This window comes from Python bivittatus, unplaced genomic scaffold (genome assembly GCF_059951505.1).
Source record: "Python bivittatus isolate LINGU-HERP-01145 unplaced genomic scaffold, Pbiv_v1 ctg000020_np1212, whole genome shotgun sequence".
Taxonomy (NCBI): domain Eukaryota; kingdom Metazoa; phylum Chordata; class Lepidosauria; order Squamata; family Pythonidae; genus Python; species Python bivittatus.
Genome location: NW_028277030.1, coordinates 57,744,899 through 57,816,987, shown reverse-complemented (window position 1 = coordinate 57,816,987; position 72,089 = coordinate 57,744,899). Strand labels below are relative to the sequence as shown.

General features: G+C 36.8%; 1 protein-coding gene across 2 annotated transcripts; it reads left to right on the top strand.

The window, feature by feature from the left end:
- Positions 1–14,787: 14,787 nt before the first annotated feature.
- ATG5 (autophagy related 5) lies at positions 14,788–58,697 on the top strand. 2 transcript variants are annotated; one of them, XM_025164896.2, is made up of 8 exons: positions 14,788–14,928; positions 20,470–20,632; positions 22,178–22,305; positions 28,603–28,681; positions 30,644–30,806; positions 35,960–36,054; positions 49,914–50,031; positions 56,855–58,697. In XM_025164896.2, exons 2-8 carry the CDS (start codon positions 20,525–20,527, stop codon positions 56,989–56,991), a joined length of 828 nt encoding a protein of 275 aa, XP_025020664.1. In that variant the 5' UTR covers positions 14,788–14,928; positions 20,470–20,524; the 3' UTR covers positions 56,992–58,697. The 2 variants fall into 2 exon arrangements, with proteins under 2 accessions (XP_025020664.1, XP_007425484.1); XM_007425422.4 differs by lacking the exon at positions 14,788–14,928 and adding an exon at positions 14,937–15,036.
- The last annotated feature ends 13,392 nt before the right edge of the window (positions 58,698–72,089 follow it).

Here is a 72,089-nt window from a genome sequence, read left to right as displayed (position 1 = left end):
AATTCCAACTCATATGATATAGACTATTATATTGGGAATGTGTTTAAAAAGGGGGAAAGACCAGGGGCATCGCAGTGTTATTCTAAGCTAACACAAGGTGGTGACTGAAGAATTATACATTGTGCTAGTATACAATGAGGTTAATTTGGAATAATGAAATGATATCAAAACAGATACTTTCTGATAAGCACACACCTCTTTAATCATACAGTCCTCTTTCTGCACTCCTTAGAATTAATATAATCCACCCCTCCCATATTCCATTCTTTATTCTATTTTAGACAGCTCAGAACCTATTATAATCCTAGTGTTTTTCCTGTGCCCTGAAATAATTCTCTTCCTATTTTGTACAAGCATTTCTTTTTTGAATCTTTCATTTATGGAAAAGGCAGTGGGACAAGATGCAGTTGCCCCTTATATTTAAAGCCATAAAATACTTCTAAGAACACCAAAAGTCATTCTACAGTATTGTTGTAAACTGACTTATACACTAAGTATTCATGAAATGTCTTTGAACATTTCATGAACGCTTGTTATATAAGTCTGTTTAGTACAACACTATTTAATATCAATAGACAGAACATCAAAGTAAGTAGAAATTCCATTATGTTACTTAAACTTTTCTTAGATCGAATGTTAGTGTCTTTTAACAAAGCACTTTCGATTTGTTTCTGTACAATTTTTATAGTTTACACTCTTCACGTTAAAGCTTTGGAGATACAGTGAAGTGCAAATGTGTTGAACATTTCTTGAAGTGGCATGATGGAGAGCAGCCAGCCCTTTTAGGAACAAGCCAGCCTTATGTGCCCAAAGGGAGTCACCCAACCCCTGGCAGCCAATAGAGGACAAGAAGGGGGTTCCATCAGGTTTAGGGCAGGAAGAGTTTGGTGGCTTTTGTGAGAGTTGGCTGGAGTCCAGGACGAAGGGGGTGACTTCAGCAAAGTACCAACCCTTGAATTTTTAACCAAAATATCATGAAAAATGCACCACCTGCAGATAACCTGACCCTTGACATTTTCATATGTTTTAATTTTCACAATTGGCTTATCTGTGGGTGACACATTTTTTCATGGTATTTGGATTAAAAAATTGAGGTTGTGCTTATCCACAGATGCGCTTGTCTGTGAGTGTATATGGGATATATGGGTACTTTTTAAAAGTATTACCATATATACTTGTGGATAAGCCCATCTGCAGACAAGCTGAACCCAATTCTTTGAGTGTATTTTGGCACCTAAAATTCTCGGCTTTTTTACTATGTGTTGTGTAGAAACTTGTGTGGAATATCTTCTTTTGGTAGCCTTAATGAAGTTGATTTATGTTTCAATCCTAGAATTGATCAGTTGCCTTCTGTCACCTGCCTCAGCTGGGCTCAGCTACAGCTTCCCAATGTTTTTGTTTTGGTTTCCCTTTTTTGTATTTAGCCAGACCCAAGGTGGGGCAAGAATTGCCTCTTTAATCCTCTCCTGGTTCCCCAGAGGGCTGGTGTGGAAGGGAGAAACTGGTTTATAGTGACAGGGTAGTGGCAACAAGGAGACCTAATTTGCCAATTGCTGTTCACCCAGAACTGAAGGACCTCTGAGGAGGGGCTGGTTTGACCCTGAGGGTGCCTTTTCCCTTATTAAAGAGGCTTAAGGCATCAATAAATATGCCACAGGAAAGTCACTGTATGCATAAGAATGCCCACTGGTTTAAGCATCGCTATTTTGGCTTACCTGGCTTGAAACTCAACATTAAAAAAACTAAGATCATGGCATCTGGACCCATCAATTCCTGGCAAATAGAAGGGGTAGAAATGGAAGCAGTAACAGACTTCATTTATTTGGGCTCCAAGATCACCGCAGACAGAGACTGCAGCCATGAAATTAAAAGACGCTTGCTCCTTGGGAGGAAAGCCATGGCAAGCCTAGATAGCATATTAAAAAGCAGAGACGTCACCTTGCCGACAAAGATCCGCATAGTCAAAGCTATGGTTTTTCCAGTAGTAATGTATGGCTGTGAGAGCTGGACCATAAAGAAGGCTGAGCGCCGAAGAATTGATGCCTTTGAACTGTGGTGCTGGAGAAGACTCTTGAGAGTCCCCTGGACTGCTAGGAGGTCAAACCAGTCAGTCTTAAAGGAAATCAACCCTGACTGCTCATTGGAAGGATCGATAATGAAGCTCAAGCTCAGATACTTTGGTCACCTAATGCGAAGAGAGTTCTCTTTGGAGAAGACCCTGATGCTGGGAAAGATTGAAGGCAAAAGGAGAAGAGGACGGCAGAGGATGAGATGGTTAGATAGCATCACTGAAGCAATGAGCATGAAACTGAGCAAACTCAGGGAGGCAGTGAAGGACAGGAAGGCCTGGCGCAATATGGTTCATGGGGTCACGAAGAGTCGGACACGACTTAACGACTAAACAACAACAACAAATTTTGGCTTACATTATGTAACTCTAGAACTTCCCAATCCAGGGATACAGCAATAGAAAGACTTCTCTTATGACTGTAAGAGGATCTTGCAATACCAACAGGGATGTTATATTGTACCTTTATTTGTGGAAAGTATGGGGATCAGCCTTTAACAATAGCATCTATATATGCTACCTCTCAATGCTAAAATAGGAAAGGCAAAAGGCAAGGCTTTCTTTGAACATCAATAAAACAAAGACTATGTCAACTGGAAAATTAGAAGAATTTAAAATGATCAGTAAGACGATAGAAGTAGTTGACAGTTACAATTTTCTGGACCCCAGAATTGATAAAGCTGGAAGGTGTGTCAAAGAGATTCAAAGAAGAAGAAGAAAAGGGCATTGAGGGACCTAGACAAACTCATAAAGGACCAAGATATTTCAATCAAGTTTTATGATGTACAGCTGCTATGTGTTTTTATTTTATAATTATGTATTTTATTTGTTTTTATCTATTTTATTGTAAGCTGCCTAGAGTCATGCATGTGAGATGGATGGCTATATAAATCAAACAAATAAATAAGACAAAAGGTAGAATGGTCAACTCAATGGTATTTCCTGTTAGGATGTAATGGATGCAAGAGCAAAATCATAAGAATAAGAGGAAGAAGATTTATTCTTTTGAGTTATGGTGCTGGAAAAGGCTGCTTTGCATTCCTTAGATATTCAAAAGTAACCACCATTCACTATTAGAAGAAATCATGCCAGCATGCTTATTGAAAGCAGGGATCATGAGACAAAAAACTCATGCTTTAGACACGTCATGATGGCTGATGCACCTATGGAAAAGATAACGCTGGGCAAGATGGATGGACGGAGAAAAGGCTAACAGCATGTGTGGTACACAGATGAGATGGAGTATTGGATGCCATAGAAATGCACCTCAAGAACTGAATAATGCAGTGACAGACAGGCCAGTTCAGACAGCTTTTATCCATAGAATCCATAGGGACTCAATGGAGCATAAAACAAATTATCTGTGCCCAAATATAAACCAGAACAATTTTATTTTTTCAATACTCGTCAGTGCTCAAGAACATTTACAGGAGTGCTTACAGTATATAAGGTGGTGATTTAATTAAACTCTATTGGCTTTTCATAAGGCCTTGACCCTATTGGCTTTTCATAAGGCCTCAAAGACCTGGATCTGTTTCCAAGCCTGGGCCCTTGGGTGTGTGATTTGGCCTGTATTGAGATTATGCTGATTATGCTGTCACCAAATTGATGGCATATAATTAATCAATGCTATAGATATAGACTGTAAAAGTGATAAAAGCAAGGAAGTAGAAACATTTTTACTGAGGAATTCTTTGCTATTGTACAAACAGGATGAAACTAGATCTGAGGATTAGGAATCTTTGGTGGGAACAAAGGTAGTTGCTGTTGTTTTTTATATTCTTTTGTCATGAATAACAAAAGTCATACTTGCTGCAATGTACCTTGTTAATCTCTACTTCTGGTACTCTGCCATCATAATAGAAGAATGTTAACAGAAATAATCCAGTTTCAGAATTAACAATGAAATCTGGACTCCCCCAAACCTTAGGCTGTGTTAAAAAATGGATTCACTAATATGCTATATAAATTGGAGTGTCTCCTCTGATTTTATAATTATAACATTGCTATAACCAAAATAACCACGGCAAACTGGTACCAGTTTGCTCATGATCATTGCTGCTCACAATGCAAATCTTCTACAGTCAATGTCTCTATTTTAAAATGTCAAGTCAAGAAAACCTATAGTGGTACGAGTCATTCAGCTAATATGCAGAATTCATTCTGGATATCATATAATAAAATCAAAGAACTGGATTTCTTTGGTAAAGATTTCAGAAAAATACAGTGACTAACTTGCTGATAGAGTTGCAATAAGAACTTTGCAGAGAAAAATTAATAATAATTTCAGTCTGATTAATAGCATAGTCTCTTTTGTCTCTTTTATGTGTTTCTGCCATTTTGATCAATCAATAGGATCACCTCCACAATGCACTCCTAAGAAATGAGAAGTCGGGGCAACTCAATCTTTCCTTAAAAGATATTGTAATGCTTCTATATAAAAGCAGGTGATTGCATCACAAGGGTTATTGTACATTTTTTCCTCTTCATATGGCTCAGTTTTGTGTCAAGGGTAACCATAACCACAATGGGTTTCTAGTGAAAACTTAGTTTGCTTCATTTGGAACTAGCATGGAATCTTCATGTAGCATTTGTATAAAAAAACTAAATTGATGAATATTTTTAATACTAGAAAGAAAAACAATATAATCTCCACTCATAAAGACTGAAAAAATAAACAGCTATGGTCTTGGCTTCTTGAATTATATATTAATTCTACAATATGTTAACATCTAGCTATCACTGTTTTACACTGCATTTCTTCAAGGCCTATTTGACATACTATGTATTGTTTAGTGATAAAACCCATTATAACCCATTAATAATATCACTATTATTACTTGTCTAAGTCCTTGAGATAAAGCATCTATATAATAGATTTAAACTATAGGGAGACAGATACCTATTGAAAGTTAGAAAGGGGCCTTTGTAAGAGCAGTTCAACAGTGGAACCAAATAATTGGAGATAGAATGAGCTCCCCTTTCCAGGTAATTATGCTAGTCTTTTGCAGCAAAAACCACGAAGAGTTTTGTGGCACCTTAAAGACTAACATGCATTGGTTAGTCTTTAAACATGAAGACTCTTTGATGCTCTGGCTTATATGACAAGTTACATCTCAGGTCTACAGTAGACACCCTTGTCCAGTGTAAACCTTTGTTTATGCAGACAGAGTTAGTAAAGGCTTTGAGGAGTGATTTAGATATGTACTTGCTGCTATGGTTGATTTGAATAATCTTATTCTGGATTCCTTAATTCTGTATCCTAGCCAGTGTTTCTCAACTTTGGCAACTTTAAGATGTGTGGACTTCAACTCCCAGAATTCCCCAGCCAGTGCTGGGGAATTCTGGGGAATTCTGGGAGTTGAAGTCCACATATCTTAAAGTTGCCAAGGTTGAGAAACGCTGCCCTAGATAGCTGAATAGTTTGACCACTGGAGGTCCTACTGCCTCCCTATTTTGTATGTAATTTACAAATATGTTAATTTTAAAATGCATCTAATTTGCCTTTATATCAGCTTGTGCCTAAACTTGTTTATGATCATGCTTAAAATATAATTTAAAAACTGGGTATGTATACATGCGCACATACCACACACAAACTGCAGGCTGGCCTTTGGATTGTTAAGAGATTAGGAGCAACCCAACTTTTTATGGCCAGGGACCATACTTTCCTTCTTCAGACTTGAAGGACTGCAGGAGGTACATCCAGTACTGCAGTGATACTGACAATGAAGAAATATTAGTGCTTTTTTTTTGCCATAGTGGCGGTTTGAGGACCAGAATAAGTTGCTAAACCTTCTAGAGATTTTATGCAGTATTTTATCCTTTATTTTTGCAAAAACTTAAAAACAAAACAATGTGTTGCTGAGAATTGGTTGTTTTGCTGTCAGGTTTCACCAGTGGAACCTAAAGGTTTTCTGGGTACTGCAAAAATGATGATAGGGACCATGAGCTGATCACTGGATTAATAGCTAATTCCACCTTTATTTTCATTTACCTAAGAAACAGAAGATGCTTGTTTTTAATGTTGCCTAATCAGAAGAGAGTCTGACAGTACAATCCTATCAGGTAAATCAGTACAAGATTGTAGCCTGAGATGTCCTGTCTTCAAAAGACATTATCACCATCATGACATATTAACTAGATGCCTCAATAATGGAGCTGTGCTATCTTTTAATATTATATAAAAGGTAGATGTTAAAAGAACAAATTAGTATGTCTCATCAAGTAACCATACTTTGATGTTTGGAATCTTTGTGTTCATATAATTACGTTGGATTTAGTGGCATTTAATAGAAACAGTAAGAGTTTTATGTGGTTACCAGCCTCTCTTGCAAGTTTCCACACCCAGTGGAATTTAAATTCAACTAGGTTTAGATTTATATCTTTTAGGTTTAAAAGGTATATATTAAGACTATTCACAACTAGCACTTGAGTTTCTTCTCAGAAATTTAATGAAGGGTGAAATGCACCCTGTCTAGGTTACCCTTAATTTTCAGTACCTTTTTGTTCTGCAGGAAGCCACAGTAATGATGAAGAAATGTGTCATGGCAGTGCAAAATTGTCAGCACTGCAAAATTGCTCAGATGAATTATGCTACAACTACCTAGCTTCAGCAACATTCAGCACCTCTCCCCACTTTTTAGCTGCTTTTAGGTAGTGTCCAAGGCTTTTGAGTTGGTGCAATAGATCCCCCAGAAATTTCTGAAATCCAAATGGCTGCATTCATCTTTAAGAGAATACCAGATCTTCAAAGTGAATACTTCGTAAGCAATCTATGTTTTCATCAGATATTGGCCTCACCGTATAAGTGAAGATTATTGACATTATTGAAGATGGAGTGTATTCATGGAAAGTGAATATTGTTTAAAAGATGGTAATATTTCCTAATTTCAGTGAGGAATGTTTCAGGTCCTGGAGTTGATAATGTTTCTTTTGTGTTTTTGGAAGTTACATATAAAGTGATGTTGAATGAATCAAATCAAAAGCTGGCGCTACGTCCGGCAAGCAGCACTTAAACCATTGTGGATGCTTATGTACATGTGAGAGCTGGTTTCCAATGTCCTGGGTAAACTGATTCATCCTGATTAATAAGTGGATGTTAATTGACACCTATCAGCTAAAGATTAAAAAAAAATCTCCCTTGAATTGAGCCTAACACTGGGGACTTCATGAATATTATTTTCTTACCAACTATACAGAAATAATTTCCCACTGTCTTCTTCCAGATCTTTTGTTTGTTTGTTTGTTTGTTTGTTTGTATTTGCAGTCTAGCCTAAAGAACTAGGATTTTTGGTGATCTTCTATCCAAGTATTAAGCACAGAGCTGTTTGGATACGCAGTCTAGCCTAAAGAACTAGGATTTCTCGGTGATCTTCTATCCAAGTACAATATTAAGCACAGAGCTGACACTGCTTAACTTTTAAAGGTCAGCCAAGATTGGCTACATGAGGCCACTTAAGTGAGCTGTACAGAAAGTTTTGGATACAAAGGCAAAAAGGGCTATGGGGTGCATAGGACCATTAGTACAGTACCTCTCTGTAACATCTTAAAGCAGTAGTACCTTTGCTCTGGATTATAAGATATCTGTGCGATCCCAGGAGAAGACATTCTTAATTTAAGGAGTGCGAACAGTACTGCATCTGACCCTCCATGTGCTCTAAAGCACTGTTTTACCTTTACATCTGAGGTGCTGCAAAGATAGGTGATTTATAGCAGCTCATCACCTACATCTCTCAATTTCATAATTTCTTCATTAACTGTCATTAGGAAATATACTTTTTTTTAAAGGAAATACATAAATGCTTGGTCAAGTATCTCTTGAAAGTTCAGCCCAAAGTTCAATCAAATACTTTGTTTTTACTATTGCTTTAAAATACATGAAAGAGTAATACAGCAATTATTTGGAGCCAAAGGGTGTTAGGTGTGGCTAAATAAAATTCAATATTTTTTTATTTACTACCGCAGTAAAAAAGTTTTGTATTGTGTCTACAGCAAGCTTAGACTGAGGACTGTTACACAACTATTTGTGCAAATATTACCCAAATTAGAGCAGTAAATTGCTATTACTAAGCCTATATTTTAGACCTTTTAGTAGTATCTGATAATTATTTATTTGCTGTTATCCATAACATTAATTTATTTGAGATAATAAATGAGAGACTTAGATCCTAGGCCAAATTAAATATGTGGATTTCAATTACCCTCCCCCGCCAATTCAGAAGTATTTTCGTTTTCACGCAAGAGAGCAGACTGTCAATATTACAGTTAGTTGGTTAAAAGCCAAAAGTTTGACTTTTAATGTACTATTGACTTTTATTGTACTATTTAATGAGAACTAGTACAATAAATACATGTGTATATGTGGAATAGCATAACAGTATTAGCCAGTTGTTCACCAAATTATTCTGTCAGTTCCCTTAAATGGCTGAAGGTGCTTACTCCTTCAAGCTTCCACTCCCCACATGAATCTATGTTGGATCTATGGAGTTGTTATAAGGTGAGGCTGCACAGTGTTACACACTCTCCTGTCCCTTCTAAGTGCTTAAAATAGACAACTAGAAAAACTGGACCAGTATCAAAAGAGACAGAACATCCACAGCTGGTGATTTTAGCAATCTAGTCTAAATCTATGATTCCAGTAAGCATAGTGTGGAAACTGATATTCTTCCAGTGAAGACACATCTAAAGTATGGATGACTTTTCTTGTTGCTTCCAAGGGCTCCATGAGAAAATGAACACTAGCAGAAATCAGATCTGGCTAGTTTATCACCCTTTATTGACTCACAATCCAGGAAACAGAGAGAGAAGTAGATTTTGGACCAAAGAACCCTGAATCATGTGTTTAAAATATGAGAATTTGTTTATAATTAATAAAAGTTCCCTGGCCTTCTTGTATATTTTTAAAAGTCTAATCCTACCCCTACATTATCTCAATTATTATTTTCAAAATAATGGCAAAGCACTATCTTTTAAATGTCTGCATGTCATTCAGTGGAGGAAGAAATAATAATAATAATTTATAGAAATAAAATCAAATACATTAATATTTCTTTGCTCAGGCTTATCCAAGCTTGCCTGAGAGAGTAAGTCAGTTTAATTCATACTTCTGAGTATATTTTATAAGACTATAAAAGACTGAGTATATATAAGATTATGTTTCTGAGAACACATATTAAAATAAACTTCTCTAAGGATATAACTCAGTCTGTTTGCCTCATCATGTATGCCATTGAAAACAGAGGCTCTATTAAGCAGTAGTTTTATTTAAGTTCAGGGAGCTGAGCCCAGCAAACCCTAGCAATCTAGTACTTGCAATCCAGTAGGCTCTACGGTCCTACCAATGCCTGTCCATTAGACAGCTAGAACTGGTTGGAGTAGTTGTGTGAGTTCTCAACCATGCTATAATTCCAAATAATTAGGTTATTTATTAACTCCATTTCTTCTTCTGGAACAAAGAAACATGCAAAAATGCATATCTTTGATGCATTTTTTAAACAAAAGTATAGCTGGATCAGAGATGAAATAGAAAATTGAAATATTGGAAATGCTATCATACTTGCAGGAATCTTTTGTTAAAAAAATTAAAAATAATATGAACTTGCAGGTTTGGTTCCAATTCTGGTCATATGTATTAAAATATCTCTCTTATATATAGGAAAGGAAACCTCTGAGCAATAATATTCAAATTTTTCTGTAGCTGTAGGCCTTTCCCCACTTGTACCAAACTATGGCACAGACTTGTCCTGGCAATCTACTACATCCTCATGATGTTGCCTTCATGTTATTCCTAACCCATGTCTGAGGCAGTTTTAAATCATCCTTAGATGTTCCTGCATTAAAGTGATTTTTTTTTCAATTTAACTAGGCCACATGCCACAACAGTTTTGACATGGGAGCAATCTGATGCACTTCCTTAACCGTTGAGATACACTGAGGATTCAAGATCAGCTTTCTGCCACTAGATCCTTTAATAACTAACAAAATTAAGTTTAAATGGATATATAATAGAAGCAAACACAAGGTTTCAAAGAAGTTTATATATGAGATTTATCCCCTGTATCAATAGACTCTAAGCAGTTTACATATAATAATACTAATAAAATAATTAAAAGTACAAAATTAAATTAAGTACAAAGATTACATTAGATGTTATAATTAAAACATTGGTGCCAATGTTCCAGAGTAGGGAAGTGCAATCTACTCATTGGCTGAATCATGGTTTCAATCATCATGATGAAATGTGCATCATGATGTCATGCTGCAAGACCCAACCCTTACATACATGTGTGCAACATCATGATGCAAGTATAAAAAGAACAGCATTTGTGCTACAATGTTGTGATGCACATCTCATTTCCCCCCTTAACTATGTCTGTGGATGAAGAAGTCCAAGAAATTTTACTGGCCACAGACTGGCAAGGCAGAGGGAGGAAAAAGCCCTTCTGGTTTTTTGTGTAGGTAGGAGGAAGGCAGTAGAGGGAAATAGATGTTGGATTTCCCTTTTGGTATTGCTTTAATGCAGCATCTAAACTTTAAGTCCTTGTAGTGGAATTTGCATTGTGCAACTAGCATTGTGAGTCAATAATACAGTGGCCATTTGAAATATTGCAGCTTTCTCCAACAAAGAAATTGACTGGAATCATATGCTGCATTATACCATGTCTGTATGTAGTTTAATGTGAGTCCACCACTGTGGCTTATTCAACAAATAATGGTTAGGACAGTAGTAAACTACTTCTAGCCAGGGATTGCATTTAAAAAATTAGCCTCCAAAATCCATGGGGCATAGCAGTGACAAACAGTAATATGAGGAGAAGGGGAGGAACAAAATTTTTGGCATTTTTGTTTGAGACTTTATGGGGCATTATATTTAAAAAGTAGTCAGTGTGTGAAGATTGAAGACACCTATTTGCTGTCTTATTTTTAAACCTGGAAAACTTTAGCAGTGCACTCTTGGGACATTTTTGGTTAATGTGAGCTACTAAGCTGCAATCGTTACATTGATTCATGTCATTCAGTATTTATGTTGAAATGCATTGCATATCCAAGCAAGTGTGAAATGGATATTCAGCTTGGAAAAAACAAAGAAAATATTTTGATTTTATGAATGATCAAACAGCTGTTTATTAAATGCAGGAACAGTTTTCTTTAAAATGTTTTTGAATTTGCAGTAATTTTTATCATATAAAAAAAACTATAGAAATGATAGAAACACTGTGACACCTAGTGGTGTCAAAATATGTTTGCAAGAGCATGATACTCGTGTACCAACTACTGTATTTACAGGTATGCAAAATTCTGTAAGAATAAAGTTACAACATGGAAGTCATACCTATTTTTTTTTATTAGTCCCTCACTTAATTCATCCGCTTCCTTTTGTACAAAAGTGCAACAAACACAACTCAGTTTTACCCAGAGTCATCTAATTCATTACTGTTTAGAACTTACTTGCATATTGTATGAATTATTATGATAATATAGAATTGCAATTGCAATCTGATTCTTGAAATAACATTAAGACAAAAAGCCAGAAAAGATAGCTTCACTCTGTGGCTAGATTCATATATCTCACTAAGCCATAATGTTTTAATAATGGTTTATTGGCTAAGCCATATTGGTTGAGTTAACATACAATGCTAAACTACTGTGGTTTAAAACTGCAAATAGTTCAATTAACAGATCTTGCTCAGCCACAGGAAAACCACACTATGGCTTATAACTTTCCCTTATTTTTTTTTTAAAAAGTATTTAATTCTTAAGTTATGGAATGGGGGAATATATAGGCAGTTGCAAGATGTGGTGGTAGACACATTTAAGGAATAAATAAATATCCCCACTCATTTAATCAGAAGCATAGCTGTCTTCACTTTCCAGTGTTCTAGGTAATGGCTGGCTTTGTAATGACTTTGTAAATACATCATACCCATGTATTTTTCTAGTTGTCCTAGTCAAATATAGCAAAGGTGATTATGTTTATCTTTTTCTTTTCATGCTGAACTGACCAGAATCATAGCTGGGTTCACACACTGTGCTAAGCTATAATATGCTTGGTTTGGCTTTGTGCCAGCATGCCCCAATCTCTTTTGGCCAGTTGGCCCATATGGAATTTTGAGAACACATGTTCTGACAAAATAACTGCTACAATGGCATGGCCAGTAATCAACCATCCAGCAGACAAAATGATGAAGTTGTTCACCAACATTCCCTCTAACAGTCTAGGATGTTGTTTACCAAGTCAGTTTACCTTTCCCTTTTTACTGGGTGGGTGGGTAGTCAGTTTCAAACAAAGCACCAGGCTGGAGCCATTATTTTTATTTTGTATGAATACCTCTGGATTATTTTGTGGGTGGAGGCTGAGAGAACACAGAAGCATTTTTGGAAAGAAGGACTATACTTGAGACTGGCATTTTGCTTCCAGCATGCTAGAGTCCCTTATTAAAACAAACAAATACATGGCTTTTAGTAAAGGATGAATTACCTGACCAACAACCTCCTCTGACTATGAGTCCCAGCTTTGTGTCACAGAATGGCAGAAAAATAGCTGTCTGCTATAGTCCATTTTATAGAAGCAGCCATGTCTTGTTTCTATTAAAGAGTTTGTAGTTGCTGACCATTATTACACTATTTTCTTTCACAATAAACTGAAAGATTCATAAGGCTTATTTTTTCCTCTATTTAAATATTGTGGTATTTTAACATACAGTTTTACTTTGCATTTTGGAATTACTGTTAACTGTCTGATCCTGAGGAATAAAATTCCTTTTTAAAAAACAGTATTTTTTAGAAGCCTATTGTTCACTCAAATCAAAAACTTTCATTAGTTGAGGCAACGGTATCAATTTTAAAATACTGATATTCTAAAATAACAGTATCAATCCTAAGAAAGTCAGTTTGCTATCTCTTCTGTGGTCATGGGATATGATCATAGGCATTCATGTGCAGGGAGGGGGGAGTAATAAGAGGTGCATTTTAACATAATGCAAACCCTGCAACTTAACTACTTGTATCTGATGTCATTTTCTTGTCATTGCAGTGAATAGCAAATGCCGACAGAAGTCATATAGCTGTGACAAGAAACTTTTGCTCTGTTTTAAGTTCTAAGACTGACTTTAAGCAATATCTTAATCCCACAATAGCTCCTATTGCACTCTGTTTGTAAGGGCTACTTGATCCTTTAGGGATGCTTTAGGGAGGAGGGAGGGGCTGCAAGGGGCAAAATTCAGAAAAACAATTTTCCCTCTGCTAACCACAATGACATGAAATAACAAAACATTCATTGTGATATCAAAATGGTAACTTCATTTTTGTACTTGCATCCTGACATCAGACATGTTAAGTCATAGGGTTTGCATTGTGATCACACAAATGTATGGACCTATTTCCTGGAATGTGCAAAGAACCCATGTGGAAACTCAATTGCCAGACCATAAATAAATTTAATAAAGGGATTATCATAGATTACTTTATGTTTGACTTCCCAGTTGGGATTCTGTCTGATTTGTCATCTGAAGGTTTATCCTCTGCCATAATGTATTATACATTACATTTTTTTCTTTTTAGTTACTCAACTTGTCTGCTATTGTATGAGATTCTGCCTTATTTATTGCACTGGAAACCAGTTTGTCTAGTTTTTGGATATGTTTAGTTTCACCCAAGCCTGTTGTTCTCACAGAACCCCACCTTGAATGCATAATTAAATGTGGTATGTTCAAAGCAATGCAAATATATTTCCACTGGAATTGCACATAGTTAAAACTCTGGTTGCTTCAAAACTTATGGAAGTTGGGACTCATCCAATAGTCTTTTTATATCTACAGTACATTAAATAGGCTCTCTGTACTTTTCTTTTACCTGTGGCTATTATGTTTTTCAATAATAACAAAAGAACTTTAATCTGAGTTCATACACAGCCACAGTTTATTTAATCATGGCTTAATGAATAAACTAAATTTGCTAGGTTTCTGGCACTAAGCCATAAAGTATGATTTACGAATCACCAAGGCTGGGTTCGTACAACATACTAAGCTAATAGAGGTTATTGCCATTTAGAAAGGGTCTTAAACCCTTTTTCCCCTGGCCTTCCAGTTTAGAAAGTTTGTGGGCCTGGTTTTTAATTGTTATTGCATTTTAGACAGGGTAAGCCTCCTAGAGCCATGAAATAATTTGAATACATAAATTCATAAAATAACCTCATCCACATGAAATCTAGCGTTCTAATAAATCACTTTATTATTTTCTGTGATCGTATCGTGAGTGCTTGATTGGTCTCATAAAACTCTCACCTTAACAGGGGATTTTTTAAATTTCACACTAGCCAAATCAGCGGTCGTCTGGTTCTACAGAAGAGGATGCAATTCAAACTTCTACAGCAGTGTTTCTCAGCCTTGGCCGCTTTAAGATGTGTGGACTTCAACTCCCAGCATTCCCCAGCCAGCCAGAGGAATTTGGAGTTGAAGTCCACACATCTTAAAGGCGCCAAGCTTGAGAAACACTGCTGTACGCCACCCGCAAAGTTGCTGAACTTCAACTTCCAGCACCCCCAGCTCCTACGGCTGATGTCAAGGGAGGCTTAATTCATTCACTCTCTTGCGCGTTGTAGCTTCCCCACTTAAATCACCTACCAGGCCACCCATAAATGAAGCTGGAGTCTATATACCGCCCTCTAGAGGGAAGCATCAGCAAAGCCGAACTCTGCTCCCCAGGACGTCCTTTTCTTTGGTCTCTATGATTATCCAGCACTTCCGGGTTGCGAAAGAGATCAAAACAATTGCACCTTTGCGCTTCCCTCAAGGTTTGGAAGAGGCGAGCTGAGTCACGTGATCCCAAGAGCTGGCTCCTTTAAGAGGAAGGCTACCTTGGTAGGCGGGGTGAGGTTGAGCGGAGTTTGCGTGTTGTGGAGGGGCGCGAGTGAGCTTGTGGCGAGCGGAAGGGCGGGGGCACGGCTGGGGACGGAAACGATCTGGCAGGTAACGGTTGCGCTGCCTTCCCTCTCTTGGTCTCGGGGCGTCTGAACGGCAGGAAGGGTGATGCAGCGGGAATGCGGCGCGCGAGGAGCGTTCGCTGCTCTCCCCCCTCCCCTCCGCCGCGAGGCTGAGAGTTCTGGTCCCCCTTTCCTCGCGCCCCTCTCCTCCTCCTGGAAGAGTCTCGCCGCGGGGCTTTCTTGCGGCGCTGCGAGGATGTGCTTTAATTGTACTGAAAGATGCATTGTTTCCGCCCCAAAGACCCGCTACCTGCCCCGGTATTATGCTCACGGCAGTGAATGTCGGGGGTGGGCCGTAACCCCACCCGCGCAGCCCGCCCAAATTGATTTAGGAAACATTGGAGTGGATTTCAAAAGAGGGAACGGCTCTGCGTTTCAAGAGAACATTGAACAGTGCTTAACCTTTGCATGGCCCTTCCCCGTGTTCAGTGGCATCTGGTGAATTAACCGGTGCTACCTTTAAATCTTGTAAGCTCCAACTAGCGTGGCTATTTATTGCAATCCAGCTTTTGAGGTCCAAACTGTTGGGGAATGCCAGGTTGCCCACCTCCTATTCTAAGTCAGTAAATATGATTGTCTGCCGTAATATAAATCAGCCTTCCTTAACCCGCCACCCTCCATATATTTGGACTTAAGTTCCCAGAATTCACCGCAGTTTCTGTAGGTAGGAAACTCAGGGGTGCGAATCAACAGTTTGCTGGAGAGTACTTGAGTTGGGGAAAGCTAATGCAGATGTTGGGGAGGGGAAATTGAGGCCAAACAAGTGGCTTGCTTAATGTCCCCTAGTCAGTTTGTGGATCACGCTACTGAGATTTGGAGGTATATTTGGTGAACTTCAGCAGCACAGTTTGGGGAATTGAGCTTGGAGAAAGGAATTGTTTCCTTCTCAGATGCTTTCTGCTCCAGTTCCCCTGTTAACCTCCCCCCAAAACAAGGAAGAGGGCTAAAACTTCTTTGCCTGTCTGTTTCCAGAATTGCAATGCCACTGGATGGCTTGTAGCTGCCTCTGAAAGGTTGAGAGGCTGCCTTTCAGCCCCTGGCTTCCCAAAAGTCATCTACCTTGTAGTGATGTAGCTCTAATTTCCAGTGTAGCTGGCTGTTCTGTTAAACAGTACTATCATAGCAGAAAAATGCTCACCTCTAAGGGGTTCTGTGAGACATTAATCAGTGTCTCCAGTGTCATTTTTAATTATCTTTCGGAATATGACTGATGATTTAGTGTCTCAGTAACTAGGAACATCAGTGTTAAATGTTACACTTTACACCTCCAAACATATTGCTTTTAGTAAGGTGACTTTCCAGTAACAGGTTTATGTTACCATTTTTTGTTTTGTTGATCAACAGAGTTTGAGTACATTAATTTTTTTAAAAAGCCATTTGTTTCTCTAGTTAAATCTGTTTTCTCTTCTGAAGTTGCCATTATTTTTTTTATAAGCATATTCCCTAAACTAGTGCCTAAACAACTTTTGAGGAGGCTGCTCACTAGCTGGGGAGGCACACCTGGAAAAAAGTGTTCACCCTCCTCTGCATATCCCAAATTTGCTTCAGAAAATTGAGAAATGGAGCTCTGCTTGTATGCCATTGGATTTATTATTATTATTATTTGCCATCAAGTTGTTTCCAACTCAGTGACCACGTGGATAGATTTTCTCCATGAATAACATTGGAAGCCACCCATTATTACATAAAAGTGATCTCAATACATTTGAAGTCATAAATGACAAAGATTTCCAAGGGAAAATGTTGGTCAGATTATGAAAGCAAAGAAACGCAGTATTTAAACTAAATATTTACTTATTTAAAGACAAATAAGATTACTACTGAGTAGATTATTATCAGCATAAGAACAAATGTATATTTAAATACTTCAAAAACAGAAAACACAATATAGCTTTAGATAACAGGCAACCTCAGATTGTCATTGTTACATTTATTTTGATAAGCTGAACTTATTCTGTTTTAACCTTTTTATTGGAACAAGGAGTGTAAACTGGTCCTCTGATTTATATGGCATAAATCTTGTTAACTACATAAACGTTTACTAAAATAGAAAAATCCAAAGAAAATTGCAGAGGAGCTATAAATGAATTCTCATTTATCTTCAGTGCTAGAAGTATTGTAAGTTATTCATCTCTGATCTATTTTTGCAGAGGGAGACACCTGAGAAATTATGTGAAATTTATTCATTTAAGATCTTGCATATCACCTTCTAACCAATTTTCTGGGTATGGTTTATGTAACAAAACACAATTAATCCAGTAATAGCAAAAGCAATAGTTAAACCAATATATCATAAAGCCTGGCAAAATAGAAAAGTTCCATCTGCATGAAAAGAGCAACAGTGTAGGTGGCAGGCGCGCTTGGAATGGAATTCCAAGATAAATACGCAACAAAAATCTTTCTCTGGTTGCCACTCATCTTTCCTACAATAGTACAGCATCTGGAAGTGACCTTTCAAAGGTGATCATCATGAATGGATAGGCATGTTGAACTGGGAGCAGGATTCAGGAATACACAACTACAGGTAGTCCTCGACTTTCGACCACAGTTGGGACCAGAACTTTAATTGCTAAGCCATGTGGTCATTAGGTAAAACATCACATGGCTGCACCACTTAGTGCTGGCAGTTCCAGTAGTCCCAGTTGCAGTAGCTAGGCCAGGACAGTGCTGCTGTTAGGCGAGTACCTCATGCTTCTCCTGCCCTGTCGTGCTCACCTTTGCTTCAACTCCCTGCACCAGTCTGTCTCCCCCCATCTCTACCCTTTTGGGTGCCCTGCACAGTAGCATTCCTCTGCAGCGATTCTTGCTTGGAGAATGGCAGGTATGCCCCATTCTTGCAATGCCTTGGAAGACCTCAGATCTTTCCAGAGGTTTTCTGAGTAGCGTGGGAATGGGGCATGTGATTTGGAGAACACCATGAATGGCCTCGGGAAGAAGGGCTGGTGTGGCCAGCAGCTACCTTGCATAAGGCAGGCTGGGTGCGCCTCAGCAGCAGCAGGAGGAAAACGATGAAGGTCATCTGGGTGTGGCAAGGCCTGCAGGGCGACTGGGGCTTTGTGCTGTGGCACTGGGTGTGTGGCTGTGGCGCGGGGCTTGAGGTGGCATTCCTCAGCAGTGGTGCCTGCTGTGCTGGGACTGAAGTAGAGGCCTGGGGGTGGTGGCAGCCAGCTGAGACTGCTGAAGGCCCTGGGCCTCTAATTCAGCCCCAGCATTGCTGTGGCCGCTGAGGAATACCGCTGTGCAGGGCACCCAAAAGAGCAGAGATTGGGGGGAAGATGGGAAGAGTTGAAGTGTCCCTGTGGTTGTACGTGTGGGCGGGCTGCCGAATTTTGATCACATGACTGCGGGGGTACTGCAATGGCTATAACTTCGGATAGATACCAGTCATAAGTCCCTTCATTCAGTGCTGTCATAACTTTGAACAGTGACTGAATGGTTGTAAGTCGAGGACTACCTGTACAGTTGAGATTAAATGATTAGCTGAAACTTGTTTCCCTGCAATTTCCAAAGTCTAGTTGCGCCCCCCCCCCCGGGTCTGGGGATATGTCATCTTTGACTTTGGATTGGGTTACACTTCCTTGGATGGAGCTGATGCACAATTTGGGGGTCCTCCTGGATTCCCAGTTACTGCTCAATGAGCAGCTGGGAGCCGTGGCTAGGGGGTCCTTTGCATAGATTAATCTTATGTGCCAATTGTGCCTGTTCCTGGACCAGGAGACCTTGCTCAGGATCACTCATGCCTTGTTCACTTCCTGTTTGGATTACTGCAGTGAGCTCTATATGGGACTGCCCTTGAAGACCACCCAGAAATTACAACTGGTCCAAAATGCAGCAGTGTACACAGTGTTGGGCATCCCTAGGTTTGCCCATATTACACCTCTGTTGGCTTCCAGTTTTCTTCAGGGTGCAATTCAAGGTGCTGGTTATTACCTTTAAAGCCCTATATGGCATGGGGCCAGGTTATCTGCATGACCACCTTTCCCTTAGGACAGTGTTGTCCAAACTTGGCCACTTTAAGATGAGTGGACTTCAACTCCCAAAATTCATGGTTGACTGGGGAATTCTGGGAGTTGAAGTCCACTCATCTTAAAGTGGCCAAGTTTGGACAACACTGCCTTAGGACATCTGTCCATTCCACCAGAGCGCATAGGGTGAGCACGCTCCAGGTTCCTTCCCTTAAAGGTTGCTATCTTGTGGGTCCTCGGAAGTGGGCCTTTTCCATTGCAGCCCCTGCTGCATGGAACCCTCTTCCCTTGAGGGATGATAGACCCTCCCTTCTGTCCTTCTGGACAGCACTTAAAACCTGGCTCTTCCCCCAGGCATTGGAATAGGGTGAGGTCAGGGTGGGATGAAATGTGGGTGCATCTGGAAAGTGTGGCTGTGGCCCCAGGCTTTTCTGTTTTCAGTTTTACTGTGGTTGGTTTTGTATTGTTTTAATGGTTATAAGCAGCCCAGAGTTTTAAGATGGGTGGCTATACAAATGTAATAAATAAATAAATAATGAACAGAAGGAAGCTATAGAAAAGGTTTTCTCCTTTCAATAACTATAAATCAAAGTCACTTAATAAGCAGCTGATAGAGCAAGCAACAGTAGCTTTTTCACACAATGATTAACTTTTGGAATTCCCTGACAAAAAATGTTGTAATGATCATAAACATAGACAACTTTGATTAACTGGGCTTTGATGCTCTAATGGGTCTTAGCCAATTGCTAAGGGGTGAGTAAAATGGCATGTCTCTTGCTTGTGACTTGGCTGTGAACCAATTGGAAATAAGTTATTGATTTAGATGGATCATTAATCTGATCCCAAAGGCCTGAACAGTTTTTAAGAAGTTTGTAAATAAAGCCCTCATACTGGGCAGTTACAGATTTCAGCTAAGGTAAAAGCATGCAGTCATTTGGTGGTATACTGAGAATTAGAATGGACTCGGCAAGCCATTCGTTACTGAAAGCAAATTTACTTCTTTGGCTTTAAGAAGTAAATCAGAATTTTCAGATCTGTTCTGATTTTTATGTACATACTTTTCCTATGCAGTTGTTTCTGTCCTCTTTTTCCTTTGTGTTCCCTACAAAAACTGCTCTGTCCTCAAAGCTACTATTTGCTGAAACAGGAAAATGGCTTAGAGGAAAGAATGAAATTTCATCACCCCAGCACTTAGACTACATCTGGATAAGGTCACTTAAACCTGTAATTTTTAACTAATTTAGAGCCTAGGTTATCTCTTTATAAAGAATATCATAGCACACTAGGAAGCTATTTAATGTGAAGACATTTAACACTTTTTCAGCTAACCATAATCTGAAGATTCAAAACAGAAGAAAATTCTTATTATGTGTTATGTAAATATACTACAGGGGTAATATGATTCAGATAATCATGTGGGTTTAAAAGCTGAGTCTTTGTTTTTTTGTTTGTAGTGGTTTTTTTAAAGGAATAATTTAGCCTAGATGTGTTTCTGCACTTCCTGGAAGAATGACAGATGACAAAGATATACTCAGAGATGTGTGGTTTGGACGAATACCAACCTGTTTTATGTTATATCAAGATGAGAGTACCGAAAGGGAAGCGGAACCATACTATGTAAGTGTTTGATTCCATGAAAGACCTATAGTTGAAGAACATCTTGGCTAGGTTCACACATCATACAAAGTCATAATGTGGCTTGGCTTTGACTTAGTGTGATGTATCAACCCAGGGAATTCAGTAATTTATGGTTCGGTAAACCGTAACGTAACAAGATGTGCAAATCCAATCACTGTGTTGCATATTTGACTTTAACAAATGGTTGCTAATGCTTTCCTCCATTATATAAATCTTTTATGTCAATAAACATTGTTGGATTCCTATTTCAGGCCAGCATTATTAATGTTAAGTTTGGTAATAGAATTTCATATTGTGATAGGGCATTCTATCTGGCACGTTGTCCCACTTTTCTAACGTAAAGCCAAATGTTCAATTTCTGTGAAGCTCTATGAACCAATCTTTACCAAACAGGAAAGTATGCTAGGCAACAAAAAAGGCTGAAGGAGTATCTTGGGGTATTTACATTAAACAAAAATCCATGCTGTGTAATTTCTTAGATTAATTCAAGTTTCTGACTTTCTAGGAACTGTTCATTTATCGTCTTACCTGATGAAGAGTTCTGAGAAACCAAAACATATGCATACTACTTTGTAAATTTTGAGTTGGCCTGATAAAGTTATTGACTCTCTTTTTGTCTCTGCATTCTGTGATACTTGCCTAGCTCCTCTCCTCTCCTCTCCTCTCCTCTCCTCTCCTCTCCTCTCCTCTCCTCTCCTCTCCTCTCCTCTCCTCTCCTCTCCTCTCCTCTCAAATAGCAGTATGAAAATAAGGGGTGACTTATTTCCTGTTTTACTTACAAGAAATGAAAATTAACAATTTTTCACTGGTGTCCTACAACTGATGGTCATTGCAAGTAACATCCTCCTGCATGTCCATCAAATTCCATTTGTTCATAAAAGAAATATGTTTCTTACTCAGATTATATTTTCTCTATGATGCCTGAAGGTTTGCCTGAATCTTTAAGTAGAATGCATGTAACCATGTATTGTGGATTGTATCCTTTAACATTTTTGCCCAGAATTTTTAACTTAATTGCTTGAATGTTAAGTCCCCTTAAACTCAGTAGAGCTTGCTTGCAAGTAACCATAAACAGATTCAGGCTGTTATTATGAAGTTGAGGCTCATATGACTGACAAACCAGTATGTTTTTTAAAATTATATAACATTTACTGAAATTAATGTTGAACTGGCTAGAATCAGAAGAAATTTTATTAAATAAATGTGCATTGCAAGAAAAAAAGCTTTACATGGAGACACTGCCCAGTAAAGCATAACATCTTTATTTGTAATTCCTCAGTCTTATATTTCTTTGAGGGCTGAAGCACCGATAATGCCTTATTGTTTTAGCAATATCTTATAATGATGGAATGGGAAATGTTCCTTTATCTTTCTCTTTCCTTCTGTGGCAATCCCACACAGTGCATTTTAATTTTTATAGTTTATATTTTAGCCTCCATTACAAATTCTGAACTAAACCCATGCATTTTGTTTTAAATCAGTACACAAAATGCAAAATCTGTTTTTTAAAACTTTCTTTTTCAGCTGCTTTTACCCAGGATAAGCTACCTAACACTTGTAACAGACAAAGTGAAAAAACATTTTCAAAAGGTTATGAGACGAGAGGACATAGGAGAAATATGGTTTGAAAATGAAGGCACCCCTTTGAAATGGTGAGTTAAACTTTTGAATGTGTGTATATAGACAAGTAGCATGTATATCTTTTGGAAATCAGCAGTCCTAAATGAAGTGAAGCATTCCCACCAAAGCTTTATAAAGTTAGATTTGCTGGCAGCCATTTAAAATTTTCTCAATCAAATAAAACATTGTATTGAATTTTTCTAAAAAGGAAAAAAAAAAACCTTGCTAATTCCTAAGCACAGTCAATATGCCAAAGAAATAGTAATAATTTTCTTGGCAACAGGCATGATCTTGAAGGATTGCATATATCTAGACATCATGAGTTAGTTCTTTCTATTAAATAAGATTATAGTTTAAGGACTTAAAGTTTTAGCACATCTGTTGCATAGGGATAAAGTTGGTATGGTCTTCTGCAGAGGTAATTCTCCCATTGCTTAATTCAGGAGTGATTGATGAGATTATCTGCATCAACCTTTCTCTTTTTGAAATACATGGAACCTGCTGGAAGGAGCATAAGTGTTATACTGAAGGTAGTTTCTGGTTAAATGAATCTTTGTTTGTTTCAGATTTTGGTTATGTATCTTAGACATGAATCCTGGTTAGTACACCACCAGCACAGACTAAGGAAGAAATTGCATATAAGTATTTCTTCTGCTATTGCATACCCCTATCTTCTAGGGCATAAATAACCGCAACCATATCCATAATTGAGTGGTAGTGATTGTGATTAAACAAGAATCTTTGCTAATCTCAATTAGGATTTGAAAAGAGCTTGGAATTGTATAGCTTTAAGCATATTTAATATGGTACTTAATTATTAATGCACATGCCAAGTAGTTAGCATTTTAGCAAGGAAAGGGTAGGTAGAAAAGAAATCACGATCCTATAGTCTCTTCCTGACATAAAACATTTGCATGCAACTTGATTATTGTATTATACATTTGGCAAATAGGGGAGTAGTTACTAGTGCAAGCTATCCTAAAATGTTAATCCAGTTATATATAATATGAACGATGCAATAACATCATCTACATCTGCAGTCTTAATATTTTTCAACGTTCTCATAGCATTTATGATTTTCTTTCCATCTGTTTCTTCCTGGATATTAACGCTTATAGCATTCATTTCATAATTTTTATTTTTAATTGTAATCACTCTATTAGCACTATGCTTGTCACCTACTTTCAATATAATTTTATATTTCGATCAAAAGCACTTTCTGACTTATCTTCCTGTTTTAATTGTAAACATTCCTTGCTCTCCTTGCCTATAATTTTGGTAACCATCTTTTTCTCTCTCTGCACATTTTACGCAACATAGTTCTCTCATACTCACTTTTGGGGTTATCATTTTCTTGTATGCATTGTTTTACTTATCCACACCCTGTTTGACATCATACGTTTACTGAGCATCTTTTGTTGTATTTCCTAATAGCCAAACTCCACGCACACTTCTCTGTAAAATATGTTTTTTCTCATGTTCCAAGCAGCTTCCACATCATCTTTGCCTACATCAACTTCTGTTCATGCTGTTGGGAAGTACTTCATACTTTCTTGTCCTGCACTCATTTTCATTCTGATTTCTTTTTCTCTTCTCTCTCCTTTTCTTTCATGTCTTTTTTAAAAAATCCATTTTGAATGCTATTTATTATTTAATTTGTTATTTAAAACCTGTACCCTCTTTTATACAAGCTTTATGAGCTAAGATTAAAAACCTATGACTGATCCTGTAGTTTATTGTACCTCTTACATAAAATAATTTCTGTGCATCATTTTCTTCAAAGCTCAGTGATCAAAATGCTATTTTGATACATCTCTCCAACAGCTACATAGATTTTTTTATAGCAAATACATTATTTATGAAGGAAGAGCATGTGTTGTAGATATCCTCCATGTGTTGAATCCTTAGGGTTTAAGGTCAGGAATATATTACAACTGCTGCTATGCCAGCTTTGTGAAATTTGTAGTTCCTAGAATCTGAGTTGATGGGGAAAAGAGGCAGATTCAGCTTTCTTATCTCAGTGTTCTGGGGCTTTACCCATAGTTATGAATGGCAGCTTCTAGCCACATAGGACACAGTGCAGCTCTTAGGAACACTAGTAGGGTGACAGCCTGCTGTTTATAATCATACTTGTTCCTACTTACATACTTCTTCCTTTTTATCTCTTTAACCTGTTGTGGGTCATCTTCTTGGGCTATGCTACTGTATACTACTTCATACCGACTTTTTTCTGTGAAGAAAAAATATTCTGTTAAATATTTTTGATAGGTTTCTTGCAATTCTTCAATTGCATAATGCCAGTGTCTTAAGAAATAGTTTTATATTGTATTTTAATGGATTTTATCTCTTTTGTAACAACCCAGAGTCGCTTTTTGGTGAGATGGGTGGTGACAAATTTGATATATAAATAAAAATATAAAATAAATAAATATTTCCTACTTGAAAGTAATGAAACTGAATACTATTATGTTTTTTTCTGGTGGTTTTATTTGGTTAATAGAGCTGTCTTACTGTCTTATGACGTTGGTATTAAAAGTGTATGAGTTTGGTTATATTAAACTATAGTAATCAGTATTAGCTGATATTATCCCCCAGTCACCCTCTGGGGAGATGGGCGGCATATAAACTTAATAATTAATTAATTAATTAATTAATTAAAACGTGGCATGTTGCAACATTGTATTGGAGCCTAACATATTTTTGTGGCAATCATGGCTTATGCCACAATAAATCATTTAGTCGTCAGGAGCTGAAACACTCTTGCAACTTTTTTTTTACTCTTCTAGACTAGTATAGGTACCTTCCTTGAATTTGAAAACTCCGTATTTCTCTGGCTCAGAAAAGGCTGTGTTAAGCGCGTGAAGCTTAACACCAAAACCAAAACAAAAAGCAGACTGTTGAAAGCATAGCTCTTGGATGTGTGTATTGATACCAGACTTTAGTTTATCATAACCAGCAGATGGTGCTAAATAACTACATACAGTACTTTTATCATATATGTCATGTTTAGCTTTTCCTGTGTGTGGTAGGTCCCTTTGATCACACAAATTAAATGAGTAAAAAAGTATGAACTATTTTACTAGGCTGAAGTTGATAAATGATGTCTGTGCTCCATGATTAATATTGGATCCCCCAATTAGAATGGAATTCTAGCTTGTGCTTTGTTACTCTAATTTTATATTTCTTCCATTAATGTTAATGTTCACTTATTGTATTGTTAACAAGAATTTTATGGATGAATTGTGGGTTTTATGACGCTCAGTATATTTTTGAGGATATGGCCAGATGTGCAAGATCTGTCTAGTTCTTGGCCATTTTGTTGTGAAAAAACAGTCTCTTTCATATCGATCTTGACTTCAGAGTCTGTTATGTGCATATTTATGCTATAGTAGATTCCATTTTGGTGAATGATGCCATTTCACTTCTTAAAAAACCCATGATGCATTCCTATTCTGATAATTGGTATTATGTCTGCCTTACAAAAAGTCATTTATCTCAAGTTTGACAAGAGGGCTAGATTAATTAAGAAATCCCACAACTTTCAAAATTCCCTACACTTAGTAGGGAAATCATGAAAAATATGCCTACCACAGAGATACAGTTCTACAGCTATGTAATTACATGCAAAATATATGATCTTAGAAATTGTGTGTCATTACTGTAATGTAAAAGTTTCATTGTCTTATAATAATAGTACAAAAACAACTTTATTTTTGGAGAGGGTATTATCCTAACATTGCAGCCTTATGCGGTATCTTTTGCTAAGATATTTACAAGAGCAAAATTAAGGTTTGAATAGTAGTAGGATTTCTGTGGCAAATCTTGTGTCTAATAGTGTATCTTGCAGCTTTAGAGAATCCATCTCCCTACTTTATTAGTTTAAGTATTTATCACTTTCAGTTTCTGTCAGCATCAGCCGTGAAGTTTGACAAGTGCTACCAGTAAAACTCTCAGAACATGAGGTTAGACATGGGTTAGAATTTTTCATTTGACCACTTTCTGAAAAATCTAAAAGACAACATGTCTCTTTGGAGTTGAAGGTTAACTTAGAAGAAGCCTTTGATTTACTTTACTTTGTATATGTAGAGGAGTCAACGTTTTATCTCTTTTTTTTTAACCTGGGTTCTTTTCTCCTGTAAAGCCATTGCAAATTTTCCTGTATCTGCAGGATTTTAGCTAATCTAATAGTAGGGTTTTTTTTCTCTCTTTTTTACAGTGGTTGATAGAATCCTAATAAGACACAAATTTGTTATACTTTTGCTTTACTGAAAACCAAAAAGACATAAGTAAAGAGTTCTCTCTGACAAAATGGTGCTGTAAAATAGAGAAATGGTTATTTTTACTAATCCAAATCTGATGCAGCCTTGTAGTGCTGGTGGTAGTTTACATATAAAATTATGGATCTTGGATATTTTAATATAGCTGCTGTAATCAACTTCAGATTCTTGACACCAGACCCCTGTAATTTCTTAGTAACATATGATAGCTGTGCAGTTGATACTTGACTTATGCAAGTGATGTAAAAGAATTTTCAAGGTGGTACAGTGAGCAGTGAGTTCTTTCCTCAGTGTGATGTGGATAGATTTTTGTTTCTGGGGTATGAATGTTTCATAGACTAAACTAACTTAGAAAATGAATATGTGTACATCTGTAGCTGCTTTTGCTTGTGTTGCTGCTTCCCCAAAGATTCCCACTAAAAGTAATGTGTTATTGCCTCAGTTCTTATTTAAAAACATATTGAAGTGTGTTCATAGGCATGTCAAATTTGATAACTAAATTTTTATCTGGAGATACCAATCAAATCATTTTCTCTCTCTATCATTCAGCTTAATTCTGTTGTTATGCCTATGATGTTAGTATATCTGAAGGTCTGACATCTTTGGAAATGATAGTGGGAGAGGAGGTGTGGTTATTTTATTAATATACCTAATTTTCTGTAAGAGTGATGTCACTTTATCTGATTTAAGCAAATGAATTTTACTGCCAACTAAGCAACAGAAAGCAGCTTGTATTCAGTTGAGAGGATGCATATGGCCCTTCCTTTCTGCTCAAACTGCTTTTGTTTATTAAAATGATCAAACCAGGAATGTCAAAATATGTGTAAATATAGAATTTCTGGTGTGCCAGAGAAATGCATGCAAATTCTTCTTTTCATTTTTCAGATAGCACACTTTTTCATTATGACCAATTTGGATAAAAAGTGGCTAATTTTAAGTGCATGATTAAGGCACACTTTCTGAATCTGAATCCCTTCGGGAGTTTGTCAACTATTAGCAGAACTAGTTAGCATGGCTGATGGTTAAGAATAGTGTACAGTACATCAAATAGCTGAAGGGACTCAAACTGGGGAAAGATGAGTTTAGGAAACCAGATTTAAATCATGGTTTTTGATCCTGGATTATTGTCCTAAACCATAGAAAAAAATAAGCACGGTTCCAAGTTTGCAAACAATAAACAGTTGAAAATCAGAGCAGAAACTTCCAATTCCTCACAGCTGTGCTAGAAAAGAATTCAACATTTATTGCTAAAATGAATTTGACTAATGGCCTGGTTAGAATTGTGGAGTCCTTGGGGTTCTCTGAGCTTGATTGTTTCTATTCTCTTCTACTGGTTAGAATTGTTTTCCCAGAATCACTAGGGTAGCTGCCATTGGCAGCAGCCATCATGCTGGATATGTGAGCATTCGCTCTTTGGGCCATAGTGAAAGCATTTAGTGGTACGAGGATGTGATTTGATCTTTTTCTGCATGCAACTGATTTTCAAACTTATGACTCCATTCTGTGCACAATGATTGTTTGTTTGTTTATTTATTTATTTATATTTCAAATTTAGATGCTGCTCATCTCACGAAAAAGTGACTCTGGGTGGTTCACAATAAAACAACAATAAATATTAATTAAAATACAATAAAAACAATATAAAATACAGTAAAAATAGAAAAAAACCAGACACAATATATTACGTACTGGACTATCAGGGATATAAAGTAGTTGATGAACATGGCTTTTAATTTAGGCTATTTGTTTTAAAGGTTTATGAAAAGTATTAAACCATTAATCTTTTTGTGATGGGATTGCACATTTTTAGCAGTTTTTTTCAATATCAGAGCATAGCATGATGGGGATTGTGATGGCATAATAACTATAAAGGAAATTGAGTCTAAGCATCCAGCCTTTTAACAATTAGGGGGATTTTTTTAATAAATAAAATGAGTGTGCCAAGTCTGATTTGCTTGTCATTTTCAGGGCTCCAGGCACCATAAAACAAGTTGTGGTGTGCTGTTACAATTCTTGCAGTGCAGCTTATTACTATCTTTTCGCTCCTTTTAGGCACTATCCCATTGGTTTACTATTTGATCTTCACGCTTCAAATGCAACCCTTCCATGGAATATCACAGTACATTTTAAGGTATATTTGCAATGTGTCTCTTTAATGTATACTTCAAAGCTATATATTAGAAGCAGGATTTGTGCTTTAATTTCTGGAATTGTAGGGAAGTGGTAAATATCAACAGATAACAAGTAAAGGTTTTGTATATTATCATTTGTTTTCAGAGTAGTATGTTTTTAATGCTCTCCAGTCTCACTATCATTTAAAAAATGTAAGTAGCTGTAATAGTTATCTGGGGACTGAAAAGAAGTACATAAACATTTCTATTAAAATATTTTTGTCAAAATTTGCCTACCCATTTTCATGCATACCATTATAGTTCAATTGCACTGAAATGAAGAATAATTTGGAAGCCTTTCAGGTATATTGAGTTCCAAGAGTAAAGTGTGGAAGGAACAGAATAGTGGTACAAATTACAGTGAAGTAAAAACATGGTTTGTTATGTAAGCAATTGTGTGTATATTCAGGACAACTTGGTATGCATGTAGAATCCAGTCCAGAATATGGGTCTGTAAGATTCTTGGATTTTAACTTAAAAGGTCTTTCTAATATGATTCTACAGTAGGGAGAAAGAAGTTGTAAACTCTTTGGAACTATTCATAATTCTGCAATGCTGTGACCTAGAATGTCATCAGAGCTTCATATAAGCCCTGTTAATAAGAATATAGTAAAGGATATTATTCTTGGGGGTTCATGGTGTTTCCCTTCCCTGATATATTAATATATTTTGTTTCATGGTTTGTATTACTGTTCTGCTGCTTGTTTTGTTACTTTAAAATGCGTATGTTTAATACTTTGGATGATTGAGGCACCTTTTAAATAAATATGTGATAAAATACAATGAAAAATGAAAAAAAAAAGATATTCTCGTTAAACAGATCTCCAAAATAGTGGAGTGTGTTCTGTCTTTATTGATCATACTGAACCAAGGTTTACTGTGTTTGTTGGGAAAAGTTATGCCAAGCTCCAACATAATCAGTTCTCTTAAGAGGTAAGGGAACTAGTTTTCACATAATCAAAAGTGAACAGACTGATACTAGATATGGCCAGTACCAAAACAAGAAGTAGCTGGAAATGGTATATCCCACCCAGACAGAATTGCTTCTAGCCCTTTAAACAGAAGAGGGGAGAGCAAAAGATGCAATAATTGAAACATTGATTGCAGTGTAAACAAAAATAGCATTTGATACACAATGGTCATTGAAATTCTTTTGTAATGGTTCCTGTACTTATCTACAATAAATTAGAAGCCCTTGTGGCTTTGTGTGACTCTTTATGTGTTCCAGTCCAGTTTGCCAGGGAGAAGCCTGACAATGGGTAAGTTGAGTCAGGTATTCAAATCAGTGACATGATAATCAGGTGTAAATTTGAGGAGTATTCCCCAGGCAAAAAACCCAACATGTTGGTTGTCCCCATTGGCATACAGGTGGTCCTCGGATTATGGTCACTCATTCAGTGACTGTTCAAAATTGTGACAGTGCTAAACGAGAGGGACTTACAATTAGTCCACGAAGTTGCAGCCATCACAGCACCCCCACGGTCATGTTATTGCGATTTGGGCGCTAGGCAACCGGCTCGCAGTTACAAGGGTTGCAGCATCCCCCGGTCACCCTGAGATGGCTTCATCAGCTCAGCAAGAAGAAAGCAGAGAATGGAATCCTTTACATATTAAGAGCAATTCATGGTTTTCTCTGATAAGCTATAGTCTTGCATACTAACCTCGGTACTGCATACTGAAAGTTGGCTCCCCAACAAATATAGAGCTCATTAGTCCCTCCTCCTTGTTGGAGACCAGTTGGTATGAACCAGTGTGTTCATTGCTGAGTTATAAGTTTGGTAAAGTATGACATCTCTTCTCTCTCATTAAGCATATTGTGTCTTAATATATTAAGCCAAATTTTCACTTCCCTAATAGTGTTCTTTGGTTTCTCTTTATTTTTGAGTATCTTTTAAATTTTGATTATAATTTTATACTTCTAGAACTTTCCAGAAAAAGATCTTCTGCATTGTCCCTCTAAGGAAGTAATTGAAGCTCATTTCATGGCCTGTATAAAAGAAGCAGATGCCCTGAAGCATAAGAGTCAAGTGATCAATGAAATGCAAAAAAAGGATCATAAGCAACTTTGGATGGGGTTGCAGAATGGTAAGAGCCACTTCTGAGTGAGGTATTTGAATCTATATTCAGTCATTTAAAAAGCCTTGGGGCTTAGGGGATAGTGCAAGACATTTCCAGTTTCTGTTTGTGCTTTAGGAACTCAGGAAAGTGGGATGCAAGTTATACATTTTATAATCAGTGTCCTTATAAGTTATTCAGACATAATTTAGTCTTGTTTGCTAAGAACACTTTGTAACAAGGGATCCACAGGTTAACAGTTTGCTATCTTCTTTTAAGCTGACTTTTGATTAGGAAGTGATAGATCATGGCAAATAATCTTTTCATCTCTCATACCGAAATGCCACTTAGGTAGTGAGATGTTGATAGATCTAGTAAAAATCAAACTTGCAAAGCACAATAGATCATATGCTACAGGAGGGCAGATTTTTTTTAAAATTGAGAGCTTTATTCAGCTCTCTGTTTATTTATTTGTGGAGAGTTGTTGAGAGTTGGGTAGTATGCAAGTTAATCATAATAATAATTTCTCCTGGCGAACCTATAGTATGTATGGGCTTATTTATCTAGGAATCGGGGATAGCTAGTTCCCAGAAAGAAGGGATAATGGCAAGATGAGAGAAAGAGACAAAAGTAGATATGTGTGGCTTCACAGGCCCTATTGAAGGGCAAGTTGGTTACAGCATAGTTTCAAACTCACTCTGCAATGTTTTGTGTTGTACCACAAATTTTCAAACTCATCTGTGTTATCTGGAGAAGCAGTAGTTTGCAGATAGTTGGTGGTGGGCTGCTGAGATGAGTAAGAATAACTGATGGTACTGATCACTTTGAAGCAACAATCAATCACACCAGGTTGCAGAGGACAGGGAAGAATGAATAGCAGGATGAGCAGAGAGGCCTTATCAATCAGTAGTTCTGTTCTTCTGATTTAAATCTTTGATAATGGTCTAGATGGTGTGTGTTTTAGGCTATTTTTATTTCCAACCATGCATTTAATTTATTCTCATCTCGCAAAATTAGAATTATTGGAATCTGTAATAGCTTAGCATTTGAAAAGCTGTGTGGAAAGAGGGCACTTGAAAGTATTAACAATTAAAAAATGAGTTGAGTTGTTTAAGGTTTCACTGCTAGCATTGTTTAATCAGTTTATCTAACATTTTTAACACTAAAGGTTTGAAGCAGAAATGTTGCTTGGCTTGTTTGGAGAATTTTATGATGATCCAAGATAAGAGGTTGCCCAGAAATGTTGGTTGTATAGGTTTCAATGTGTGTCACTGGAAACTGCACCTGTAGAACCCAACAGATAATATTTTGAAAACTTTCAAAGGCTAATTTTGTATTTGAGCCATTAGTAAAAGAGAAATAAGAAAAACTTATGAAACCAAGATAACTTTTTAAAATACATGCTGTATCTTTCAGTATGGCTTTCATTATATATGGGATGATGTTAAACTCCTCTGTGAAACAATATTCATGACCACAAAAAAGAAAAGAAAGTAGCAGTTGTTACAACTGCCTCATGGTTAATGATACATCTGCAAGTTGCTTTTTCTATGAAAGATTGTACACTTGTCTTTCTACCTATGCAGTTCTGGTGTAACTCATTGCTTGGCATATTGAAGCTTCTAAAATTCCTTTTTATTTTACCATTTTCCTGAATTTGTAGAGAAACTCATACAAGCGGTGGGAGTTTACACAGCAAAGACTGATGTAAGGAGACTGAAATGGCACCTCATGTTAATCGCTTTGCTAGTTTACTGTTCTGATAGAGTAAAATGTGGATGACATTAAAAACAAAAGGATTATAGTAATATATAGTAAGTTTCACCCTTGATAATAGAAATACCTACTACACCTTTTTATTCTAGATCTTGTGTTTAATTATATTTTCTTCTCTTGAAAGAGCCTATTTGGAAGTATTTTACTTATTTAGAAAATATATGTTGCGCAAACTGATAGTATATAATAACTGGAGCTTCAATCCTTTTTGTATTTCCATGGCAATAAGCTCTCTGGAAATTATTTCTGAGTGAAATTTGTACCATTGCACTTCATCTCCTTCAACTGATGAGAAAACATCAATAAATTAAAGTGGTACTACTATCAAATCTTTTTGATTTATAATAAAATGGGTTCTATATCAATAGGAAGTTCAGGACCAGATAAGTGGTGCTGGTATATATGTTTTTAAAAATGTAAATGTCAGAGTCATAACATTAAAATGCAAAAAGATGAAGGGTGATGAAATGGAGGCTTAGCTCCAGCTACCCATTGCTTCTCCTCTGCATTTTGTTCCCTGAGATTGTTTTTGCCTGCCAAAAATATTGTTACTGAAAGTCATTCTTGTAGGGAAAATGTAACTAACATCAGAGAAAAAATAAAAATACTGTTCAGCACTACCATACACAGCTGTTTTCACCTATATTATTTCTTTCTTCCACCTCATATAGGTTTTGGGCAAATTCATGTTTAAAGACACCTATCTACAACTGATGCTTTTAATTTAAATTATAAAGCTTTCAAGTGCCTTGAAAAATATGAAGCCAGAATGATAGTAAAGTGGCATTACATAATGTTTTAAATGAGGGCATTACACAGTTAGGATGCCAATACTTATGAGGTCTAATCTCTGATTCTTAGCTATTATCTACAAAATTTGGGCATGTCTGGAAATATTAGTGGACAAGCCAATAGGCCTGTATGAAGTGACTAAGATTTACTTATCAGAAGTGATTCAGGCCATGGAGGCAAATTATTCTCATTTTCTTTAACCAAGAGGCAATCTAACTTGTCTCAGTGAAGCTCTTTGGGTGGCCTCAATCTGCTTTGGGCTGGTGCTGCAGGAGAAGGGTCTTTCCACAATCCCATCACTGACTAAAGTGTTTCCAGTCTAAGCTGCTTCTCAACTGCTTACAACATGTCCTGAAGCTGAAGCTTCCTGTTGTAGCAGACCTTCAGTTCATGAGTGCAAAGGTGTTGTAAGAGAGTGGGATCCCACCCACCTTCTCAACATACACAAGCCAAAGTTCCTCACCAAATAGCTCAAACAAGTGGCACATAAACTTGCTTCCCATCAGATTGGTTGGCCAGGAGCTTTGGCTGCCTGGTACTGGGAAGGCACAAAGGTAGAGCCACTGCCTTGCCTTCCCCTGTGTCTGTTGGCAAACCTCTGGGAGCTTGAGTGAGCTTCAAGCAGGTTGTCACCAGGGGAGACTGAAGCACACCCCCACCCCACACTGGAGATGCCTAGTGTGGGATTTCCCTTCGCCAGCGCTACATTGGGTTAAATAATGCACATATTTAATATATTTACATATATTACATATACCTAATACCTATAAGCCTCAGGGAAAGATTATGTCAGGGTATTTCATTTGTTTGTGCTAGTTCACCCTATAACCAAAATTGCCTGGGCGGATTACAGAGTTACTTGAAAAATTCTTAAGTTTCTGAAATATCCACAGTGGAGGAGTGGATTGTGAAGATGGCAGAATTTGCAGAAATGGCAAAATTGACTTCTTTGATCAGAGATAAAACAATAAGTACTTTTATAGAAGACTGGAAACCCTCTATGGACTTTTTGCTGAAAATGGGAAAAAATGAGTTGGTGATTTTTGGATTTTCTGATGAAAAAGGGTTGAATATGGGAAAAGGGGAATTATGTAATTATATAAGGGGGGAGGAGAGGCAATAAGTTTGTAACTGCCAAAAAGAAAATTTATTTAAATATCTTTTTCTTTTTTCTTTTTCTATCTGTATTGTTTCTTGTACTTTTTCTTTTATATTTCTTCTCTTTCTCAAACATGAATATATAAAGAGAAGTTAAGTAATTTAAACTCATGTAAAAATCCCTAATAAAAATGATATATAATAAAAAAGAAAAATTTGAAGTTTCTAAAAACATTTTTGGAAAGCCAAAAAATAAAATGTAGTAAAATAAAAAGTATCTCCTGATGGCAGAAAAAATGGTTTGCAAAATGGCTGACGGAAAGCAGTCTTGCCTATTCACAAAATAGCTGCCATCCTCTGCCTCTATTCCTGCTTATCCTTTGTCTGGGCAGGTGGGCACAGTTACAAACCAGTGAGTTGCAGCCATCCATCAAAGTTATGGAAATCATTTGGAGCCATGAAACATTCTTAGAAATAAAGGCAAAGCTGGACCCAGTGCTTTGTTTTGCTGCACACCAGGTTCCTGGGCTTTTTAAAATAGTAGTAGTAGTAATAAAAAATGTGGTGGAAAGCTTGATGGGTACCAGAGAAGGTATTTTCATGCAGCTTGGCATCATGTTTGAAGCCACAGATTTAGCATAACCTGATATAAATGCCTGCAGAAACAATTCCATTTTAGGATGCTTGATTTAAGATTATTAAGGTTGCTAGAGACAAATTTTACTAATAAACATACTGTACAACTTCACTATGAGTGTTAAATGATTCATTCTTCTATTAACAGATTCATTCAAATATTTTCATAGCTAAATGGGAGGGCATCTATCACATTCAGAGGATAGGTTGGTCTAGAGAATCAAATTTTGCACTCCGGAATTTCCATTTTATTTCTCACCTTTCTGTCTAAATAGAAAATATTTCTATTTTCTATTTACATAAAAATGTAAATTATTTTTCTCTTAGCTGCCTTATGAAAGTAGTGTATACCATTTTAAAAAATAAAATAACAAAACTGAGTGAATCCTAAGCATTGTTAAATATATATGAGGAAAACAACAGCAGACCTACCTAATAAACAGCTAATTATCATAAGTAGAATCATATGACGAATACAGAGGCAAATATGGCATCCCAAAAAGTGGCATATTAATTGGCTACTACTCAAGAGATAAATTGATCCCAACAACATATTTCAAATTGTCCAGTCATTTACAAACTTTATCAGCAACAGTAGACTAGGACCACCACATTGTATTTATCTACGAAAAGGTTGCTGAAGTGTTGTTCTAACTGGTCTTAAAGAACATATTTTAATATATTTGATTGCAGAAGAATAAATTATCCTAAAATAATTTAATTATGATCCTCCCATTCATAAGAATATGGATGTAATGTGAAATAAATGAAACAATAGCAGTGTAGTCAGATTGTTTATATTTGCTTCCCTGTATTTCTGTACATAGTTGTTTGGAATTTTGCAGTTTTTGTTAATTCTAGTAATCCCTGTTTATTTTCAGACAAATTTGAACAGTTTTGGGCCATAAATCGGAAACTCATGGAGTATCCTGCAGAAGATAATGGGTTTCGCTACATCCCATTTAGAATATACCAGGTAAGAGAATATATGAATATTGTTTTTAATAGAAGTGTTGCTCACCCTTACTATTTGTGACTTGCCAAACAGTAGAGCCACTGAGCAAATTCTTATTACTTTGCCCTACTTTGAAAAGCTTTATGAAAATGCATGGTGCTAAGAATAGTGTGGAAGAGGAAACACCAACTTGCTCCCTCCTGATGTTCTTGGGAAGTGTGAGATTCATGTGCCCCTGGTACAAGTAAGTACAACCCCAAATAAACCGAATGTGTCCCTCACTGGTTTCGTTTGACTGCAATGGTCTTTATAGACTTAAAATGTAGTCATTTAACTTTAAATTATCATTTCCCCAACAAAAGTTTGTTCTAGCTTTAAAATAGTGATAAGTTTAATTAAGTTGTTAATGTGCAACACTTTTTATTCATCTGGAGTTTAATTTAGATTATTATCTGAAGTTTAATGTCAGTGCTTCTTCTGTAAAATTATAGCTTCTTATAGCTTCTTTCCTATCCCAGATTTTTATACAAATCTACACTGAATTGGATTTGAAATCATTTATTCTTTTGTAAAACCATCAACTACCATTTTTAACAAAGGAACCATTAAACTGCTTATTTGTAGAAAAAAGTGACCATGCATTTAATCACTGTAGTGCAACTGTATTGCAGATTTGAGTCCTTGAGTTGTAATTCTGCTTTTCCCTTCATCCTTCTACTATTTGCTTTCTGATGAACATATTCTCTAAGTGTATAAAGTGCAGTCTGATTTCAAAAATAAGTTGTTGTTCATAGCATTTGTCCCACTCGGTTGTAGGATTCGCTTGTTTTGCAGTGTGCCTGCTCTCAGTTTCTTAGAGCAAAGCTATCAGCTCGTGATATGACAATCAGACATTTGACTTCCTCTCAGCCTAATCTGCCTAGTCACCCAGCTGGCTTCCATGCCTAAGAGAGGACTAGAGCATGGGTTCCCCAACTCCTAGTCCGGCACCTTAACCACCTTAACTCCTACACCATATTGGCTCTGATTTTGAAAATGAAAAACACTGGCTAAATAGAATACTAGTGGAAGTAGAAGTACTTCTTGGAAGTACTAATCATATCTTTGTCTATTAGGGTTCTCCTAAGACTCTCTCTCACTAGGTGGCCCATGACTATACAACTTACCTAACTTTTATACAAATTTTAACTCTCCTTGGATACTGTGTGGACAGTTGCTTGTGGAATTCAGACAGAACGTCTCATAACAATAAGGAAAGGTTATCTTGAGTCTGTTTTGATAAAGTGTACATGCAGCCATTATCTTGACTCTAGAAGCTGATATACTGTAAAGAATAGAACCAAGCAGCCAGAGTTCAGTGAGGCAGAGACCCTTGAAGAGGGACTGCCACGGGTAGAGCAGAACTAACCTGGAATGCTTCCTATCCCTTCCTGCCTACCCTGAACATCTTATTTGCTGTTTAGCCTCCTCTCTTATAAAGGTTTTCTTGCCGGAAAAGTAGAGTAACTAGGCTTGGAAAATGTGTTACATTTGGGCTGGATTGCCAGTTTATGAATGACAGAAAAATCCCCCCCCTTTTTTTGTTTTTTGAGAGAGAGAGAAGAGGGAGAGAAGAAAGGAGATACAGGTGTCTCCTTGAATTATTTCAGACAGTTCTAGGAAGGAAGTCGGGGGGAAAATAGCCATTCACCCACTCCTGAAAATAGATATATAGGTAGAAATATAGAGAGAAAGAGAAAGAAATAGAACTTGACTGAATTGTAGAATTGATCTTAGTTGGTTAGCATTAGCACTAGGGCTGCAGCAGTCACCCACAGATGCATTCACACTCCTCAGCTCCCAATACGAAATCCACATGATCAGCTGTATTTTGCTTTTCTTGCTCTCCTTCCAGTTCCTTTTGAACAGATAAAAAGGCAGTGGGGCTTAACGTGCACTATTCCTTATTGAACTTTCAGTTCAAGAATTATCTGGCATTTAATTGCCTGTATACATGGGCAGCTGTCGGAGGTTCTTTCAGGTTGATTGAAAACATTTCTCTCTGCTGCCCATATCCTGCTCCTCCCTCTTTTCATGTGTGGATTATACTCTGCTGAAGAGTCAGGTGTGTGTATTGGGGGGAGAGAAGGTACGACAGGGAATTGTGAAAACAAAGCAATGTAGATAGTTCAGGGAAGAGTCCAGAACTCTGCGCAATTTCCAGTAATCTTTTGAAAACCTAGGGTATCATCTATAGCTGTCCCAGACCCCAAGTTATGTTTTGGCTCTTGGTTTACATACTGCCTGATACAAGTAATGATAACAGTGTTGGAGGCTGGTTTATGTAAGTGCAGTTGTCCCAACAGAATCCTTTCTAGGCTAATTGATATGTTTTCCTTCAAGAGAGCAAAAAAATTCTGCTCATAGGTGAAATATGGTTCATCTGCATATTTGTTGTAATGCTGTGCCTAAGCCAATTATACTGTTTTGTAATAATGAAAACACTTAGAGAAAGAAACAGGCAACTTAAATAAGCTACAAATACAATTAGTTTTGTGGGGGGTGGGTAGCACCACGAAGGAGGTTTAAGATATTCCCAAGCAGTCTGTGTGGGAGACTCAGTCTAAACAGTTGCCATAATTTCTCCCTCGTTCCTGAAATAATGCTGCTCTTAATCACGTAGGAGATCAGGAAAGTTCCATTATTCCTTACAACATATCCTGCCAAATGAAAGGATGTGAGGAAGACATGGGTTGTTGCCCACATATGATTAGGAAAATTGTCCTTAACTATTTGTGACCAAAATCTTTGTCTATTGTCTAGACAAAATTGTAATAAACCTTACTATATAAAAATAAATAAATCTAGCTTCATTCCAGATGTGTGTGTAATTCTAATGGCTGCCCTTAATTTAACCACAGTCTCTGAGACGTTCATATTATTTACCTTAAGTATCACTGACATTGCTTTGATACTGTTATAGACATAATGATAACATTTTACTAAATAACAGACTGTGGCAATTGAAGGTTTCCGTTACGGGTGCTCTACATGTGTATTTGTTTCAGATTCCTTTAGGACTGTATAATTATTAACTTTCAACAAGGAGTAGTGCTTCAAAGTTCCTTAGAACTAACTTTAAAGTATGTATATATAAATAATTACATACACGTACAACAAACTGATACAGTGTATGTAGCAAAGCCTTTATAGGTTACATGAAGGCTGATAATTTCCAATTACTTGTAGTATTGTAGGACAATTAAATTAACCAAGTTGTTGCCATAAGTTGTGGTGATTACCACCTACTGAGATTTTTTTTTTAAGCAGGAGATTATATAAATTCACAGAGAATAAAACTGCTAATCATGGCACTATATAAATCTTCTATCTGTTTGGAATGAACAATGCAATATGAAATCATTACTGCGATGCCATAGGATGCAAGAGACTTTAATAGTACAGTTATAACATAAATTTAGTTTTACAATTTTATTTGCCATGATTTTTTATGTCAAATAATAACTGGCGAGGTGAGATGATAAGAAGCTGTTGAAAACGAATAATTAGCATGAGATATAAATAGCTGCCAACATCAATTAGCCTGAAAATTAGCCACTACTTGGAATTTAACTTTTTTTAATACCTAAAAGGGTTTTTTTGGTTTTTTTCCTTCTTTGCCTAGTTATTTTCTTTCCTGACCTCATCTGCGTGCAGTTTTGTTCCACTCTTTCTTTTCTTAATAGTTCTTACCCCATCACATTCCTTTTGCAGTTCTTTTGCTGTTTCTGCTGGAAAAAAGAGGTAAATGGGAAGTACATAGTATGTACAATGTTTTCTGGGTATGAAGGAGCAATGTATATTAGAGAATGGTTGCAGTATGCAAATAGGAATCATTTAATGTTGTAAAGGAAATGCCTTGTTTATAGGCAATTAATTTTAATTAGTAATTAATTTAACTTAAATTTTCTTGACTCTGCTCATTTTGGGGAATGTGGCTTTTGGAAGGTAAATACAGACCTTCCTTATTTTGCAAATACGTAATACAGGTGTATGATATTTATTCAATTTTTATTCTACCAGAATCACATGACTCTCAGCAGTTACAATGTTATAATAAAAAACAAAAGAATTAAAGCAATATAAATCCAACTTGCAAAAGCAAAGTAGGAATGAAAAAACAAGAAAGGCTCTACAAAAAAGCACTGTTTTTAATATCTTCCTAAAAGCTATCAAAGAGGGGGCCAGTCTGATCTTGGTGGAGCCCATTCCATAGTTACAGAGAAGCAGCGCCTTCTGGCTTCAGCTCTCCTGACATCCCAGAATTGTGGGACTACAAGGAGCCCTTCCCTGCATGATCTAACAGACCAGGCTCAATCCAGTTGGAGGAGACACACCTGTAGGTACCCAGGTGCCAAGCCATGAAGAGTTTTATAGGTTAACATTGGACCTTTAAATTGTACTTGAAACTGAACGAGTAACCAGTACATGGCCCCTGTAGGTATAATATGGCACAAATTCTGGAGTAATTGTAATTTTGGGTTAGTTTTTAAAGGCAGACCTATGTAAAGTGCATCGGAGTAGTATATGTGGGTGATGATGAGAGCACAAGTTACTGTTGCTAGGTCCTCTTGCACCATGTAAGGATTCAATAGGCAATATTCAAGCAGGAGCCACAAGCCCAGAAGGACCCCAAATCATGAACCTGTTCCTGCATGGGTAGTGCTTCTTGACTAAGAATAACAAAGGAAAACTTCGTTCTGCTTGAGTTCTCTTTTGAATCTGTTCTCTCCTGTCTAGGCTCTCCCAACTTCCAGGCACTGGAATACAACATCAACAGCATCTCTCCCACAAACTAGGATAGCAATATATAGTCATCAGTATACTGTTGGATGACCTCCCCCAGGGAATTCATATAGATGTTAAAAAGCAGAGGGCCAAGGGGTGATTCTTATAAGTGAGGGGACACTAGACTAACCTCTCTTCCCCGACTAAAACAGAACCAGTGCCTCAGTCCCCAACTCCCCAGAGAATTCTCTAAGATGTCATGGGCAATAGTATTAAAAACTGTTGAGGACAAGGAGACCTGCACTATCCCCATTCAGGTCCTGACCTAGGTCAGCAAGAGAACAACCAATGCCATCTCAGTCCCATATCCAGATCTGAATGCAGACTGGAAAAGTCCAGATAATCTGCTTCCTCTAGGGTGCTGCATAGCTGATCTTCCACCACCATCTTAACTTTATCCCAGAAGAATAAAGGAGATCAGAAGATAGTTATCCAAGACCACAAGACTGAGAAAGAACCTCTTCAGCAAGGATGCGCCATAGCATTTTTCAAGGCAGCCAGGAGCTTCCCCTTATGTAAAGAACATAGACAATCTCATGGGTCCACGTGATGATTCTTCCACCCATTCCCTGCAGCAGCTAGGATGGGCAGAGATCCATCTTACATGTGGCAGAGGATAGTCTGTGCAGCACCCTCTCCACTTCCTCAGAGCTCACAAGTCAAAGATCTCAGATAACAGGGCAAGACAGTGGTCATCACTACAGACTCTGCCCACGTGTAGTCAAGACTGTGGCGAGTCTGAGCAAATTTGTCAGGAAAGTGCTGTGCAAAATGGTCATAGTGACCATTTATTTACTGCCAAGAGAATTGCAGAATTGATTTCAGTTGGACTGGCAATTCAATGTTTATAGGATGGGGTTGCTAGGCATCTCACTGAATTTTTATGTGTTTATAACTTTTTCTGTCTACTTTTCCTCAAGTGAGATTTTTTTACATGGCCTTGTGGAGACATTATTTTGAATTCAAAATCTTCCTTTTGGATAGATAGGTTCTTACCTAGATTATTGCTACTAGTTTTGTGTGGGTATATGATTGGTTTAGGAGAGTAGCTGTCAGAGTGACAGTATCATGTTTTAGATAGCTGCATTTAAAACTTTACAATTTGAAATGTAAAGTTTATAAACTTACACTAGATAAGACAAGCAGGTAGAACAGGGCTTCTGTAATTCTTTCGAACCCCTATACCAGCAGGAGCTGTACATTTATGTGGCGTGAGACTGATTTTCCAAGAAGTCAGGTTGGGTTGAAAAAAAAAATAACAGCGAGGTTATACAATCCTTAGCACTCTTTGTCATTACTGGGAAGGTAATTATTAATGAGCAATACATTTTAAAAGATACTTGCCTGTTTCTTGTTCTGTCTGGCTGTAATCATGGGAATTCATCTATCTGCTTAGTTGATCTCACCTGTAAATTTCACTATAAAGACATTGATAGCAGCTTGAAAGGCATAGATTGGGTTTAAAATATTCTCTTGCTATCCTCATTCTTCACCGTTCAGTAACTTCCTATCCTAAGCTGCCAAATCTGTCTATTTTTATTTCTTTGTCAGTGGATTGATACTGCTGGGAGAATGTATGTGTCTGAGAGAGAGCAAGGGATAGACACTGTTGAAGACTTAGTCAACCTACTTGTTAGTATCTATCAGAAATCTGAGAATGCAAAACATATTGTGCTTGTAGGAGTTTTTGTGATAAACAGACTTGAATAATATAGTTATACTTTATTTCACCGAGGCACTGACAGTGAAATTAAATGTGAAACTGTGTTTAATTGAAAACCAAAGCTTTAATTCTCAATACAAGAAAGCAAATATGATGTAGTAGGTTTATTGAGACTTGACGATCTCTTTGTTTGGAATATAACAATTCAAGGATATAATTTGCTAAAAAAATAACAGAAATAAAAAGGGCAGAAGAGAAGTACAGTTATCCACACTTACTCAGAAATGCAAGTGAATAAATTTAGTAATGTTAATGAGAGCCTTTGGGTTTAAAAAAGTAGCTAGAGAAAGGAATAAAAGCAATACTGTGATCAAAGTTGTGATCAGGAATAAAGGATTATCTGATGTGATCTGAAAGAAGGGCTTTGTAACACCGTAGCATGAATAAAGCATCTCTCTTCCAATGGCTAAAGGGGCTATGTTTTTCAAGGCTCGTGGGATAATTTTGAAAGCTATTCCTTGCTGTCTCCACATGCAGATGCAGGCATATCTACTTCAGTCTTTTCCCAGTATTAATCCTATTAATATATATTGAGAAACGCTCTTCCAAATGTTTTGCACAGCCCTACCAGTCAGTCTAGTTCCTGTTGACCATTCAACCAAAGAGAAGATATTTATGTTATTTTCTGAAATTATGCTTCTTTCAAGAAGACATGAAATGTTAAAGACATTTTTCCTGACATTAGTTAAGAGACAAACTTTCCAGGAATAGTCTTTCCAGGAAATTCCTTTTTCCTTAAAATCATTACGCTATCACTTTCTCTTGAAGTTCCATTACTTCTGCTTCCTCAGCAAAGTCAGTTAAAGTTAAATAAGGATAGTTCTGGAGAATGATTGTAGTGCCTAATGATTATTGGAGGGGAAATGTCCCAATATTTAGAAGGATGGGGAGAATCTGGGAAACTACAAATCGGTCAGTCTGTCATTGATATCTGCGAAGAGACTAGAACTTTTCATATGCAAGGGATCTGTAAGCATTTTGAAAACATGCAGTGATTATTTAAGAACCATCGGGCATAGCCTTCACATTTATTTGGTTGGCTAAGTTCCATAATAAATTATAGTAATGCTGGGAGTATAGTGTATCTTGGTTTCAGCCACATTTTGGACAAAGTATTCCTCCATATTTCATTTTTCAAACTCCTTAAGAGAGGGCTAGGTGAAATGGCTATTGGATCTGCAGCTGGTTGTAAGCATATGGTCCTTAATGGTTCCTCATCAAACTGGAGCGAGGTAGTGAATGAGATGCTATGGAATTTGGTAATGGGCTACACCTCAACACTTTTATTTATGATTTGAATGACAAGTTGGAAGAAATGCTTATCTGATTTCAGTGAGAGAAGACTGAAACAACATTCAAAGTGATCATGATAAATTAGAAAATCGTATAAACATAAGAGTTGAAATTTAAAAAACTGGTTTTAAAGTTCTTCACTTTTAATAAGGAAACTAATTGCCCATGTGTAGGATAAGAATACCTAGCTTAGTGGTAATATGCATGAATAATAGTCATAGGCTGAATAGGATCTTTCATATGCAGATGGGCCACTTCTGCAGATATTCCTTTAATCTCCATTTTTTAAAAAAAGTAATTTTGCATGCCCTGTTGTCTGGTATGTTACCAGAGAGAAATTGAGAAATTTATTTATTTAAAATATTTATACCTCATTTTTATTTTTTTTTAAATCTTAAACTGGATTGTGATAAAACCAGTTAAAATAATTTACAACACACATTAAACATACATTATAAATATAAAATATACAATTAAGGTATAAAATAACAAAACAAGAAAAGGAGCAGCAATAGAAGTTTAAAATAGCAGCAACATTATTAAAAGACCTGGGAAGGGGAAAAAAGGGTCTGTGCTTGGCACCAAAAAGATTACCAAGATGGTAGCTGGAGAGAACATTCCAAACTCAGGGTAGAGGCCTGTTTCTGGGTAATCTCCTGCCATACCTCAGCCTGGAAGGGGCGCCTCTGAAAATGATCTTAAGGCACAAAAATGAACATATGAAAAGGACCATGCTTGGGATACTGTGGTCCCAAGCCATAAAGAGCTTTCTGGATTAAAATCACCATCTTGAATTGGTTCCAGAAGTGAACTGGGAACAGATGAAGATCATCAAGTAATGGCATTGCTCTGTTCGAGATCTTACTCTTGTTGCAGCATTTTATTCTAACTTGAAGTTTCCAGTCTGTCTTCAAGGACAATCCTATGCATCATGTATTGCAATAATTTCATGTTACCAGAGCAAGCAGTATTGTTGTAGTGCTGCCTCTGTTCCACTAGAGCTGTAGCCACACTTGTTGGACTTTAGGATTCAGCTTCAGTTTGTTGGCTTTCGTCAAGTCCATTACTGTCGGCAGGCGTTACTTCAGAGTTTCACTGCCTCACCTTGAGCCGGTGAAAAAAAGGTCAAGTTGAGCATCATCAGCATACTGATGACATTTTACATGTCCAGATGATCTCATCAACTTTATATAAAAGGTAAAAATCATGAGGGCTGAAATCAGAATGCAAAATGCCACAGCATAAATGCCATGATGTTGAGCAAAACTCCCCAGCATATGAGGGGAATCACTGTAAAGATGTTTTATCCACAGCCTTCCCAAAAAGATACCATGCTTGTTGGCACTGAAAGCTGCTGAGAGAGCTATGTTGGAAGGTGGGAGAAACAGACAGGAACTTTACACACTCACACAGAGTTCTTTATTTAATATATACACTAGTTAGTATATATAGTGGTCTTAGCTTAACAAGCTATACTTACACAGTTCTATAGAGACAATTTCAAATGGAGTCTTGTCTGTTTCACTTCTTCCACATTCAGCTTCTATCCCGAAGAGGGAAAAATAACTCTTTTTAGGCATCTTGGATTCCAGCACCTTTGTCAAACTGTACTTGCTGACTTTCTCTGAAAACTGCAGTCCTTTCCACTAGCAGATTTCTCTCTTAGGTCCTGCTTGCTCCTGCTGGGTTTCCAACTACAGATTCTTCCTCCTTGAAACATGCAGTATTGCTAGTTCACACTGTACAAAATCAACTCCAGGAATGCCCAACAACCTTCTCCTCTAATACTTAATGCTTCTGCCCTTTTATATGTTTATAGCTATAATGCAAGTGTTTAATTAGGTATGAAACTTTTGGGTGTCTGTGTGACACTGAGCCTGATTTTTGCCCATGGGAAAACCCCATTAATCATGAGACCATTGCATCATTCCAACTCTATCAGGGCAGCTCCCCCGCCATAATCCAGGAGAATCAACACAGTGCACTCCCCATCTCTCCTGCAAAGTTCATTCAACAGGACAACCAAGACCAAAATCCTATTTGCAGCTGATCTAGTAAATTTGTTTCATCCAAGAGTATCTGCATATGATTAGCTATCACAAGCTCAAGCCCATTACCCAAGATATGCCTGTTGGACACTGGCTTATAGTTATTTAGGTTGAGTTATCTGGTCTAATTACTGTATGTTTTTCTCAGGAGTGGTCTCTTTCTAATGTGGTTGGGACCATTCGTCCTTGTACAGAGGAATTTGAAACCTCCTTAACCCAGCTTTAACACAGCTGAGCATCTGCTTCCAGATGTAATAACCCATAAGGTAAATCTGTGGTTGGCCAAACTTGCTGAAGCACTTTGTCCTGTCTTTGGGCTTTGAAACCTGGAACTCTTCCCAAGAAATCTGAGCAGGCAGTGCCTTGCCCTATTGTACCCATTGAACTACTGGTACAACAGAGTCTGATGATGATGCATTTATTTATTAAATTTGTATGCCACCCATCTCCCCCAACAGGTGACTCAGGGTGGCTCAAAATTAAAACCCACAAACAATTTAAAAATATACAATTAAAATTGATTAATCAATTAAAAGGTCAAGCTATACAGCAAACCCTATACATAAAGAACTAAAAACAGTCAGGATGATGGGGGGGCAGAATCAATTACCCCACAAGCCACTTCCATCGATGCGAGCCCCCATCTGGCCCCCAGGACATCTGGCATAGCCAGGATTTCAGGCTCTTCCTGAAGGCCATGAGAGTGGGGGCACATCGCACCTCAGGGTGATCACTTTTGTCCTTAAACAGTCCCAAGTCTCTCAGAAAATCTCTGCTGGGCAGCAGTGAAAAGACTCAGTTGCTTCTTTTGCTTTAGGGTACATTTGATAATGAGCTCTTATTTGTGTTCACTCAGATTCAGAGTGAGTTTTCTTCCCCCTGAATTCTAGTTATCTCACAACTTGCTTTTTTGCCATTAGATAAGATGTATGTCAAGCCTCTGAGTCATGGGAGATGGCGCTAATGAGTGAGCATGTCGGTTGTCCCAGTCTTCTCTGTATTCTACAGGGCAGCCAAATCATCAAGATACAACAACCATACTAATTGGAAAATCCCGCAGAGTCTCTGGCGGCAGATCATTCTAATAGGTTCCCCCATCCCTATAGAGAGTAATAATTCCTGTGAGCCTTAATCTTAACAGGAAGTGATGTAATCATGACAGGGGAAGAGATCTAAATTCTCCATTTTCAGACTACCATCATACTGCTTAGTGGAACAAACCAAATCCAGAGTGTGACTGTATTGGGCCAGTGACACGTTGAGACAGATCTATGGTTCTAATGGTAGCCATGAAATCCTGAGCAGCCCCAACTAAGGCAGTTGTGACATGGATGTTGAAATCCCTCAAAACTACACTCCAGAAGTCAGTACCAATTCCAAGATACATACTTTATTTGCCACATTTCTGTGCCAGCCACTTCCAAATGATGATGGGTGGCTTTACAAACTAAAAGCACAAATACATAAAATGATACCCAGAATAAAATAAAATAGGCATATCAAGGGAAACCATAAAAAATGCAAGATATCTACACTTCCTCCACCACTAAAGGAAGACCCACCCAGACCACCTAGCCCCAGACCTGGGGAAACAACTAGGTTCTTAAGATTGCTTAAAGGCAGTCTAGATGGGGGCCATGCAGATCACTGGGAGTGGGAGTGGATGTTGAGTTAACCTCTTCCAGCTTAGATAAAAAAAAGTTATTGGGCAGAGCAATAGGTGGTACACTATCATCATCCCTAGTCTGCCCCAAGTACCCAAACTAGTAAGTGTGTGTATTCTCTAAGCTAACTTGTATGCCTAACATTAAGTTGACTCTTGGAAGATGTGTCTGGCATGTCTTTTGGTCAGAGACGTGTTCTGGCAAGAAGGAAGTTGGGTTTTCCTTTCTGTAAATAAAGAATACACTCTTAATACATCTTTAATTCATCTTAAATAGCATTAAGTAGACCCATTTTGTAAGGACTTGATAGTTGCTCATTTGCTCGTTTGAAAAGCTTGGAATCAAACTTAAACCAAAGGGCAACAATGTTGAAATGTTGTTGCTGTTGGGTATTTTATTTATTTAGAAGCAACACAATAAGTGCTCATAATCTGAGATTTTGGTACACTGAGGAAATAATGTAAGAGGAACTTCAGTTTTTATATGGCTAAAATGACATGTGGAAATCATAAGGGTTATTGTGTGGGTTTAACATGTAAGGCAATTTGCTGTGGTTTAAATACAATTAGGAAATCCATTCTTTTATGTAGATGTAAAGACTAGTAAGTCTGTTGGCTTTCATTTCTTAAGAATTATAATTTGTGGTTTATGTTTTTTTCTGTTATGATTACATCCTGTATAAATTGTTTGGCTTATACATATTGTTTAAAAGCCAGAGAACCAGTGTTCTTAGGAAGAAGACTGTAATATTTAGTCAACTTACCTATGGAAGAAGTTATTATGTAATGGTACATGTTACTTTGAAATAACATTAGGGTGTTTTGTTTTGTTTTTAATTTACTGTATCTGGCTGAAGACTGAACTTTGCCTCTTTGATATTAGCTTTCAAAATAGATCAAGGCTCTTTTGTTAGGAGGCTTCAAAACAAGTAAAACCCTCGCACTTCTCACACTAAATTTGTGAAGCTATTTTTTATTTGATGCTCCAGCTTTCCATTTTCAGGACTCTTAAGGTACTATCGGACAAAAACAATGACCTCCTGTCAAAAATAATACATATCTGATACCTAAAATAATTGTCAAGCAACTCAAAGATGTGGCCGAGTGCCCTGACTCGTTATACAACAAAAGAGTAAAAAGCTAGTAACAACTCCAAGGGAGGCTTTCCACTGGAGATATGTATCAACCAAGATTCAATTCAAATTTGTTACATGATTTGAAGAATTGAGTTGATATAAATCATTAATTTGTATTAAAAATCTAATCTTGGAACCACTTCAGTATTATCTAGTATGATTTGGCATATCAATGTATTGCACATTTGTGTTTGGATAATTTCACTGAATTGCCTTTCATTCAAAGCTTCACACAACCATTTCCCTAACTTTTTTTTTTTAATCAAACCATCTTAGGTCTTTTCTGTCAGTCAGATGTATTCATACTAAATAGATGGTCCCTTATATCAATAGCTTTCAAACTTTTGTGGAGATGACTTTTTGTTCCCTTAGTCCCTTGTGGCCACTTGAGACCTCAGAACCCAGTTTGAAAAACCCCACTATAGATAATCAGGCCTTATATCACTTATGGCTTTAAAAGTTAAAAGAGCACCTTCAAATTGCATTAAAAAACAAACAAACTGGTGCAGATCTTTCAGCATAGGCATAATACAATCCCTATATCATGAACCAGTCAGCAATATAGCTACTATATTCTACAATTATCAAAACTTCTGGATGCTCTTCAAAGATATCCTCATATCAAGTTTGTTGATTTTTAAGTATTATGCAACTAAGGCATGGGTAACTGTCGCCAAATTCAATATTGTATGATATGTCGTTGCTAGATTACCTCAGGACCAGAATAAAGTTAATGTTGGAAAATTTCTTAAAACTACAGTCTTCTCCATCTCTCTTCCTCCACCCCCTCCCAACTGTTAAATGAAACATATTTCATATTTAAAATTTCCATCTGATCACCAAACAATTGTCTGGAAATTGCAGTAGATATTGATATTAAAGATTATGGTGTGGCTTAGCATGTCTAGATCATATGGAAACTTCATGAAGGTGAGGTTTTGAGGTGTTTTCCTAACCATAACTATATAATTATATAACTATAATCAAAGTGCCTAACCTGCAGAGGCACTTTGATTATACAATTTTGCAGTATTTTTTATTTAAAAAATTATTTCAAATAGTATATTTTAATAAAAGAAAGCATATGCTATGTGAAATGTTTTATTTATTTTACCCCTCATGCTCCTGTGAGATAATTATATGCAGCTATTCTAGTTATGTTTTTACTAACATTAACAATTTATTGCTAGACAACAACGGAGCGACCTTTTATACAGAAGCTATTCCGTCCTGTTGCCGTAGATGGACAGCTACATACACTGGGTGATCTCCTAAAAGAAGTTTGTCCTGCTGCAATTAACCCTGAAGGTACTCTGCTAAAAGTTATAATGGAATATGTTTTCTTGCTTGTAGAGTGAGGCTTGGGAAAGATTTTTTGGGTTGTTTTTTTTTTAACCACCTCTTGGTCTGTTGCAGTGTTAATCTTAACCTTTGAAGTGAAGCCAAAACAGAATGAAATATAGACAGTAAATAGCAGCAGCAATAAGATTGGATTTTGGGTTTTTAATTGGGCAAGGATAGAGCTTTCTGTGTTTGGTAAGATCAGAATAAATTGTTTGCTTAATTTGCAGGTTTCATAATTTTGTTGTGATGACTAGGGATGAGGGAACAAATCATGTTCAGGAGGAAGTCTAGCAACAACTAAAGAATACTTTATTTATATTTTAGTACCTTACTTTGTCTAGAATCAGTTGATTCAAACTATTTTGCATTTATGAACTGTACAACAGTTTTCTTAAGTGGAACTCAGAGATGGAATGTTTCAGCCATTGTTGACATGGGTGGGGGGAGAAGAGTGTTTCGCTGATTTTCCTTTGTACCCCTGAAAATATGTTCCTAAAGTTTCAGGGACATTTTGAAATGGTATGTACATGTGTTGGGGGATTACAGGAGGAATAAACAGCAGTAGCTTGTGGTTGTCTATGAATACAAAGAATGCCTAAGACCCAAGTATATTCCTGAAATAGCATTAATTAATTTTCAGATTAATATCCTATAATACAATTCAAAATTTGTCATACAATCCACAACCTCTTGTGCATAATTTTGTATACCTGATTCAAGGATGAAGTGTGATGACTTGCTATTAGTGTATGATAGTTTTGCTATTAGCTGGATTATTTTATTTTATTTTATTTAACAAATGTATGGAAGCACAACCAAGAAAAAAGAAAGAAAATAAATAGAAAACAGATTTACAAGATATATAAAACTGAATGAGGATTTTGGAAATAGCATTAATTAGTGCTGTGTACAAAGGCAGTTTATATCAATTTATCACTTTAAAATTACTATTAAAATCAAATCAATATTTGGTAATTAACAGAGACAGCCAATGTAATCATCAGTCAGAACAAACAATAGGAGTTTCCATCTAATCTGAGAAAGCCTGACATTATTATAACAAGTCAGGCAAAATCTAGTATTTTAAAAAGGCTTATGTTAGGAGAGACCCAAACTCTGGATGTGGTACAAGTCTGTGTGCAGAATTATAATCCATAAATGTTTTCCAGGTTAAATTAAATTCAGTATCAGACTTGTTTTTTAAACACACAATTATTTTTTACATTGATGTGTACTCCCATCATTTAGTCTACCATTCTTTTGAGTATATGGCATTGGTTCTGTATGTGGTAAAAGCTGCTGGGATACTTTGTTTCTTGTAAATTACAGATAATTCTTTAAGAGTTAACAAACTTTAGCTGGCAACCATAGTTCCCTTAGCTATCATTAAGTCATTCTATATTCCAGTTCTCTCTTCTAGCTTGGAGCTTGATGTGGGGGACAGATTTTTCCTTTCATTGTTTTTTTTTTAAAGTTTTTTATTTTTTACAGCAAACACAAACATACATAAACAAACAAGAACATAAAAAACATAAAAACCATCTTCCATCTTAAACCGTGTGTCAGCCAGTTACCAATCATTTGTGCCATCCTTTCATAGTCTTCACTCACCATTTATATAGATTCTCATGTTATCTATCCAACGTATATTTATATATTTATCAGTTATCAATTATTAAACATTTGTGACTAGTCTATCTATAACACCAGCTTTCATTATAAGATTTGTATCATTTTTGTCCATTGATTATATATATATATATATAGTAATTTATATCAGTTTATCGAGTTTCTATTATAGAATTTCCTAATCTATTACATTACTGTATCTTTTTGTCCAACCATTGATAAAACAAATCCCGTATCATATAAAATTGTTTGTCTTCTTGCTCTCTAATTTCAAATGTCAATTTACTCATCTCAGCACATTCCATAATTTTCTTAATAACTTCCTCCTGCATAGGTACTTTTTCATTCTTCCAATTCTTAGCAAAAACAATTCTAGCCGCTGTCAAAACATTTACAATCAGATATTTCAATTCTTTACTGTATGTTTCCGGTATAATTCCCAGTAAAAATGTCTCTGGTTTAAAGTCTATGTGTTGTTTTGTCATTTTTTCCAACCATGTGCGGATTTTAATCCAATATCTTTTGGCTTCGGAATATGTCCGCCACATATGGTAATATGAGCCGGGTATCTGATGACACTTCCAACATTTATCGGACTTGTTCTTACACATTCTCGCGATCCTCGCTGGGGGTAAATGCCACCTGTAAAACATCTTATACAAGTTTTCTTTATATGCAGTTGACATTGTCATTTTATAGTTTTGAGACCATAGTTTTTGCCACTTCTCTAAATCAATTCCATATCCAAAATTTTTCCCCCATGCAATCATTGTTTCTTTGACCTGTTCTTCCTCCATTTTAAATTCTAGTAAATGTCCATAAAGTTTTTTAATCACCTTTTCATCAGTACCCATCAAAATTTTATCTAGAACAGTCAGCTTATCATAAATACCTTCTGCTTTAAAATCTTTATCAAATCTAGATTGTATTTGCAAATATGAAAACCAATTCATTTTTATACCTTGTTCTTCCAACGCTTGCATAGTTTTAAGTTCACCCTTTTCATTCAATATCTCAGTATATCTAACTGTTTGTTCCTTTTTATATGTTATTGGATAAGAGAAGGCTTCAATAGTGGATATCCATCATGGAACTTTTAAATAATACTGTCTTCTTGTCTTCTCCTGATTTTTCCTTTCATTGTTGTACTTTCTAAGATGTCCAACAAGAACCCAAGGGTTCCTCATAATGTTACTGCTGGGGAACATAAAGGTCCTTTCCTATAATTGTTCCATACTGCTGAGATTTGCAGAACTCCAAAATACAATATAGGTTATAAGGCCAAACTCTTTCTTCTTATGAACTGTAAAGTGGATGGGGTTTGGTCATGTTGCACTTGCCAGAGGGCTATGGAACACTTCCTGTGAATTGCTTGGGTAGTAAATAGGAAAAAGAAAATGCCTTGCCACAGGCTGACATGATTTAAAGTAATTATGGTGAGCTTTTCCTGTGGTTTCTGTGCTCATGAGTCAAGGTCCTCAGCCTGAAATGAAATGAACTCAGCAGCAAAGTATTCTTCATTTCGGTATTGCTGCTATTTTTTATTTTATTTATTTATTTTGCTTTATATTCTGAACATAACTGTTTGACTGTGTCTACCTTTATTCAGCAATTAAGTATCTTACATTTTACAGTAATGATTGGCATCCACCCAAAATTAGCTTTGGGTGGTATGAGGCTTGGTATCACTTGGTGTCAGTTGAGTGCAAGCATGGGGAGAACTATTTGGGTTTGTATTATTAGTATGAATAATGCTTTCCTTCTGTTTGTGATCATAGGATAAAAGCTATCAAGGCTGGTATATGCACATTTTTACTGCTACATCATATAGTGTGTTCTTAAGATTGAGATCTCATTCCCCAGGAAGTGTTTTTGCCTAAGATTAATTGCCCTTTTAAAGTCAGTGTTTGATGTATTCTCTCTGGCTGGCCATATCCTGACTCAGTTAACCCGCTGTGACCTGACCCCACTGACTGTCACCAACATGGCCAAGACAGACTTCTTTTAGCATGTTATATGCTGGACAGACAGAGGCTCTTCACAGAGTAGGTTCAAGTAGGTGGATTTTTTAGTAATCCACGGAAAAGAAAGATGTGTTTGAACAGATTGCAAACTTTTGAAAATATCTAAATGGCTCTTCATCTAGCTGCCAGCTGAAATAATTAAAAATAGGAGTGTGTAGTAAGAAATTGGCTAGAATATTGGAAGGCTGGATTATAAAGGAGAACTGTAATCAAACTTTCCAGCAATTACGCATCTCCCTGTTTTGGTGTACAAATATATATACATTTCATTGTGCATTACTTTTATTTATGTGAGTTTCTTGAATTACCTAGATCTAGTATAGGATACTTAATAAGGTTAAGAATTTATGCTTAAAATTAGTTCAAATATCAGTTATTACCACTAGCAGTCTAGTCTCTTTAATGCATTGTTAAAAATCTTAATCAGGATTGTTGCACACATTATGAGTGTGAACATTTGGAAAATAATAAGCTCTTGCTTAGTTAATGAAAGTAAGGTGTTTCTAATACAATAGCATAAAGTGACTTTATTGTATAATGTACTTGGATTCTGCTTTAATATTTTGTCATAGGACATAAAAATGTGTTGAGGAAAAGATGAGTTGGCTTGACAAGTTATTGCCATTGGAATGAACACACCCTTTCCTCAATGTGTTTTTCAAGTAGGAGAACATTTGAGAGTGGCTAAACGTTTTAATATTTATAGATGGTGTTATGCTGAATATGCATTTCCAGCATTTATTCAGGGCAGAGTTACCCTCTTCCTCTAACTCACTGTAACAGTTAAAAATACAGAAGTTAAAAACATGGCACTGCTTATTAGAGCAATTAAGAGATGCCAAAAAAGAAACAAAACAACTCTTAAAACAACAGCACATTCATTGGAAGCAGATTAAAATAAAGTTTTAATAGCTTTTCAGTTAGTTAAATATCATTAAATCAGGCCTAACTCCTCACTGCTGTATGGAACAATACTGACTATCTGGACATATCCCCAGAGATCATCTGTAGCTTTTCTGGGGACATTCAGGGATTTCCTTGATCCCATCCATCCACTTTATATTGCCTTACCCCTTCTGCTTCTCTTAGCCTTGCCGAACATAGTCATTTTTTCCTTGTTGATTGTCTACTTGCTGCATATGCCCAGAATATGTGAGTTACTGCTTCCTGATCATCACTTTATGGGAGCAGTCTTTATTATCCAGGCTGAATCAGTCCATGGTACTCTTAGCAACCATCTCCAAATCCATAATTTGAGGGCACCTATCTTATTTCTCTTGTTGTTTGTCAGTGTCAGCTTTTACAAGCATATGTTATCTTGAGAAAAAAATGGCCTTGACTATTCTGATCTTTGTTATACAAATATCCTTATCCCCCATGATCTTGTCTAAATTTGTCTTTGCTTTCCTTCTAGAATTAATCTCTTGTTTACATCTCCAGCACACTGTCCATGTTCATCTGTTCTTGAGCCCAAGAAAATAAAATTATCTGCAATTTTTGCTTCATTGCTATTAACTGCGAGTTCACTAAGCTTGCTGGTTGGCATTGTCTTAGTCTTCTTAATATTTAATATTAACCCAGATTTTTCACTTTCCATTTTTACTTTCATAATGAGCTCTTCTAAGTTTTCTTTAGAAGTGGTATCGTTTGCTTATTTCTAATTGTTGGTGTTTTGACCTCCAATTTTGATTCAGTCCGCCATTCTGATAATATAATTGCTTTATAAGTTAAACAAATATGAGGAAAATATACATACTTATCTCACTCTCATTTCTTATTGTGAACTATTCTGTTTCCCCAAATTCAGTTCTTATACTAGCTTCTTGTTCATGTAAAGTTTCCTTAGAAGAATAATCCTGTTTTCTGGTGTACTGCTCAGCCCTAATAAAGAATATGTTCTGGCATGATCTACACAGTCAGAGACCTTGCCATAGTTAATAAATCAAAAATAAATTTATCTCATTCTCACTGTTACAATCCTTCATTACCTATCAGATCTTATACGTCTCTTTCTTTTCTGAGACCCGCATTTAACATTTATCCCTTTATAACTCTTTAAAAATTTATAAAAGTGGGGCCAGGAATATCTCCTTTTTAAAGAATTTTATAAATAAGGGGAGGAGGAGAATCACCACTGAATAACTGTTTTGGAAAAGCCCGAGCAGTTTTGTGAGGTATAGGCTTTCAGCTATCTTCTTGCACCTCTAGAATCTTGGCTTTGATATTTTGACGGAGGGGAGGTATTGTCCTTTAAATGTCTACATGTGAGGTCTTTAAATATCAATATTCCTTCTCCAAACTCTTTTCAAGGCTTTAGAGGGTCTCCTGAAATAATGGGGACACTCTTGTTTGCCCGTCAGTCATGTTAATAATACTATTAAGGTTTGAGTAGCTATTTCTGCCACACAGAAGTGTTTAATAAAATTGCATTTCAGACTTTTGATGAAAGTGCCCAAAATTGTTAATCTTTCCCATAAACTGTCTCCAATTATCATCCTGAAACTGTACACTTTATTTACTCAGGAGCACCTCTACAATATGTATGTAGGTGTACAGATTACTCAGAGTCTGTTTACAGCTTCACCCCAATTAACAAAGACACTTTCATTCCCCCATATCATTTTGAAAACATTTTTAAAAAATCATCCCCAGAAAGCAGACGTATACAAATTCCATTTTTGAAAGACCCCAAGCACTGTGGTAAATTCTGCTCTTTTGCTAAACACGTTAATAAAAATTAACTGTTTTTATTTAAATTTAAATTATCCTTGCAACTTTCATTTGGAAATTTGGTAGGCTTCATTTTGAAGCCCTGTTTTTAAGACTATTATATTTCGCTTCCATGTGCTTAATAAGAGACAAGTTAGTGTATTAAGACTACAGTGGTTTAAAAAAAATAACAGCAGCTTCTTGATAGTGTTATGAAACTTCATTTAATAGAACTTTCCAAGTATCTTTAAAAAATCATTTGAACAGTAGCAAGATAATAATCAGTAACGACAAAGCAAGGATTCTGTAGAATTTCACCATGAAACTGAGTAGTGTATGCTTCTAGCATAGGTGTTGTTTCTTTTTAAATCTGACAAATGTTTGATTAGCAGCTTCTCTCTCTCTCCCCCCCCCCTGTGAATTAGATGGTGAAAAGAAGACTCAAGTGGTGATTCATGGAATAGAACCAATGTTGGAGACACCAATACAGTGGCTAAGTGAACATATGAGTTACCCTGATAACTTTCTACACATCAGTGTTATTCCACTATCTGCAGATTAAAGTGTCATCATGTTTGTCTGAGGATCAGCCTTTGATGGGGACAGCAAAATGTACAGCTAAGTACAATCAGGCTTGGTGAGGATGACCTGACCAGAAATCTTTGCCCCTGCAAGCTGAACAGGAAGAAGGATCCTTCATGTGATAAGAGCAGTTGAGCTGGCCGATTTTTGCATTAGCCATTTTTTCTCCACTGTTGTCATTAACTTTGAATGTGACACATGAAGGCTACTGCAAGTCTTCTATTTCTCTAATGATAAATATGAAGTGGAGAGCATGAGGAATAAGTGGAAATATGTGCCACTTTGTATTTCTTATTAATCAATAAAAAGGGGTATTTTCCAAAGTTGCAATGACTTGCCTTTAAAATTAAAATCTGGTTTATTTTAGAAAATTAGATGAATATTCTATTAAAATGAATATGCAGTATCTCTTTAGAAAAAGATGGCATGCTGAACTCCTTTCTCTGGGATTTCATATACAGAGTTTCTTTCAAATTTTATACTTGGCAACTGAATTTTTAAACAACCACATATTTTGTATTCTACAAATTACATTAGTGATCCTAAACACATTACTAGCATTAGTAATCTTACTGGCATTAGTATGCCTTAGTTCAAAGTAATACTGGTAAGTTTCTTGCATAATTTATATGTACTATGACACTGGATATGCTCAGCTGCTAGATGGTAGGAGGATTGGGTTCTCTTTCAGCAGAATAGCACCACAGAGGGAAGGTTTTTTCCTTTTTCTCCAGCAGTTTCCTGTGCAGCCCACTGCCTGCTTTGGCGAGCCAAAGAACTAGATTTGGTATCAGTCAGGATGAATGTAGGGAGGAGGAGGAGGGGAAGTCCTATTGTATGACCAGATGTCCAGTCACATGGCACTGAGTAGAGACCCTAATTTACTGGACCGTATAAACTTTTTTTTTAAATTCCCGAAATGTATTGGTTTCAGTTAAGGGGTTTCATATGCAGCAAAACAGTTTGAAAAATATGATTCCTTCTAAATAGTTTGTAAGAGATTTTTGGGAGTTTCAAGGGTTGGATTTTCTCAACTCCCAAAGAAGTAATGGGGTAGACAGCACTAATAACTTTTCAGATGAGCCCAAGCTCCAGTGAGAGTCAAGTGCAGGAGTCCTTCTGCGTCCAGCCGTACCCTTCTGCCAGCTTGGGACAACTTTAGCACATTAGTTCTGGGCATCTAACATAAAACAAGGCGGATAGATCAAATAATATTCTCATACAGAATCAACATTAAAAAAGCCTCCCAAGATCAAATTTGTTCTTAAATTTTGATGCCACAAAAGGACTTTTTTTTTAATTTGTGTCCTGTGCCTCTAGGCTTATTGGAGTTTGGGATTTATTTTTATAATTAGTGATTTAAAATTCTATTTGGAAGTATTAGAGATTCCTTCATACTTTTGGCCAATACTTGTTCCAGAACTTTTCAGAAGCAGCTGAAAGTCTTGCTACTAGATATACTTGTTGACTATAATGGAGACTTACCAATAGTTGCAATTGCCCCCTTTGTTCCACTAGTAAATAAGAGAAGTAATGTTTGGTAATATGAATGTATACTGAATTCTTACCTTGTATCATCTTCTAAATAAGATTTTTTTTGAGGCCATTAGCTATTATAAAATGTATAAAGTTTTCTTGAAATAAAGTTTGCCATTTCCTTCTCAGAATTGTTTGCTTTTTAAGTATTTAACCTGTGTATAAAATATTAAAATAATAGTTTAGTCACAACTGAAACTGAACCATGATGCTAAAATGACTTCATGGTGTTGAAGTATTACTTAAGTATTCTGTTCAGACATCAACCTGATTTGCACACCCACAATACTTCAGATAACTGAAAGAACAATGTACTTTTTCCTGTATTTTGGAAATGCTTGTGTGTGATTCTTAAACACAGAGTGATGTCTAGCTTTGTGCACATGTGGTTTGCTCAAACATTCTCTACTTGCACCTACACGTGCAGAACAGAGAAGAAATCATCTGTTCTGCTGATACAGAGTCCACAATAAGAACATTGGCTTGTAACTCTCTGATATTCCTCTGCTGATAGAAACCTTCATGATCAGTAGAACCAGGAGGGAGATCTGTTGGTGATTCTTCCTCCTTCCTGCAACTATTCATAAATGCCCAAATCTGTTGCCAGCTTCATAGTCTTATGGAAGGTGGCATGTGAGGTTACAGGGGGAGTTGCTGAGTTGGCTTATTCCTTGTGCAGCTAATAGTCTCTTTTCATTAAAGACGTATCAGCATGAATCAGTTGCTTAATTCAAAATGAGCATAATGCCTTTCACTCTTACATTTATGAGCAGCATGAACATGCATGCACGGTCCAATTTTCATTATTATTTATTCCTAGAATTCAAATTACCAGTTCATGGGCATTTTCCTCCAGTATATGCAGTTTACACTAACAGACAAATAGGCATAATTAAGACATATTTTTCATAAGGTTATTAAAGATTATATAAAACAGATTGACTAATACAAAAACGTAATATAAAAATGTATTAAAAGAAAAAATAATAATAATTAAAACATTCTTAATCACATTTTAATAACCACACTTTAGAACAGCATTTCTCAACCTCAGCCACTTTAAGGTGTGCTGACTTCAACTCCCAGAATTCTCCAGCTAACATGCTGGCTGGGGAATTCTGGGAGTTGAAGTTCACACCTTAAAGTGGCTGAGGTTGAGAAACACTGCTTTAGAATATGAATGGGAACTTGCAGCACCGGCCTCAAGCAGTCTGGAGCTCAGAAATAATGTAGGGTGACATCAGTTCCGCAGTCAAAGCCAGGAAGGAACAACTAATGGACTGTTTTTGCCCCTGGAACCCCCAAGATTCTGCTGCTGAAATTCAGACAGAAACTGCAAAATGATGTGCAGTTTTTGGCTGGAAACAAGTACTGTAAGCTTCTGGTAAACTTAATTAATCTGATTAATGGTGATTCTTTTTTTTTTTAAAGATATATTCAAATAGGGGGACAGACCAAAAATGTCATCCTTATCCCCATAGATGCTGATATATCACTGCCAAACCTTCTACAGTCTCAGTTCCTTTTTTTTTTTTTAGTGTAATTGTTAGCTTTTAAAACACTGCACATCCTGCCCTAACTCTTGATTTTAGAGTGAAAATCATGGCAATCATGGGTACAGATTGTTGCCCTTCATTTTTCATTTGCTCTGCATTTCCATTTTTATGGTTCCTAATTGTGGCTTGATGATTACTTTATCCACTGAATCATACTGTCAATTGTCTCAATTAGTATACTATAGTCCACTCTTCCACATGTTGGCTGGGGCTGATGGAGCCTTTGGTCCAGTGAATCTAGCAGTCTCCCCTGCAAGTATTAGTAGGTCCAATGGTCACCTTTTTCAAAATTAGCCAAGGCTGGTTATGTGTTAGCAGCAGCTGTGATTTAAAATAATACACCATAATTAAAGGCTGTTATTAAAAAAACAGAAAAGTTCCATTATAAGAAAATGTAATTCTTATTCTGTAATTTAAAAAAAAATACTAGCTCAATGACATTTATCAGACCATTGTCTAGGGTGCAGCTCTTTCTCCTGTCTCCCAAGGTCATTTCTTTCCATTCAGACAGTTCTTTTTATCAACATAACATGAGTATCTTCAGGTGGACAAATTACCTTTGTGATGCTTTCTCATGTATGTTTGTATGAATGATTGAGGAAAATGGTCAAGTCAATTCTCTAACTGAAAATAGTGGAAACAAATTTTTCCAATAGCTGTACTTATTCATACAGGGTTGTTTTAGATTCCTTAAGAACTAGACAATTAGTGAGACTTGTTCTTGATCAGAGAGGTGGCTGCCCTACTTGCAATCAGTTCAAGAATTTCCTGGTATTGTGGAAGATGTCAAACAGTCAGCTTTTTGCTTTTTAGTACATTTGGAATTACTCAAGGCTAAATACATTAATTAATTTCAAGGTAATCTGTGAAGAACTTGATTGCATCAGAAGTGCCCAATCTGCAGAATGTAATGTACCTGTAATGGTATGTGGAAATGACCTTGGGAGACAGGAGAAAGAGCTGCAGCCTAGACAATGGTCTGATAAATGAAATTTGAGTCTGAAGGAGGAGGGGTGGAGAAAGCATCTTAGAAGAGACCCTCCCTAGTTTTTGGGAGAGTAAAAGTAACGGATGGTAGGAGTACTTGCAAGATTGATGTTAGCCCTTCAAGGTAGTCCAGGCAAGAAGCACAACCATGAGTATTAACACTTTATTGTAAGGTTACATTAACAGAATCTTTCAAGTCTGAAAGTCTCTCATAAATGAATGCTTCTCCCAATCAAGTGTTGGTTGTTTAAGCAGATGGCATAACTGTAAATAGATTGTCATCAAGAGATACAAGAGTTAAAAGACAACTTTGTAGGAGGGCCTTTGGTTTTAGAGTGTTATAAAAATCATGAATGGTTCTTGACTAAAGATGAGTTTCCTTGGTAGGGAAAATAAATCGCTAGTCTCTTTAAGGAAAATATTGTTATGTTCTTGTCATTTCTCAGAAGATCAGAGATAACATAACAATGTTTTGTTTTCTGTAGACAAGCGGGCACTAGAGTCTTATGTTTCTGTTTATGTATAGCATCTTGGAAACATACCTGACCAATCATACTTTCTAGTTTGGCTCCTTGGGGCTCAGGAAACTGGTTGCCTTGTTTGCACTACATGCTAACTCAGATTGTGCTTCCTTAGTTTTGGTTCATTATTTGGTATGAACCCAAATATTTTGCAAACAACAGTTTATATTGAGCATGTTGGGCAGGCCTAGCCAATTGTGGTTTATTCAATATTGACTATTTAATAAACCATGCTTAAGTATACTGTAGCTCATGCAAAGTGGGAATCCACTCAATGAGTATAGTCTTTTTCTTACTGCATTCAGCCACAACAAATTGCAATCATGATGTAGGAAAATATGAAAATTGTACAACTGCAGGGAACTCAAAGCAGATTTTATTTATCATAAATTTAGTAAGTGCTGTGGTTCCACAGCATTAGCAAGATACTGAAATGAGGTCATGCTTTATATGGAAAAAATTAATCCTTAACCTGCAGAATAAGAGCTCTCCATCACTTCATAATACTGAGTGATATATTCTAAAGAGTAAAGGTATCCAGAGCTATATTTCAAAAATACTTTGTTTCCCAGGTCCATAGCGGTTATCGAACAGAAGAATGGAAATGTTTCAATGAATTCAAAGACAGAGTTTGTTGAACTTTTAAAAGAACTTCACATATGACCAAAGCGTGTTTCTACTTTTAGATTTAGTGCACTCTTGATTTGTGGTTGTGGCCACACTTTGCCCATTGCTACCTGATGTAATACAGCACACTGGACATCAGCAACAAGGATAGTTGAATGTCTGCAGTTTCTGACTTGGTGTGGGCACCTGCTTGCCAGTCTGCTTAATTTGATCAATGTCAGAACAGCTGATTATACAGAGTTATCTTGCTCAAATGACTTAGTGTGGGGGAAGGAATATATCCAGAAATGAAGCTGAAATGCCAAATGTAAAGACAATGTCATCTCTTCATCGACGACCAATTTCCCTTACCCACAAAAGCAAAATGTAATTGTGGTTTTCCTTCCTTGATATTCTCCAGTGTTAGATACTTCATTATTGAAGTTATTGCAAACATTGTTCAAGTCCAGCACCACAGCAGAAACTAAGTATGAATAAGTAGAAATCACTCACTTTTAACTTCCTACATTCCAAGGAATGGCAGCTTGCTACCTCTTGATTTATAGATCATTTTTGTACAGTACAATGTACATAATAATTCAAAGGTTAATGGCATTATAGTATATTTTAAACATACACAGATTTCTCTATTGATATGTAAGACTTTCAGTTTGATCTTATTTTGAATTCCCTTTCATTTTCTGGTTCTCTGAAGCCAAACCTGCTATGCCAGCTATCGTCCTAAGCAGCAGCTTGTGGTTGTCTGACAAAAGCACACAACCAGTGTTTTCATGAAGAAAAGAATTCAGTTTTCCGCATTTTGTTTCTGGCATGATTATCCAACATGAGGTAACTTTCCACAGCTCCCAAAACATGGTTTTCGACTGGGAAACTGTAGTACCCCTTGCGGAGCTGGTAAATGGTTGTGGCAGATAGGTGGTTTTCCTTAAATAAAGGGGCAAGTGAATAATGCCCAATTGGATTAGAATATTATTGTTATTTTAAAGTCAGTATAGCTGCCCACTCCTATAGATTCTGAGAAAGCATGCAAATGATTTAATGAACTGAAGGATTCCAGGAGAACTCAGTGTGGGAGAACATTGAGGCACTTCGTCAGTGTAAAACATGGGAGCCTCGAGCACCCTCTTTGGAGAGAGGTGTAAGTGCCACCGCTAGACTGAAGAAAGATTTATTTTAGCCTAATAGCCATCCTTGAAGCAGCTTCTCAGAAAATGTCTGCCCAGATGTGTTTGCTTTACAGGTTTTGTGGAGGAAAAATAGGAACCTGAGATTAATCAGGGTTTGAATCATTCTTCTGAAGAACAGATGAAGAAAAGGAAAATATCTAACTGCAGAGGAAATGGAGGATAAGAATATATGATTCATCAATCTGATACCATAGAAAGTGGACTGATTTTAATGAAGGCGGCACTAAAATGCAGTGCTCTTGCTCACAGGGTTGAAAATGCTTTAGCTTTTTATAAAAATGCTATGGGAGGAATCCATGCGGTGCACATCTTTTATGTGAGGAAAAAAATACTATTCATTTTGGTCAACAGTTCCAAATCGTTGGTAGTTTTGTTTACATGTGACACCCTTTTTTTTTTTTTTTTTTAGCATTTGCTGTCAGAAAAGGGTGGGAAAATGTCAGAAAGCTTCTATCAGGGACCCCTGATTCCCTGTATTCCAAACTAGCCTCCAACCTCCTTCCATAACAGTTCTGCTTTGTGCCAGCGGGCGAGGCGTGCCTGTTGAAGAGACAAGTACAGCCTCATCTAACTGCCAGCACGTACGAACAGGGCTCTTTGGTGCAATGTAAGGCAATAAATGTTAGTACTGCTCATATCACTCCTACATTTCATCATGGGCTCTGACTGTACAGGGTTCATGATAATTGACTTATTTTCTCTTTTTTGCATAATCTTGCCTAGAAAGAGGTCTTGGATTTGGAAACTTGTATATTTGTGTAAACTTTGTTTTATTGTCTAATAGAGATTTTGGCATTACTTCAGCTGAACAGAGTCCAACTCTAGTCAGACCTTTTACTCACCTATTGTCTCAAAATGTGAACAGCCACACCCTTTACCTTATGAGACTCTATTCATCTCTTTGAGTTAATATGCGCAAGTCGGATGGGGCTTTCATGCAACCTGGAACCTGTACAGTCAGGTTCCAGAAGGTGTAGAAATCCTCAGGAATATAACTGATAGGGTGGCAACTTTACCCCAGCAACTGTTTGTGCTCGACACATAAATGTCAAGATGGGGATATTTAGTGTGTGTGATGTTAGGAGCGTGGCTTCTTATGCAATTCTCTTGCATTAGGATGGCATGTAAAGGTAGAGGTAAGGTTCACATTTTCAATTGTTGGGTGCCCTTATCCCAAAATAAATCACTTTAAATTAAATGGAGACCGTTTAAAAAAAAAAATTGGAATGAACAAGGTGGGGCCTACATCTGATTAAACATGCATTAATCAAGTGATATGAATCTAGTTTGAACGAGGCTTCCTTATTCTCATCTATTTCTCCCAAAGTATCTGTGTATTTCCATAAGAGAAATAACTAGGCAGGTTATTTCTGTTTTATCTGCTTCTGGCTTACGTTTCCCATTTAAGTTTTTATTACTCTGGGTGTATACGTTATAAAAGTAAATTAATTTTCAAACAGAATAGCCACTTAAGTATTTTTGTATCCTTTGTTGAGCAGAATGAACCCCTGAAGTAAGTTCAAAGTGAAACAATATGTAGTTCTATCTGCACTAAAATGAATGTGGATAAACACTTAGCCCACATGTCAGCAAATGAAGAATGAAGCCACGAGATTCTGCTGCTCCACGGCTTCATTCCTGAATGGCTTTTATTTTCAACAAGAATATGCTAAGAAGGGGGTGCAGCTGAGCATTTGAGGAGAGGGGCTTCCAAACACCGCAGCAGAAGTATAGTGATGCCCAGTTGGAGGCCTCAAGAAATGAGGGCAGGCAATGATCCAAAGTAGCCTATGCAGTAACAATCTTATCTATATACAGGCCACTGTTTGATATTATTGCTCTCAAGGAGGCTTGCAAGCAAATAATACACATTTGTGATATTTTTATGCATCTGAATCTTTTAGTTTAATATTGCTATCCAATTAGTAGCAGGTGAGGAATTTGGAGCAATTTCTGGAGATCCTGTGAATTGGAATTGGGGCCTTATCCAGGTACACCTACCCTCTTACTGTTCAGCACTGGGCCTTGATGATATCAGTTTACAGACAGGCTCTGGGGAAAAGAGACCCTTCAGGGATCTGAAGCCCAGGTTCTACAAGACTTCAAAAAGATAGGATCTGCATCTTGAATGATGCATAAATCATGGATGATGCTGTTGCAGAGCTAATGAAACTTAGTTCTATGGACACAGAGACAAGGAGAAGCCTAAGTGAGTCAAGCTTTTCCTCCTTCACCTTGATTCAATGTTATAATTTATGAATCAATTAGAATTAACATGCAAGAAGAGATTGGCTTGAAATCATTTTTCAGTAGATTTTTGAAATTCAAAGTTACATGAGCTAATGCGAAGATTGTGGGTTCTCAAAAGATGAGTTATTTTAGGTAAAATTATTGGCCAACTCTGCATTAAATTCTGTATTTAAAATTTGAAATTCTGGGATTTTCACTGTGGTGGTAATGTTATCATTCCCATTCATCAAGTAATGTTTTGCTTCAAGGAATAAAAAGGTGCCATTATTAACTATGGACAAAAACAAAATATTCTGAGCATTTCTTGTTTTGAATGAAGAGCAGATACAATATGCACCCACATTCACTTTATTTCCACTTTATTCTGCATTGGTCAGATCCTACCTTGATTATTAGGTCCAGTTCTGGATAACACACTCTATGGAGGATTCAGAGAAATTGGAACAGAGTCAGAGAAGGACAACAAAGAGGTTCCGAGGATTAGGAACCAGATCGTATGCAGAAGTTGAAGGAACTGGATGTGTTTAATCCCAAGAAAAGATTATTGTTGGGGAGGGATAAGTGATAACACTCTTCAAATATCTGAAAGGATGTTACACAGAAAAAGGTCCAGGCTTATTCTCCATCATTCCAGAATGCAGAATAATGGATTTAAAGATAGCTGGTTCTGATTGTTTAAACATTAAGAGCAGTTCAACTTGCCCAGAGGCCCAGAGAGCACCCTTCGCTGGAGATGGTCAAGCAGAGACTTAAATTTGGGTCCTGTGCTGTGTAGAGGTTGGAGTCAATAGCCTATATGGCCCCTTTCAATTATGTAATTCTCTATTTACCTGTAGTAACGCAGCTGAACCTGTGGAGTGAGAGGCTATAAGTCTCAAACTTCATTTTCCAGAAGCCCTCTGGTTCTAGACACCTTGTCCCCACATCCTTGCCTTGGTGTAGCTGCTTGGCAGTTCCTGCTGTTATCATCTACTGTATCTTTTAGGGTCACCAAAGCTGGTTTCCTCCCCCTAACCCCAGTCTGAGATGGAGATAGGGTTCCCACAATTTGGCTTTTTTTTTTAAAAAAAGGAAATAATTCTGTAATGCCACCTCCTGATCCTGCAGCATAATTGTGTGTGACCTTTAGCCCTTCCCTCTCCCTTTCAGAGAGAAAACAATCTCACGAGATAAAATCAAGTGTAGTTTGAAAAAAAAAACTCAAAAGATATATAAACCCAATTTATAATAATATATGCGATGCTCTTGGCCGACCACAAGATAGATTTGTTATAAATAGTGTTCTCAGTAGAGAGATGACTTTCACGTTATATCAACTCCCAAGAAATTAAGAAGAAAACTATATCATGAACTCAGCCTGAAATTACACAAAATGCCCTACTTGAACACAGAATTATGAATAAGAGACAATACTATTTGTAATATATAGAGAAAAAAATTAAATTTAGCATCTAATAAGAGGAGTTAACTTAGACATAACCTGAATCCTGAAGCAAAGACCCCTGCTTCTTTGATCCAGGACCTCCACTGGCTTCGGATAATTCCAGCCGGGGGAGGTGATACATCTGAGCTCAGGCACAGTATCTTCTTGCTCTGTGTCCCCAGATATCTGTTTGCAGTCTGCTCAGAGTACCAACCCTCCTATTCCTGGAGATGGAGATAGAGATATTGAGGAATATCTACTTTTTGCTCAGGTGCAAAAGCTCCTGCCCAAGAGAGGAAAGCATTTGGTCTGTCTGAGTCAGTCTGCCTGAGAGACTGTGAATGTCAGGCTTGAAACCTGCCTAGGACACCACCACCAAATGTTAGAGCTATTGTTTATTGCCCTACATCAAAAGAAGGGAAATCTGATACTAGGTAGTTAGCTTTTTTTATAGGTTTCAACAATGCATAACTGCCAAAATGTTAGCTAGACTTTTGGTCTCTTTATATTTACAGGCTTAACAAGCATTTAGCGAATGTAAATGTAAAATCTCCAAATTAAGTTTGACTCCTGGTGACTACAGAAACACAGTCATGCTGTTTTTCAGTTCCATTAAGGTTACCTAATTAGAGTCACCTACTATGATTTGATTTTGTGGCCACATTCCTGTTATCCTCAGACCTAGTATGGCCTAGTGGTCTCCCATTCATTTACTAATCAGACCTTAGCCCTGCTTAGCTACAAGCCCAGGTGCCTCCACCTGTTGAAATGAGAGAATATAAGAAATTCTTTAAAATAACCTCCCCCCCCCCAAAGAGGAGCAGAATGTAATTGGGTGGAATTATGTGTCAGCTGAAAACAAAACAAAACAAGATAAAACAAAACAAAACACAAGAGTGAATAATTCATGGCATCCTATTTATTCCAAAGAAATAATTCCAGAATGTACATGGAATTAGATTGATTATGTGCCATCAAGTCAGTGTTGACTCTTACCAACCACATAGATAGATTTTCTCCATGATGATCTGTCCCTAACCTGGTCTTTCAGTTCTTCCAACGGTACGCCTATTGCCATCGTAACTGGGTCCATCCACCTTGAAGGCTTAGATAGTGGATTGCAATAAATAACATCCATTCATTGACTGAAAGGCTTCCCCCTGTAGAATGGTCATCCCTTTATACACCTTTGCTTATCTCATAAATTTTGTCTGAAGGGAATAGATTTATGGGGTCCATGGGGAATATAAAGGAGAAGCAAACATGGGGAAGTCTGCGTAGGTAGGTCATAGGATTCCACTATTAAATTTCTTTCTTGGGTTGCAGATTTGTGTGGATGACACAACGAGAATTAATGAGTGTGTGTGTGTGTATGTCTACATGTTGAAAAGGATATGATACAAAGAAAATTTTAATAATGATCATGACTAAAAGAAACTGGATTACCTAATTACAACCTTTGGTGACCTATCACCTTTGTATGTTGTAGAACTTCATTTTTAATTGGTGGGAAGGAAATAACACCTTACTGAAGGTATCCAATGGTCCATGAAACTTGATGTGATGGTTTGTCTGGTCTTATTGATCATATTTCATACTTATGTACTGTATATATCTCAGCTGTACTGCACAAAAACCAGATGGAATGTAATTGCTGTCTAAAGAAATCAAGCTGTATCAGGTAGACAAGCAAGATAGACATGTGGCACTTTAGAAGTTAAAACTGGGCAAAGAAAATGGGAAAGGAATGAAAAAAATAGAAGCAATAGAGATGGAAAAGGAAACAATAAGACGATTTCAATGCAGATGAAATTTTGGCAACAAGTGTAAAGGAATATGAAGTAAGCCTATGCGGGAGAGATCTTAAAAATATGAAAGAGCAAGTTAATAGTCCAAAATGTTTAGTTATTTTATATAGGAGGATTTGTGGCATTACCTTTCTGACAGTTTTTCTATGTTTAGCTACATGGGAAGATATGGATGGTATGTATTTGTAAGCATATAGAGGGGTACCATATCTGGGCTGCAACTTGGGAGGGCCACTAGGTGGCAGGAAAGAGTTGTCAGTATCTTTTTGCTGCCTCTAGTGATAGCTTTGAGTTTTGCAGCCTAGATATGCAGCCTATGCATATTCAGAGAGACATAACTCTTTATATGTCCAATGGGGTTTATGCTCAAGTACCTTAGCCTTTATCTGCTAAGTAAAATTTATCTTTGTAATGGTAAGGTTGGGTCTGTAAATTGAAAGGTTGGAGGTTTCAACCCCCCTGTCCCAGAAGTCCTTTGTTCCACGGTTCCTGGAGCCTACTTTCCTGCCTAGGTGTAATTGGCATCTTCCCACTTAAACCCAGCATGTGAGAGATGTAAACTCCCACAGCCTAAGTGCCTAACTGGCAAGAAAAAGGAAAATGTTGATAAAAAGGAAATAATTGTAGAATGCCATCTCCTGGCCCTATAGCTTTAGGCAGGAGACAGGAAGAATCAGCCTCTCCCCTTTGGGAGTTAGATCAATCTCACAAGATATAGACTATTAATTTTATTTTTAAAGAAGAAGAGAAAAAATAAAAATCCCTTTTCATCTTTAAGTAGTCACATGCAGACTAATCCATGGTGGATGAGATAAAAAAAGTAGTAGTTCAAATCACAATTGCAACTTAAAAGTTATGCCATAGAAAATTCATTCATTCATTCATTCATTCATTCATTCAATTTATCATCTCAGACCAGTGACTCTTAAAGGACAATATAAGGCTTTGGGTAAAAACAAGATGGTATTAGTCTGTCCCTAATGTAGAGGAACTCTGCTGTAAAAATATTCTAATTTGCATTAAGGCATATAATTTACTGATCATGAATAGAGATCATAAATACCAGAGAGAATAAAGGGGAGATAATAGGATTTTTAAAAAAGAAATTACAAATATTTTAAAGAAATGTTACACAGTGGGTATAAAAGATCTTTTCCGATAATAAGCATATAAAATCCTAACAAATCTAATCTGTTCATTACATTTCCAGCCTTTTCCAGACAGAATTACTAATTTTAACAATGAAGACTGAATGAGGTACCAACAATAAAACATCTTATACCAGTTCTTTCTGAGTTTAATATTTGAAGCAAATTTAATGTTCTTTTTCCACTGAAATCCCCACTGTTCCATCTCTATAACTATATTTAAATTGGGCATCCATTTAATTATACGCTCTTTTACTTTTTGGATTCTGAATTGTGTTTCATTAATACATTATAAATTGTCCCTAACAATGTTTAATATGACACACTATGAGATTTTCAAATTGAGTCAAGTTTCTAATATCCTCCCTTGTTTCTGTAATTCTTTTGTTGCAATGCTGCTTATTTGAAAATACTGAAACCAGTTAAGTGTGGAAGAGCAACAAGACTTGAAAGTTCTTAACTAGGTCCTGTCAACACAAGAATCTTGCAATCTGAACAATTTGTTATCTCTCCATGAGTAAATTTCATAGTGCCTTCATCTTTGTTTAAACAGACATTCAATAACAAAGCAAGAGGGGAGAAATCTGGACTTATTCTTTTTCTGCATTTAATCCAAATATTCGAGAAGTTACTTAATATTAAATAGTCTCTTAAGAATTTTTTATTTCTATTTGTATCAACCCAAATATTCAGCCCCTCTGGAAGAACAGGCCCTTCCATGGAAGTGATGGAATCATAAGGAAATATAATCCATTCTGGATTAGACGTTTAATCTGAAGATTGGATTTTATTTTTTTTTTAATCCTGCAAATTCTTGAATTTCATGAGACCATATATAATTCATTACTTTTCTGGGCCCATTATTTAATACCTTATTCTCAATAAAACCTGGAATCATTTGAAATAGAAAATCTAAGCTTGCTGGAATATTCTTTTTAACCACCACGAATCTTTCTCACCAAGGCAAATTTAATTTCTTCCATCTAGAAATATCTGTTAGAAGTTTTCAGGGTGGTAAATAATTACTCTTGAATAGATCTTTATTTGTTTGTAAAAATAAATCCTAAATATTTGACCTGTGTTATGGTAATATTAATGCCTGTGAGGCGGTGTACAAATTGCTTTTCATTCTCTATCAAATTCCATGGGAGTTTTCTCTTTATCAGTTGGGTAGTCTGATATTGAACTATATTACTGTACACGTTCCACAACAATGTTAAGGAGACTTAAGGCTGAGCAATTGTTAGGACAGCATCATCAGCAAATGACTTAAACTGATGTTCTTGGGTAGCTAATTTGACTCCTAAGATTCTGTTTTATTGTGGGACCTGCCTTTTGTTTTGTTTGTGCCAAAATCCATGAGATTCAGCTTGAGACTGAGATGTTCATTCCATGTATGGGAAGTATGTCAATCTTGTGAATGCTTGGGGTCATTGCAATCTTCTATTTTTTGCAATATAATCTTTGCCATTCCATTCCATTCTACCACGGTTTTAACTCAACACCTTTGTGTGTGTGTGTGTGTGTGTGTGTTTTTATGTTTCTGAACATGTTTTAAAACTTTGAAAGCACTTGGGCTGTTAGAAAACTAGAAAAGTAAGAACTGGGAACTTGATTACATTAGTGGACAAAGAAGGAAAGAAAGAAGCAGGCCTTTCAATGAATAAGAAATAGGATTATAACTGGATTCCTAACTAATAGACTTAACAGCCCAATGCCAGAAGTATTCAAGGTGGGGTGTTCTGTGTCTCGGGTAAACAGGTTGTTACAACTGTGTCCTGCTACACAGGAATGATGAGTCCGTCTAGGACAAGGAAGTTGTGAGATGGCTCAAATGTATTCTCTAGGAGACAGAGGGAAGAAATTAGGAATATTTTCTTTTTCAAAAGTTGGATGGATTTTAACAGTTAACAGTGATAGATGTTGATTCTGCTTCATGCTTTTGCAGCATGTCTTCAGCGCAGCCTACTTGCATTCTAATATATATAAAAAAAGGCAATTAGAAAAATCAGGTTCTATGCTTCCAGAATACAGA

Coding starts and splice junctions, on each gene's coding strand:
- ATG5 (XM_025164896.2), top strand. CDS start 20,525: ATGACAGATGACAAAGATATACTCAGAGATGTGTGGTTTGGACGAATA. Junction 20,633..22,177: donor GGGAAGCGGAACCATACTAT/GTAAGTGTTTGA, acceptor TTTCTTTTTCAG/CTGCTTTTACCCAGGATAAG. Junction 28,682..30,643: donor ATATCACAGTACATTTTAAG/GTATATTTGCAA, acceptor TTATACTTCTAG/AACTTTCCAGAAAAAGATCT.